We start from the raw sequence: 72,089 nt of genomic DNA, 5'->3' as shown, positions 1-72,089 counted from the left end.
AACAAAAGGTATCAACATTTATTCAATGCAAACTATCTATATGCAATCTATCTAAATGGATGCAATTACTCGGTGAAAATAAATTCATTCCCAAGAGAGCATGTATAAACATGAGGGCTAAAAGTATCTCAATGAGATCAAATCCACAATTGATTTGAGTTATTGAAATGATTTTATGAACTTGCAAGAAAAGAGATGATCATGGGTGAAAACATGTAATTGAGCAATCGAACCCTCACCAGATGTATATCAGCTCTAGTCACTCAAGTATATAGGGTTGATTCACTCAATTCCCCCCTAATCATGCTTTCCAAGATTTGTTTTTCATCTAACAATCAACAATTATTTCATGCATCCATACAAATATCATGAGGACTTATTCATAGGTTGTAATGGGGCTAGGGTTAAGGTAAGGATGCATATGGTCAAGTGAGCTTGAAATTGAATCTTTGATTAACTTAAACTTCCCACTTAACCTATATAACAACCTATACAATTCAAAGCTAACCTAACTACCCATTCTTCACTTTTTCATACACTCATGCATTCTCTTTTGATCACAACCCATATGCATTGACTATTATTGAACTTCACTTTAGGGCATTTTGTCCCTTTCTTATTGCTTTTCTTTTTCCTTTTTTTTCTATTTTATTTATTTTTTTCTTTTTTCTGCTTATATATTTTTATTTTGTATATATATTTTTTCTTTTTGCAATAAAGTATATACACAACTATCAATGCATATGGTTTTACATTTAATTAACACATGAGCATGTACCCAATTCCCAAAATTTTGACAAAAATATAAAAATACACTTTCATCTCTACCCAATGTTTCCAATTCTCCCACAATTAAATGATAAACACTCTCACTAGCCCAAGCTAATCAAAGATCCAAACAAGGGACATTTATTGATTTTCACTTAAGGCTTGTAATGTGCTAAAATTAAGAACAAATGGGTTAAGTATAGGCTCAAAATTGGCTAACAATGGAAGATAAATGGTAGGCTATTTGGGTAAGTGAGCTAATTGAAACAATAGCCTCAATCATATAAATGCATTCATATACAAAATAATAGACATAAAGAATCAAACAAATCAAAGATTACAATAATAGAAAGAGAATAATGCACACAAGAATGAAAATAAGTGGATAAATGATGTAACCATACAATTAGGCTCAAAACTCACATGTTTGTGTTCTTAGCTCAAAACATTCCACAATATATATAGTTCAAGAAAGTTCCAAATTTTTTTTCAAATCAATTGGGGTGGGGTGTCCTATATAAATTCCTTAGAAATTTCATTATTTTAACTAAGCTTATTATATATATGTGTGTGTGAGTGTGTGTGCGCGTGCGCGCGCGCAAAAATAAGAAAATGCAACAAAAGTTCCTAAAAGTCCTAAAAATGAAATGCAAAAATGTCGGGATTAGAAATTTGTCACCCAAAAATGGTGAATGGTCGGACGAACTCCCCACACAAAAAAGTTTGCACCGTCCTCGGTACATTCAAAGATGAGCAAGGGAGTACAGCGACTTTCCGAGTTGTCACTTTCAGCTGGTGAGTCAACCGGTGCTGCATGTTCTTTCTCCCGCTTCCGTTTTTCTCATAATGATTCCTCCATGAAAAATAGAAAAGAGGATAGTAAGAAAAGTAAATACAAAAGCAAGGAAGTGTAAATTGTTGGAATGAGGTAAATCACTAGAATGAAGTGTGCAAATTAGTGTGACATTAATGAAACAAGTGTGTGAGTTCTAAGTTTGCACGCAGTTTAGAACACACACACTAGCATAAGGAGCTATGTCACTATTTACACAAAAGAAATATGCACTTCACTCATTCTAGTGTGCTTGAGATACTTTAAAAGACTTGTAGGTCAAGATACAAACAAGTAGTGAAGAAGCATAAAAGCATTTAAGCAATTAATCAAGCAATTGTGAAATTGGATAATGGGTGGACATTGATCGATTTGCAAGTAAACTTAGTGGACCAATCGAAATGTAAAGCTCACAGATCAAACAATGAACATATTGAAGTTGTTGCAACACCTAAGCGACATAGAGGTGGAACACATGGATGCTATGAAACTTAGAAAAGGAGATATAAGAGTTAAAATTAATCACATAGCAAACATAGCCCACAAAGCTTTACAAAGCTCAAAAATATGTTACTAGGTAAGCTTTAGATCCAATTCCACAATTCCAAAATCTCAATGCATGAAATATGTGATGTAATAAAGATCAATCATAAACAAGCATCACCTAACAAAAAATGCATTGATAATACACAGTTGCCTAACAATGGATGATGAATGCATGGTGGTCAAAACATGCAATTCAAAAAATTTAGAAGCTTGAAGGCAATGTCATATGTACTTGGTATTCAAAAAAGGTTAAACATAAAAAATTCAAAACCAAGTAACCAAATATAACCTCAATAAAGAAATCCAACAATGAATATCAAAAACAAGTATGCTCAAAATAGCATCAAGTTAATACTAAGCAGAAATAAACAACAAAAAAAAATTAATAATCTAACACTTATAATGAAAAATAGAAAAATAACAAAAATTAAACTAACTAAATAACTAACCAATTAACTAACTAACGGAAATGGTGTTAGATGGTGTTTGGTAGTGTTGGATGATGGTTGAAGAAGGGAAAGAAAAGAAGAGGAGAGAGAAGAAGGAGAGAAATGGAAAGAAGAGAAGAAAAGAAGGTGGGTGAAACAGGGTAGTCCACGCGTACGCGTAGAGTGACGCATAAGCGTAGATAGGTGAAATGAGCGCGCGCGTACGCGTGAAGGGTTATTCAGAGGGGCGACGCATACGCGTGGGTGGATTTTGTGCTAAAGGCACAATTCCAGCCCAAAACTCGCACAACTCTCGGGAAATTTGTATGGAGGTGGAAATTTTGGATCCACGCGTACGCGTGGGTGATGCGTACGCATGGATGGTCGAAAAGCTTAGGGACACGCGTACGCATGAGTGACGCATACGCGTGGCTTGGTGCTCTATTTTTCAAAATTTTTTGAAGTTCTTGCACCAAACCAAGCATTCCAAACCTCTGAATAGCTACCAAAACACCATAAAACCTTATTTAACCTACTAGACTCCCAATTAAACTCAACTAACGAAACAAAATATGAAATTAAATCTATTTTACCAATATGTATAAAAAGGAAAAAGGAAAATATGTTACCATAGTGGGGTGTCTCCCACCTAACACTTTTATTTATTCTCCTCAAGTTGGCCTTATGGAGAGCTCTACATCAAGGCGGCTTGTGCTTGAATCCATCCTTGAACATCCACCAATGCTTGGACTTCCAATAAGCTCCATCATTCAAAATGAATATCTCCAAGTTTTTTTAGAGTTCTTCACAAACCATGAGCTCTCAAAATTGATCCATATCTTGTAAACTGGGATCTCATACTTTGTTTTCACACCCGTCTTGAAGTTTGTAAGATCCAGAACTTTTGAAAAGTCTTATTATGATCAAGTCTCAAATTCTATGGTTATTTATAGCCTTAATTTCAGAAATTATTTTATTAAAGATAATTAAGGCGAGTTTTGATTTATTGAATTTGAGATGAGTTATGATTATTATCCAATTTTATAATTATTGGATTATTTTTTATATTTCGATTATAAATTTGGTAGTTATGAAATAATAGGGGTTTTACATGAGTTGGATTATATAAGTAATATTTTAAATATTAATACTTTTGTTTTGGGAAAATAGAGAAGTTGGTACTGCGGCCGTCCCTGATGGAGTCTACCGTGGAGAAGAGAACGACGCAAGGCAGAGGAGGACGCACTGCCGCTCCCACCGTGAATCGCGACCAGAGGAAGAAGCGGGTCATGCAAAAGGAGTAGAGGGTGGTGCTTGTGCCACTACGCCCCTTGCCGCCGCCGTCGAGGTCACCACGCAGTCCACCTTACCAGCTTCTGAAAGAGAATCATGGTGGAGCTCCGTTTCTGCTTCTAGGAAAGCCAATAAAGGGAGAGAACGCCATTGAGTGGAGGAAAACGCCGCTGTCGTGTTTCTCGGTCACTGGTAGTGGAGCTCGCATCGCTGGGTCAGCCGCCGTTCTTACCATTGCTCTGCTTGGGTTCTGTGTTGAGCACGCCGCCGTTGCCTTTGGAAGCCGCTACTGAGGCCAGGATGCTATGGTGGTTGCTAATGGAGCCGCCGTTGATGAATGTGATGCGGCTATGTTGATTCTGAGTTGCTGTGTCACGGCAGAAGTAAGAAACACACTGGAATGGCAGCATCAGAGCTGCTGTTCAGTTGATGCCGCTGCCTGGGTCGTTGTGGTACAAGCCGCCGTTGATAGAGCTGCTCTATTTAGTGATTTCTGCGAGTTTTGACCTTTCGGTAAGGGTTTTAAATTTGTGGTTTCGGTCATTTGGAATTTCGAAAAGGTTTTGATGTTGCGCGATTTTTATAGATGACCCACCGGAGCTTCTGGCCACTGCCGGAGCTGTTGCCGAGCCGGTTCGAAATCGCAGCTGTTTTGTTTTGTTAATTCGGTGAGTATATCTATTTTCGAAAGCTCTGCGTTAGTGTTCTGTTCTGTGCAATAAAGTATTTGCGATGTTAATGATTTTAGGAGTTAGAATCCGGTTCGTTTATGCCGCTTGTAGCTGTTTCTGCTTTTGAGAGAGCAAGCAGAGCCGAGGTTCTGATAGCCGGTGATTTTGGGCTGAGCAAAAAGGAATCAGTTAACGAGTTTGGGCTATGGAATTGCGTTTTGAGGTAGGGACGCTTTCCAAAAACTATGTTTTATATATTAGAATTATTACATATGGATACTGATGTGAGATATTGTGTATTTGGTGATTGTATCTGCCTTATGTATTATTTGATTGACTCGAATGATTATGGATGTTGGTTTGGCTGAATTGTTGTGCGGCTTTGTGAATTGTAATGTTTGAAGTTGATTCTTTAAAGATTTGAAATCTAAGTTTAATCCGTTGAGGATTGATTTGATTTAAGTTAATTATTTTGATAATTTGAGAAGTCGAATGCATTTTTGAATTCAGCCTGGTTTACTTTAATTGACTTGGTTTTGGACAAATGATTTATTACTAAACCGATTCTTTTAAGCTTTGGAAATGAGTTAAATTAGTTGATATTGAGTTGATTTTGAAATGGTTTCCTTGAGATATGCCACTGAGGCGACTGTTGGATTTAGCTTGCTTTTGAATTGATTTCTGGTTTTGAGCTGTTGAAAAGGAATGAGAAATGGTTTAGTTGGGACCCGAACCGGGTGGCAAAAGTCCAAGTTTTAGGGGAGGTGCTGCCGAAATTTCTACAAAATCCTACTCTTGTTTGTAAAGTTATTTAAAAAGGGTTGGATTTGAGAAATTGTATTATTTGATTTATTAAGAGAATATTTATGTTTTCAAGCTTAATTTATTTAATGAACTTTATGCGTTGAGTTCGGCTTATTTAGAAATGAACTATTTGTACAGTTTGAATCACTGAAGGAAAGAATGATGCTCTAATGTTGATTTCAATATAAAAAGGAGCTTTTAGTGATTTTAAAGGAATCTAGACTTTTGATTGAGTAATCAAGTTTGGGGCATTTTGTAAGAGTTAGAAAAATGGGTTCCAAAAAGAAACCTGAAAGTGGTTTGATTCAAATGAATCGGTTCCGTTTCAAATGAGTCGATTTTTGGACCGGGTTGGAACTTGTGATTTTGTATGATCGGTTTCATAATAAATTCAGTTTTTATTTACTTGAACCGAGAATCTATGATTTCAAGAGTTTCAATGAATTTAAGGAATTTATGTAAGTTGACCTTCCCTAAAGATTCGGGACTCTGGCGAGAAATTTTTGTTATAAAATCCCATTGTTGGATGGGTGATTTTGAATGTTCCCAAAATGAATCTTTAACTTTCCATGGTTTTGGAAGTTTTGGAAAGAGAATGACGAGAGTGGCTTTGTTTTAAAAAGGGAACTCACTTTTAGAAAATTTGGCTTATGAGCCTGAGATAATTTGAGAAATGAGATCTTTAAAGCCAAAGCTGAAAAGAGTTGAAATTTGATTTCAAAGTGAAATGGCTTGAGAAAAGTGATTTATGGCTTAAATGCCGGTTTTATGAATTTGATGATGTGGAATGGCGGAAGTGCTGTTTGTTATGGGCCGGAATGGCTGTGTATGATTATGAATATTGACTGGTTCTGGATTGAACCGTGAGCCGGAATGGCTGTGTATGATATTGATTTATGGCTGGTTGCCAAATGAGTTATGGGCTGTGTGGCTGATTATGAATTATGAGTTTGAGCCGAAGGGCTATATTTATTGATAAATTGGCTGGTTCTGTATTGAACCGTGAGCCGGATGGCTGGGATGAATATTGATTTTGAATTGAATGAATGTATGTTTGAGATCCTGGGTAGTAGCAAGGGTTGTGGTTCGTCCCACTTGCTCTAGGTCAGAGACTGTGACGCCTGGGTAGTAGCGGTAGTAGTGGTGATTTCACTCGCTCCAGGTTGAGCTTTTAAACACCCGCCTCGGTAGTAGCCGCAGTAGTGGTTATTCCACTGGCTTTGGGTTGAGCGGGTAGTACCAATGGGGTTGTAGGTCAAACCTACTTGTTCCGCGATGGGTGTTTCTGTCCATGGTTAGCTACCAGGACGTGTCGGGTTGGCTATATAACCGACAGATGATATCATCAGCCACTAGGGACAGGCATGCATTATATGCATCTATGTGACATTGTTTTGGTGTGCATACTGTACTTGGTTTGCCTATGTGATTAATTGCTAATTGTTCTACTTGCAATAACTGTTTGCTTGTGCTTGCATCTTCCTATTTGTGATTGCTACTGAGACTCTGTTGGACTGTGGTGATTGGTTGATGGTTGGATTGTTTGGGCCTAGGGCCGTGGGTGAAATGAGATAGACCAATGATTGGTTTTGGTTTTGTGTTTCTGATTTTGGAAAAGTATGAAATGCTAATTTAGTTCAACATGGTTAAACCTTTTTGAAAGGCTTTTGAGTTTTGAGAATTGAACGGTTCCTCTTTTAGAAAGGATTTCCGACTTTACTTTTATTGTAAACCGTTGTTTTTGAAAAGAGGCATAAGACGGTTATAAATCACTAGTACGGTTTATCTTCATGTATCCTATTACAGTAATTCCCAAAAACCCTCTACTGAGAACCCTTTCGAGGATGATGTTCTCACCCCCTACATTTTTTCCCTTTCAGGATGTGGGCGCAGAAGTCATAAAGAGTTTATTTAATTGTTGTTGAGATGTTCTGTATGGCTTTAGATTATTATTTATTGTACCCTCGCCTTTATCTTGAGATATTCTGTAAGAGGGATAGGAATTGTATTGGATACTGCTTGTGATATTATTTATAAATATATGTATCTATATGGATGTATTCTTTATGAGTTTTTGTAAGTTATATGGTATCTATGGATGTACGTTGTCGAATGAAAGTATTCTTGGGAGCGGTATTGCGGTTTAAAGTTCCAAACAGGCTCATATTTTAGTATTAAATAGTATAATTGTCTTCGTAATGTCCGAGCTATGAGAGTTACGCAGCCGGAAGCGTGAGCTTTGGTAGTTAGGGTGTTACATTATGGTATCAGAGCAGTCCTTCCTGTAGAGCCTGAGGAATGGACCGACTATGCTTCAATTGCATACTCTGAGCATTTGTCATGTATTAGGTCTTATCGGATGACGAGAATTAGAGCTTTAAGTGCATGACGGCCTATTGATTAACGCTGTTAGTCTTGCATTACATAATTCTTGATATTAAGTTTGGCCGGCTTAATACTAGTGAATTATGTACATGAGAGCACTGATGGGTTATCATAGGCGATACACGAGTTTCGAGTAAAGTGAATCGCGGGTTTTGGGAACATTGAAAACTATTTCTCGAGCCTATTCAGTTGTGTGTCATGAATTCCGTTCGAGTCGACTTGTTCTTTCATAGCCTAACTTGAGATTCTTGTTTGCCACTCCTCTTGGAAAGTAATTTGATGTTTCAACTCTATTTCCTCTTTCATATGTATTCTTGACTGATCTTAAATATGTATGCTTGTTTAGAATCCTTGTTGCATCTATCTTTCTCTATTTGAGTTCTTCTTGATTCACGTGTTCGTTGCTATAGCTTTGAACTTGTCTTAGTGTGTTGTGCCTTCTATCTCCGGATTCCGAGTCCATTCTTAGAGAAATTGTTGATTCAGTTTTTCTCTTATTTGAGAGTGATTACAGCCAATTTTGAGATTTTTATGAAAATTGCTGTTAAAAAGATATATACTTATCTATATGGGCAATTTTGAAGATTTCTTATATAGTTTGACAACTATTTATTTCTAATACCTCATCTGTGCTTTTACTGTGTTATGGAACTGCACCTTCTTAAAATACAATTTGACTTTCTAGCGATTTTACTATAGTTCCAATGCTCATCTTTATGTGAATGTGTATTCGAGTATTTTTCAAAATTTTGGAAAGGATTTCTCACTTTTATCTCGGTTGAGTTTCGTTTGATGAACTACACTTGATTTATTCTTGGTTTGAGTTTGATTTAGCATACCACATTGTTTATGTCATTGCTGCTTCTTTTGAAAATGTTGGACTCATAGTTTTCTTCTTACGAACGGACTAGATTCTCTCTTAAGCCTTCCATCTCTACGGACGCCATACTTGACTTTGTCTTTAACTAATCTTTTGCACCTTGTGAACATTACCATTGGTTTTGGTTCTCCTTCTCTTGTAAATTTCATCCTTATGTGAGTCAGTTTGATTCGTTTTGAATTAGTGTATCGTTTATCTTCTCATTGTCTCTAACAGCGTTTTTAGTCAAAAATTTATCCTTGAGAAGTTACTAATGATTGAGTTGTCTTTTCCTATGATTTTTGTATTCTTTTGAATCAATTGAAAGCTGGTTTGATGTCTCACGTCTAGTGGATCTTGTTTTAACTATTTTGATTTAAGATTCCTTCTTTAATGGCTTGACTCCTTTTAAGTACATTCTAATCTTCTTGAATATCCTTCCGAGATGGTAATTTCAAGAACACTTTGGAGTCTTGTTTTGAACTTTTAAAGAAGTTTTGAATTTTCTTTGAAGAAATTCTAAACGGAATTTATTTTCTGTTGCTTGATTGAGATTGAAACCATTGTTCAATTTTTGACAAAAGGTTTTTAAAGTTGACATGCGCTATTTTAAATGAGGTTTTAAAAAATTTCCTTGTTTAATGGAAACATGTTCTTTTGTAACGCACCGCTTGTTTCCTTACCAAATTGTAAGAAAAATTTTACCTCAGAATTTCTTTTCTAAAGAGAGTTTAACTTCCTCTTTTGTCCTCGCTATAAATGTTATACACGCTTGCTTAAATATGGACTTTGGGAATTTTTGAACAAGCATTTGATTTCTCTTCCGAGTTTTATGATTGCTTTTGGTTAAATTGTGCATCTAATGATCTTTCTAAAATTTTGAGGAAATGTTTGAGCTCTTAGCCAAACTTGTGTGCACTTTGTTTTTAAAATTCTACATGATCTACTTCAAACATGAAATTGTATCAAAGCAAAGCCACGTTTGTGCCTTTGTTACTCTCTTGAAGAATGTTTATTACTTAACTTTCTTCTAAGCTGCGAAGTGATATTCCTGCAAGTTTTCAATTCTTTTATGAACAATATATTCGGAAGTGTTTTTAATCGTGCTTTTGAAGTTCTGTGAGTTTTGTCTTGGGTTTGAGGGATTCTTCTCAATAAACCTCATATTTCTTCGACTCAGCTTGAATTTGTTTCAAACTAATGTGCTGATCCTTCTCCTTGTTGATCCTATTGTATTTCTTTGATTCAAGGGTTATCTTTAAGGTTGTCAATTGAATTGTGTCTAGCAAACTTCATTGCTTGAGTATCCTTGGTTATCTGGGATTGGATACATTCTCTCAAATATATTATTGCTATCCTTGACATTTGACTCTCCTTTCTAAATCTTGTATCCTTCTGAGCAGACTTGAGAATTGTTTTGATATCACGTGCAACTTGTAGATGTAGTAGCGCGATGCGTTAGTTCTTTAAGACGTGATATGTGTATATGGAAGGTGAAACGGTAGGTGTACCTTGTTATGAGTTGTGGGTGTTTTGTCCCTTGCAAACGAGCTTGCGGGTGTTAGGCTCATGATTGGCTATGAGGTTGTAAAATGATTGGTGGAGTTGGAAAATTGAAGTTCTGAAGTGGGAACAAGATTTGTCAGCGAACGTTATGCCGCGGTTTAAAGACAAACATGCTTTGCGGCCTTTTACCACCTTGCTTTGTGAACGCCTATCTTGATTTGCACCTATTTTGGCACCTCAAGTCTTTGTAAAGCCTTGAGATCATATGACCTTGTGCATTGAGCCTATCTTGTAACGTTTGCTTTGCAATCACACTCCTACCTTTGTATCTTTATGCATACGACCATCAAAGTATTTAAAAATCGTATATATGTTTATATTTTGGGATATATTTTTGCTTTTTCCTTAAATGTGTTCAAGGGTGAACTGTTATGAAATTTCTTTCGTTTTGTATCAATTTTCGAGGGCAAACATTTTTATAAGGTGGGTAGAATGTAAGGTCCAGAACTTTTAAAAAGTCTTATTATGATCAAGTCTCAAATTCTATGGTTATTTATAGCCTTAATTTCAGAAATTACTTTATTAAAGATAATTAAGGCGAGTTTTGATTTATTGAATTTGAGATGAGTTATGATTATTATCCAATTTTATAATTATTGGATTATTTTCTATATTTCGATTATAAATTTGGCAGTTATGAAATAATAGGGGTTTTACATGAGTTGGATTATATAAGTAATATTTTAAATATTAATACTACTATTTTGGGAAATTAGAGAAGTTAATTATATTATTCCACATTATTGGATTTGGGCATTTTATTGAAAATAATTTATGAAATTGATAAACAAATAGTATTTCCTATATATAATTAGTATTGGATTTTATTTGGGTTTCAATTACTATATTGCCCCTAACCCTAATTTTTTGGAAAAAAAAAAACACACGCACACACCAAACACCCTCAGCAAACTCACCCAAACCTGAAACCCTAACCTCCCTCAACACCTTCAGCGCCGCAAACCCCCCTTACTGCCGCCACCTCACTCACAGTCAACACACAAACACAGGGACAGGGAAGAAGGGAAAGATAGCACCGCTGCCGTCGCCGTCCTTGCTCCGAACTCGCCGACGAGTGGTCGCCACTGTGGCGCACCGAGAGGAGAGAAGTCGTGCCTGGAAGTCGTCTTGTTCTGCCGCCAAGGGTTCCATCTCAGTCAACCTGTCGCGGTTGGTACTGCGGCCGTCCTTGATGGAGTCCACCGTGGAGAAGAAAACGTCGCAAGGCATAGGAAGACGCGTTGCCGCTCCCACCGTGAATCGCGACCAGAGGAAGAAGCGAGTCATGCAAGAGGAGCAGAGGGTGGTGCTTATGCCACTACGCCCCTTGCCGCCGCCGTCGAGGTCACCACCCAGTCCACCTTGCCAGCTTCCGAAAGAGAATCATGGTGGAGCTCCGTTTCTGCTTCTAGGTGGAGGAAAGCCAATGAAGGGAGAGAACGCCATTGAGTGGAGGAAAATGCCGCTGTCATGTTTCTCGGTCACTGGTAGTAGAGCTCGCATCGCTGGGTGAGCCGCCGTTCTTACCATTGCTCTGCTTGGGTTCTGTCTTGAGCACGCCGCCGTTGCCTTTGGAAGCCGCTGCTGAGGCCAGCATGCTATGGTGGTTGCTAATGGAGCCGCCGTTGATGAATGTGATGCGGCTATGTTGATTCTGAGTTTCTGTGTCATGGCAGAAGTAAGAAACACACTGGAATGGCAGCATCGGAGCTGCTGTTCAGTTGATGCCGCTGCCTGGGTCGTTGTGGTACAAGCCGCCATTGATAGAGTTGCTCTGTTTAGTGATTTCTGCGAGTTTCGACCTTTCGGTAAGGGTTTTAAATTTGTAGTTTCGGTTATTTGGAATTTCAGGCATGCATCATATGCATCTATGTGACATTGTTTTGGTGTTCATACTGTACTTGGTTTGCCTATGTGATTAATTGCTAATTGTTCTACTTGCAATAACTGTTTGTTTGTGCTTGCATCTTCCTATTTGTGATTGCTACTGAGACTCTGTTGGACTGTGGTGATTGATTGATGGTTGGATTGTTTAGGCCTAGGGCCGTGGGTGAAATGAGATGGACCGATGATTGGTTTCGGCTTTGTGTTTCTGATTTTGGAAAAGTATGAAATGCTAATTTAGTTCAGCATGGTTAAACCTTTTTGAAAGGCTTTTGAGTTTTGAGAATTGAACGGTTCCTCTTTTAGAAAGGAATTCCGACTTTACTTTTATTGTAAACCGTTGTTTTTGAAAAGAGGCATAAGACGGTTATAAATCACTAGTACGATTTATCTTCATGTATCCTATTACAGTAAGTTCCAAAAACCCACTACTGAGAACCCTTTCGAGGATGATGTTCTCACCCCCTACATTTTTTCCCTTTCAGGATGTGGGCGCAGAAGTCACGAAGAGTTTATTTAATTGTTGTTGAGATGTTCTGTATTGCTTTAGATTATTATTTATTGTACCCTCGCCTTTATCTTGAGATATTCTGTAAGAGGGATATGAATTGTATTGGATACTGCTTGTGATATTATTTATAAATATATGTATCTATATGGATGTATTCTTTATGAGTTTTTGTAAGTTATATGGTATCTATGGATGTACGTTGTCGAATGAAAGTATTCTTGGGAGCGGTATTGCGGTTTAAATTTCTAAACAGGCTCATATTTTAGTATTAAATAGTATAATTGTCTTCGTAATGTCCGAGCTATGAGACTTACGCAGCCGGAAGCGTGAGCTTTGGTAGTTAGGGTGTTACAAAATTGATCACGTTGATTTTCTCCGGGTGGTAAGCAAGCCAAATTCTCATGAAGGCACCAAACTACCCTCCTAGACCCATCTAAATGAGCACTACACCAATCCATGCTCCTCAATTTTGAGCTTCCAACTATAATGAGCCTAGATTTACAACGCCAACCACTAAGCATCCTCTTCTTACGCTTAATTCTGCAAAGCGTCCTAAGTTGGTCATCCATTTCAAGAATACCAAATTCAAGTGGGATAATAAAGCTAAGAGTTAGAATTTTTACCCACTCAAATGAAGGATTAGATGGAAAATTAGGTAGAGGAGTTCCCAACGGTCTTGATAAAGCACATTCCACTCCCGTCCATCCTCTTCTAGAGGCTTCCACCACTTGGCAAGGTTTTTCAAGCTCTACCTCTTGCCAAGTTTCCTCAAGCTCAAGTTCTTTCTCACCAATTTCTTCAAGCTCTTTCCATCACTCAAGTCATAAATAGGAGGTTTAGTGAAATATACCTCCTCATCAATTCCAAGCCCAACGGGGGAAAGATTCCTCAAACTCAAAAGGATCATATGTTGATGCGAAATTATCATAGATAGGGGAGCTTGGTACTTGCCCCATTTCTTCCAATTCTTCAATCACATTGTGTCTTGGAGGTTATGCACTATCCTCCTCAACACCAATTTCACTCTTCATAGAAGAAAGCTCTTCAACTTGAGATTCCTCCTTACACTCAACATCTCCTAAATCTTCAACCACTAATTCCTCTTGTCCAATAATCTCTACCTCCTCCTCTTGTTGCACTTCTTGCTTCAACTCCTCTTTTCCACCATGAAGTTCCAATTTCTCCTTCTCATTGTGCTTCTCAACTAATCCTCCACATTCAACAATAGGAGTGTCTTGGATACTTGAGCACATTGAGGCCAATTGGCTCATCATTGCGGTTAAACTAACCACAAATTTCCCTAGCATCTTTTGCCCTTCTTCTTGCTTTAGATAACTAGCTAGAAGTTCTTGTTGTTCTTGCCATAGGGGTTGGAGAGATTGGTCCAATGAAGGGGTGGTGGAAGAGAGGGTTCATTGTTTGAGAAAAAGACATTGTAATTAGAAGGTGGATCATATTGATGAAAGTCTTGAGGTGGTGTGTAAGAAAATTGGGGCTCATGGGAGTATTGGTATTGGAATGGTGGTAGCTCTAAGTATGGTTCATATAGTGGTTGGTATGGTAGATATGGGTTAAGATCATATGGAGGTGAATGGTGATATGGGGATTGTGAGTGAGGTTGACAACAATGTTGAGGAATTAGGTTATATGCATATGATGATTGTGGTTGACACCCATAATGAGGGTCAATACACACATTAGATTGGTATGCATCAAGAGTTAGATTGTACCAATAAGAAGCCGGAGGAGGTTGTTGCCAATAAGGTTGTCTATAAGCTTGAGGCTCCTCCCACCTTTGATCTCCAAATCCTTGGTGCAAATCCTCATTAAAGCTTTCATTCCCTACAACATAATTATAACCAAACTCATAGTCAAAGGGATGAGAATTCATAGTGAAAGGGAAAATAAAAACAAAATCTAATAAGAAACAAAGAAAACCAAATCCTAAAACTAGCAAAAACTAACAAAGAAACAAAAGGCAAACATATTCACATATATACAATAGCCAATAACATAGCACTATTGCAATTCCCCGGCAACGGCGCCAAACATTTGATGTAAAGGATTTATTCCGATTCGGAATTTAACAAAATAATTTCGTTTGTGAGCATATCCCAAACCGATACTCAATCCTCACAATCAAATTTTAATATGTTGGTTGTCACAAGTACAAACCCCAATAAGAATTAACCGAAGTATTTAAACCTCGGGTCGTCTCACAAGGAATTGCAATGAAGTAGTCAATTATTGGCTATGAAGGGACAAGAGGATTTGATTTGGTAAAAGGGGCAAGAAAGTAAATGGCAAGAGAAGTAAAACAAACAATTAAAGAAAGCAAGTAATAAAAAGAGGCATTCATGGCAAGGATTGAGAATCTAGGCTTTCTATCCTAGTCACTAATCATAATAATAATTAACAAGAGATTATCTTATTTCGTTAACTCCAACAATGGAAGAAAGGTGTAATGTTATCTTCCATGAGAGAAAGTCAAATAAGACTAGTTAATCTCAATCCAAAAGTCTTAATCAACTTACTAATTGAATTAGCAAGAGATTAAAGTCAATAGAAATAATATTAACTAACAACTCTATATCACCAATCTAAATTGGGTATTAATGACTCAACATTGCCCAATATCTCTTTCCAAGCCAAGAATGCTAAAAAAATTACTATAACATCCAACCAAGCATTTTGTGAAACACTTGGAAGACATAAAAGAAAAGCATGGTAAAATTGCAAGAAATAGTAAATCTACAACTACCCAATGCAAGAAAAGTAAGATCAACAACTCAATTCAACAATAAAAGAATATCAAACATCAAATTGCATTAAAAGGGATCCAAATCCAACATGAGCATTCATAAAACTAAGGAGAGGCATAAAAGAAAAATTAACACTACAAACTAAGAGAATGAAAGTGTAGAAATAAGAAATTGTAAAGGAAATAAGATGAAAACAATAAATTAAACCTAGATCTAAGATGCAATCAACCTAAGAACCCTAATTCTAGAGAGAAGAGGGAGCTTCTCTCTTTAAAAAACTAACCTACATGATGCTATTCTACAACTAATTGTTCCCTCTTTGTCCAAGCTTAAATTCTGCATGAAATACTCTCAGAAACGAGTTGGATTTGGCCATGGGAAGCGCAGAAATAGCCCCCAGCATTTTCATTTAATGAGGTCACGTCCGAGCTGTGATGCGTACGCGTGGGTCACGCGTATGCGTCGTTTGGCATTTTACTTCTCACGCGTACGCATCATGTCACGTGTACGCGTCGCCTGGCGACCTCATCTCCATGCGTGCGCGTCATGCCACGTGTGTGCGTCGATGAATGCACTCCAAATCCTTGTTTTTCCATGAGTTCTCCACTTTGCATGCTTTTCTCTTCACTCTTTTGATCCATTCCTAGCCTTTTCAATCCGAATTCACTAACAAACACATCATGGCATCTAGTGGAATCAAAGGTGAATTAAAACTGGCAAATTAAAGGACTAAAAAGCATGTTTTTACACTTAAGCACAAATTAAGGAAAAATTACAAAATCATGCTATTTCATTGAATAAATGTGAGAAAAATTGATGAAATTCCCTAAAATTAACACAAGTTAAACCACAAAATTAGGGATTATCAGTGCTCTCAACCCATTTAAATCTGTGTTAAATTTCAGTTGCCCTCTTTTATCATGTTTGTCATCAAAGGGGAGATTGTTGAGCTTAGTTTGATTTTGGGATAACATATGATGACAAAAATTATTTGGGTTAAAAGCCCGATTTTGGCTTAATATGTGTTTTTAGTAATCCAGGCCCAAGTATCCAAGGTCATGCTGCTTCAGCCCAAGACTAGCATATGCTTCAGCAACTTAAAGAGCTAAAGCTCTTCTTTGTAGCACCGCTCAGCAAATAAAAGCTTATGTATTTGCTAAAAGAAAAAGTGAGGACAACTGGAACAAAAAGGGAACAACAACAATGCAAGGACAGGTGTGGCTTTGTGAAAGCAAAAAGGACACAAGGACAATCTCCACTATCCCAAGAAAATCAACAGAGCAACATTCGGCTAGTGGGTGAGCAAAGCACAAACTTACAAATAGCAGTAGTAGTAAGGAAAATGGAGGAAAATGAAAAAAGGAGTGCATACCAAGGAAGAAAGCAAAGCAAAGGACAACAGAGGTGGTGGACGGGCTCCTCATCCAGCAGAGTTAATGGAGCATGATGAAGAAGGACTGCATGCCAGCAGTGACAACTCCAACGGGCAATAGGGACAAGCAAATGGAAGAGGTAAAAATGAAGGCAAGCTGAAGACATATAAGGAGCATCATTCCAACATTTGGAAACAAGAAAAAGAGGAACAGAAAATTAAGAGCATCAATCACTACTGTGGAGCTGAAATCTTTTTCTTCTACTCAAGCTTAATTTCTTATTTTCATTGTTATGGTTGTCTTGTGTCATCTTAAGTTTTGAGAAAAGGCTTAGCTTGTGAGTTTTAAAATCTTAGAGAGAAAAGGCAAGAGTGATGCAAACAGAGCCTCTGATTTCTGATGTAATTGAGTTGTTGAACTAGGATTAGTTCCCCTTGTCAAGTTGGGTTAGCACTTGGTGAGTTTGAATATGTCTAGATTCTCCTTCCAAGTTAAGACAGCACTTTGGGTTGCTAAGTTTTGGTGAAGAAAGTTTAGGGGTAGATACTAGTTGAATTAGGGAGTAATTCAATAGTATTGGTGAGTGTAATTAGTGGATTATAGTGAAAATTTTACCATGGTTTGTGGTGGAGACTGGACGTAGGATTCATTGCACTAAGAATCCGAACCAGGATACATGCTGGTCTCTTTCTCCTCTTCCCTTCTCTTTATCTGTTCTGCACATGAGACAAAATGAAATAATCTCATACAACTTAAGCTTCCGCAAAAACAGAGTCTGAAATTTTAATTTAGTGCAAACTTGATTCAACCTCCCCCTTCTCAAGTTCAATCAGTACCATCAGAATTGTTCTGTTCTGGACAAGAATAATTATTCAGTGATGCCAATTAAATAAGAATATTATGTTACAATTTCATTGAAGACTAAACAGAAATATCATAAAGAAGAGTGTTAGGGACTAGCAGATTTTTTGATTTATAGCCGTCAATTAGTTATCATTAGTATTTTTAATTAATATCTCGTAAAAGCTTTTCTATTATAGTCAGTTGTATATTGTCAATTCTACTCCGTGGCAATCAGTTTTGCAATTTTGGGAGGTTTCAATGCAATTATTTACCTAGCTGGATCATGCTTTTCATCAAAGCCAGGAACTTATTAGAAGAACAAGACCGTATGATGCAAATTAAACTATAAGATAGGAGATAATAATCAATTTCGTCTCCTAATTTTACACGATAATTAAATTTATCTTTTAGTTTTTAATTAAATTGATTAAGTTAGCATCTAATTTTAAATCATAAATCAAGTTAGTCATTCAGTATTTAGTTGTCTTGATAATAATATTAACAAAGAGCTACGTAGTACGTCAACTATCACATGATTATGTTAGTTTTAGTTTGCATTGTATGCCTCATGTTTTGCGTTTTTCATCTTGAGATCTTTGTACGGTGTAATTTTTTATTAATCTTTGATGGCAATATCTAAAGAGGTTAGTGATGGATGTTTGAAAACTTGGTTGTAACTCTTTCTATTTGGTCGAAACTCTTTGAACAATCTAAAAACTATCACATTAGGTAAGTTGATACAGGAGAAAATGTGTTTCGATCAATGTAGTCCTTCTTAGTAAAGTGACAAATAAATCTATGAGTATTTATATTTCGGACAGATTAGTTTTTAAAAAAAAAATTTAATAAAATTCTTTAGGATAGTAAATGTGAATATACTACCTTTAAATTAGACCTTATAATTAAGGTAAAAAGTCTTAATTTAAACTAACTTATTCATACTTATTATTCTAGAAGATTTTATTGGTCATTTTTTTAAAGACTAATTTGTTCGAAATATAAATTCTCAAAATTTTATTTGTCACTTTATTCTTAATTGTAAATACAAATCAGTCCACATAGTTAGTCAATACAATCCCTTATTAGATTCTTTTGTTAGTAATGACTAACATCAAAGGCTGAGTTGGAACATTAATTCACACATATAGCCATAAATATCATGTGTAAAAAGGTGACAAATCAATTTCCGTAATTATTCGTATCTATTGTTGAGGTCACAAGCTTGAGAGATTAGGAAATCTGAGATCCTAACTTGAGCGACGACAGAATTAAGTCGGGATAGCTAATTGCAAGACACTCATATGCTTAAGTCAGTAGTGTTCTCAAATTTAGAATTTATTATCTTTCATGTTGAGTTTTCTTTTTCTTTTTATTTCTTTTTTTCAAGATAACTGTCTTCTAAGCATTTATTGCTTTTAATATATACTTTTAATTAATGCCATGATTTGACAATTTTATGAGTTTATGACTTTGATTAGTATTAATATCGTATACTCGTTAGCCAGTAACATGGTATACTACTCATTTATTTGCAATCATAAGTACGCTATCTTTGTCCAAAACAATGTCCTAACTCGGATTTCTTGAGTTAACGACTTTGTTAAGGGTACCCGAATTTAGTGAATCAATGCCTAATAATTTTTATTTTTGTACATTTAAAGTGACAAAAATTTTTGACAAACTTTTTAGTTTCTTTGGTTTCAGTTGTAACTTCCCTTAGTTTACAAACTGTCAGGATTTTAAAACTATAACTTCTTTCTCCATCAATTAATGTCACATTACTTCGCAATTTAATAACTCACACTTTAATTTTCACTTCAAAAATTTTTCATAAACTTCCCTGGACTTCTCCCTACTTCTTCCACGCTCGTGTCTCAGTGAAGAATGAGTTCGTTTTCTACATCCATCTTTAGGCACATCGGCCAATAAATTTACAACAAACCAAGTAAGATTTCTGCCTCTAACAATCATTTTCGCTCATTTTTTGCAAAAATCATTCGTGTGCATTTTGTTTTGAAATTTTTATACTCTAGAAACTTTACTCCCTGACACTGTTGCATGCATTTTGTAAGGTACCACATCGGTTGGGGAAGGGAACGAAGCATGTCTTATAAGGGTGTGGATACCTCTCCTTAGCATGACGCATTTTGACGAGTGAGTGTGGGGGGTTCGACTATCATCCCTATCGTCAAACTCAAAACCGTGAGGACTTATGTGCCAAAGCGGATAATATCATGCTAGCAAGTGGTCTGGATTGTTACACATTTTTTCCATGATTCTAATATTCATTTTTGCATTCATAGTTTTGATTAAACAAATGTAGTAGGATTACCACTTGTTTTAGTTTTCCCTAATTTAGTAGTTCTAATTTAGGTTTTGATTGCCTCTTTTTTGGGATTTCTTGTCCTTTCTGGTTTTTCTAGAAATTGGTGTTTTTTTCTAAACTTTTTTGGTGAATTTTAAAGTTTCCTTTTGTAATATAATGTTGATACCCTTGTAAATTTTTCGAGATGCTAAGAAAGAAAGAGATTGTATTCTGTGAGCGTGTTGGCACCTCTAAACATCTGAGACTCCCACTTGCCCCAATTCTTCCAATCAATCCAAGCCTTGAGCTCAAAGTGGATATTTACTCTTGGATTTTTGAGGAAGTGAAATCGACGCCTTCTTCCATTATACAAGACGAAATAGATAACTTATGAGAAGGCGAGGTCATCTTTAACTCCTACTTATGTAATTTATGTGTTGTTGGTTCCAAGTCCTAATGAACACTTATGTCATATAAACGAACATGCTAGAAATGCTCCAGATTGATTGTGGATGTACGAGACCTTATTTTTTCGACTTGGAGTCCGACTTTCATTTTCTGACTTTCAAATGAACGTCTGAAAGCACACTAAATGTGCGCATTCTTAACTTCACCTTAATAACTGGGCTATCAATTGTATTTTTAAATTGTTGTGTTCATTCTTAGATCTCGAACTTTTCATTAGAGTCTTCTTTTATTTTTTTTTACTTTGACCATGTTTTTAGTTTCTAAGATCGCGGATTTATCTCTTTCCGAAGTAACCCAATAAAAGAATATTTAATCTTTTGGAGGAATCCTACCATATATTTAAAAAAAAGTTTTAAAATTAACAGGACAGAGGGTACAACACCTTTCTTCATGACTTTAAAGAATTAAAAAAGGTTTAACTTTTACTGGAATTATTATATCATTAATTAATAATTTATTTTCTAATCTTATAAGCATGAAAATTAAATTCATAAACTCAAATTTTGGGATAAATATGTTAATCTCTTAAATAGAATTTTTAAATTAAATTTTAATAATAAAATAATATTTCTAGTTTTTTCTTTATTGAAAATTTTGTAATTAATTTGTTTTAAACAATTACTTTGAGATTTTATTTTTTGGTATATTGAGTATGATTTTATTTTGATACTTTTTATTTTTTTTTTCTATCTATGCATGGATGTTCTAGAAACGTACAACTATTAAAACATATTTTAAATAATAAATAGAATAGTTTCTTATAATAACTAGAATCAAAAGAATTTAAGATAAAATAGTCATTAAATATAACATATATTATTGGATTTTTACAATTAATGAAAGAATTAGTGTAAATAGATGCATAATTAATATATAATTATGAAATAAATAATATTATAATTTAATATCAATTAAATTGATCATTAGATTGATTATTGTAATAAATACATGAAAAAAAAATCAAACATCGTTTGTATTCTTACAAATTGTATGACATTTTTAAATTATTGATACCTAATAATTAATAAGCCCTTAAAATAATAATAATTGGGACTTCATAATTGAAATTATAATTTCTTAATAAAAAAATTTTCTATTTAAATTTTGAGAGTAAAATAATGTTTTAAATAATACTAAACATAAATAAATATAATATATAAATTTATCTTATAATAAAATAAAAAGAAGATGTATATTAATATATTAGTATACAAATGGTAAGAATTATATATTATTAAAATTATGATGCGTGCATTAATATTTTAAATCAATTAATGAAAGAAAAGTATATTATATTATTACATTATTAGAAGAAAGATAATATTTTAATTTATTACGTACTAATTAAATGTATTAAACGTGATTTATATAAATTGTACTATAATCATACATAATTTTTTAAAATTAGAGAATTAAATTTTTATATCATTAATTAATTATTAATTATTAAATTAACAATTAAATTAATAATTAAATTATTATATACCAATTGTCACTATTACTAGGTTATGTTCTAACATTCAGTTTAATATATTGTTACATATCGTATTAACTAAAATTTTTATATATATTTTTTATTTGTTATTTTCTTTGTAGGTATGATCTTATTAAGAATGTCGAGGTAATATTCAAGTATAAAGTTTGGAAATTTAAAGTTAGGGTACTTTGATTGTAGAGTGTAAAACAATTTAAAACGTAGACACAAAAAATTTTAATTAAAATGGTTCTAATTGATGAAGAAGTAATTGTAATTTGTATATCAATAATAAACTAATTATATTGTGTACAATTTTTAATTAATTCTTTCTTTTGATATTATTTTATAAAGGTGTTCTATATAGTGTACAATTAAAATGTAAATATATCTCTATTTGAAAAAGAGTATCTTAAAAAAGAGTTTATGATATAATTAACCTTGACACAATTAAAATAATATTAGGTTGAAATCAACTAACTATAAATATAAAATTTATTTCAAGAAGAATATTATTTTGTACTTACTTGAAGTCTTTTCAATTCTAACAATTTTTGTTTTGCTTTGAACTAAACTAATTAATTTAAATACAAATTGTATAACCTTATCTATTCTTGGAGTATTTTTTGTTTAGTTCAAAGCAAAACAAAAATTGTTAGAATTGGAAAGACTTCAAGTAAGTACAAAAAGAAGAAAAGCCACACGAAAGGAAGGCTTCTTCGCACAACGACAACAGTTCAAGTCTTACTTATCTGACTTAATAACTACCTCCTAAGATATCTCTCACTTATTTAGAAGGGAGATTATCAACAACTTCTTTAAAAAAAGGGAACGCTTATCCACCGCTAAAGGTGAAGCTACTCTATAAGGTGGTTCAATATTTTACTATAGATACACTGATACTTTCAAGTATATTTATGACCCAATCTACTAAAAACCTGCTTAAAGTCCTTGCTAACTTAGACATCGGAATCTCTTGCAGGTACCACCCCCACCTCCACACGAGGAACTCGGACAGCAGCACATTAGCTCCAATACAAGTTAGATGCTGCCACAGAAGGAGCCTGGACCTCACGTCCAAACCAAAATACAACCCAATTTTAGGTAACCCTTGAAACATTGTCGTCGTTGCCAAGGACCTGAAAGTCTACATCCCACCATGGTGGACGAACAATTTGAAGACAGATGCATTGCATCTGAGTCCGAGCCAGAACCTCACAATGATGACCGAGCACTTGTGATACCCCCACCACGGGAAAGAAACGCCCCCCATGGGGAAGAAACATCAGGAAACTCCCATCCACGACGAATTCACTCAGAAATCCACTTACTGAGGCGAAGGAACCTCCTTATCTGACGAAGATATTAGGACAAGTAAATGGACATTGCGGTCGATTGGAATAGCTCGAGCAGAAGGATGAAAGACACTGAGCAGCAGAAAGAAAATTATGAAAGAAAATGTGGCGACCGAGAGAGCTGGAGGAAAAACTCTCAAAGATAGAGGCCGAATTTCGAAATCAGAGCCATCAGACGGATCGGAAAGAAACTCCCCTGGGAGGGGAGGATCCATTCATTGAAGAGATCATATGAGCGTTCCCAGAAACTTTAAAAACCCCCGACATGAATCCCTATGACGGAACAATCGACCTGAGACATCACCTTAGCAATTTTAAAAGTTGGATGTATTTATCTTATATGTCCAATGCGACTCATTACAAAGCCTTCCTGACAACACTGACCAAAGCAGCAATGAAATTGTTTGACAACTTACCACCCAGGTCGGTAACCTACTTTGATGACCTGGCAAGGAAATTTCGTACCAATTTTCAATTCAGAAAGACAAAGTCATGCATGCTCTAAGCTTGATGGGGGTCAAACAAGAAGTCAGAGAAACCCTCCGAGATTATATGGAGAATTCAACAAAGCTTGCTTAGAAATACAAAATTTACCTCCTAAAGCAGTAATAATGGGTTTGGTTAACAGTCTTAGAGAAGGGTCGTTCTCCCAATCAATATCCAAGTGACACCCGACTTTTTTGTATAAAGTACAAGAGCAGGCAGAGAAGTATATTAACATGGAGGAGAATTTCTGACTTAAAAAACCAGCTCCAAAACCAAACCCTTCTTACCAAGCTCGGGATAAAGAAAAGGAGGCTAAGAAAAAAGAAGAGTACAATTCGGAAAAAACTCGAAGATACCATAACTACACCCCCACTCCGAGTTTCTCTTGTTGATGTTTACAGGAAAATCTGTCACACTGAAAAGTTTTCACCCCTCGTCCCATCAAGCACAAAAAGGCTGGAAGCCGGTCAAAATATTGCGAATATCATAAGCTATATGGACATTCTACTAAGGTGACCAGCCTTAAGATCAAGTGCCAATTCACATCGGTAGAACACCCTCAGGCCAACAGACAAGCTGAAGCTACAAATAAAATCATATTGGACGGGTTAAAATGCCAACTACAAGAGGCAAAGGGAGTATGAGCAGAAGAGCTTTCTCAAGTTTTGTGGGCATATTGGATAACTCCTTACTCAACAACAGGGGAATCACTCTTCCGACTTGCTTATGGTGTAGAGGCCATGATTTTTGTAGAGATTACTAAGGAATCTCCAAAAGTTAGATTTTATGATGAAGCGATCAATGTCCGAGTACAAAAGGAAGAACTCGACCTTCTCCCAGAAGTCTGAGAAAAAGCTCGAATAAGAAAAGAAGCATTAAAACAAAGGATGGCCTTACGATACAACCAGAAAGTCATCAGAAGAAGCTTCACCATAAACGACCTCACACTAATCCGAGATGACATTGGGGTTCAGAAGTTGGTGAGAAAAAAATGGCTACAAACTGAAAGGGAAAGGTTACTATAAGGTGTTCGACTTGAAAGGGAACAAGCTCCCTAGGTCGTGGCATGCAAGTAGGGCTAGAAGTGAGTCAAGCCAGCTCATGAGCCGGCTCAAGCTCGGCTCGTTAATAGCTTGATAAGCTAAGCTCGTGAGCTGGTGAGCCAAGCTTGAGCCTGGAATTGAGCTCATAAATTAAATGAGCCGAGCTTGAGCTTGGATAAGCTCAGTTTATTAGCTCGTGAGCTGGCTCGATTATATATATACATATGAAATAGTAATATATAATTATATATATTAATGATCTTAATTATTTAAAATTTTATATTTATTTATTACATATAATTTTGGTGTAGGACATAAATAAAAAATTTATATTTATTGATAGATAAACAATATATAAAATTGTTCTTTTTAAATATTTTTTAAAATATATAAGTTATAATTTATTGATATAAAATTATAGATTTTGTATTTATATTTCTATTATTTGAGCTAGCTTATGAGCTTGAGCCAGCTCGTGAGCTTTCGGTGAGTCGAGCTTGAGTTTAAGAAATAGGCTCGATTGTTAATGAGTCGAGCCGTGAGCCAAGCTCAATTTTGGTGAGTCGAGCTTGAACTTGGTCTAGCTCGGCTCAGCTCGGCTCACTTCCAGCCCTACATGCAAGTAACTTGAAAAGGTATTATAGCTAGAGGAGCATGCCTTGCTCCTAGTGTACTCTTTTTTCTAACTTCATAGTTTTTTTCCAAAAGGATTTTTTTAAGGAGGTTTTAACGAGGCATCATAGAAAGGGCTAAGGATCATAAGAAAAATCCTTAGTAGCAAACAAATTAATGTACACCCTTTCTCTTATTAATAATAAAAAATTTCTTTACTAGTTTTCCCATTTCAAACGCATTCATTTAAGCTAAAAAAACTGCGAAAATTGTTACCCAACCTATACGGTTGGCAAGATGAAGCAACGAGGTACAAATTAATGTAAGAACTTAGGTAAGCAGTTAGTAACTGACCTCAAAATAAGTCAGACAAAAACAAAATGTAAAAGTAACTTGGCAAAAGTCCGATTACTCAAAGTCGGAGCTCAAAAAGGAAAAAATAATACTTGTATATAAAAGGTCCAAAAAGGACTGATCTACTTTGCCGACGTCTTATCTAACTTAGCAAAAAACCACAGCAAAAGTTGTTAAAATAATAAAAATTTGTGTTCAACTAAACAGCTGTATCGACTAAAGAAACATGTTTCAAATGACACAATCATTTATGCCAAACAACCATTATTAAAATAGTGGAGGAAGGTTTTTAACAAAATATAAAAGTTGTTCAAACTACAACAAGAGCAAAATAGAAATTGTTTAAAACTAACCATTATAAGAGTTAACTTGTTCATAAAAGACCCACAGGTTCGGGCCATTCAAGCTAGAAATTCAAAAGAAATTACAAAGGGTGGAACTACTCTCCAGTAATAACATCTTCAATTCGAGCAGAAGAGGTAAGAACATATTCAGAAACGGACATTGCAGGGATCGGGAGAGTTGTAGAAGGAAGAGGCTCACCATCTAACTGAGGGTCGGGAACTTGAGAAGTTTGCTTGAGTTACGCCCACGAAGTTTTCGGATCAGGCATAGCAGTATCCTTTTCATCCTCCGGGGCAGGTATAATCTTCCCGTCCACCACTATATTGTCCGGGCTGATGAGGGAGAAGTCTGCCTCGGGAGCAACAACTCGGAACTGAGCCTTCAGATTTGCAACCATCTCGTCCATACCTTCGGCTACAATCTCTTCAAGCTCCGCATATCCGTCTTGGGCTTTAGTAACCTCGTCCACCAAATTGAGTTTTTCCCCAAAGACCTTGGTGTAACTCTCCTCGGATTTCTTCTTCAACCCCTTTGACATAGCCAAAGTGGCCTCTGCCTATTTGACTTTAGCCTGAGCTTTGCTGAGGTCGGAGAGCAAATACTCCCTCTCTTCCTCCAGCTCTTACTTAGACTCCCTTAAGGAGGCCACCTCAGCCTACGAGGCAATCAAGGAGCTCTCAGTAGCACTAAGGAGAGTCTTCTCAAACTCCCTGTCTGAAGCTACGCATATTCTAGCTGTTTGGACTCTGCCTTGAGGAAGGAGCTGAAGGTGGCTCTTAAGGGCGACATCATCCATGCTGATAAAGCTGTGTGGAAGTGTTCATACCCTGGGTCGAGATGTCCGACCTGGGATGTTCGACAGACAAAGCGACCGACCTCTTCAGGTCAGGACAACCCGACCTCTTCCCAAAAAGCTCGGTCAAGTCCCCAGGAAAGCCCAGAGAATGGCCCAAATAGAGGAACATGCCCCAAATCCTAAGGCAGCGAAAAGACTACAGAGAGAAGGGCGGTTCCCTTGAAGATAAGATGACCTCAATTAAAGATAAGATAAAGATAAGATAAGATAACTAACTTATCTTATCCACAGAAGGCCACATCTCACCATTATAAATACACTGGAGCACCCAAGTATAACTCATACTCTGATTCTACTCAATGCCTATTTAATACCCTTGCTAACTTAAGCATCGAAGTCCCTTGCAGGTACCCCCTACCCTCCGGGGACGAAGGATCAGTAGCACTTTCAGTCCCACAAGTCGGACACACCAGCTCCGGCAGCTATACACCTGCCGGACACGTCGCCTCCAACCAACACAACAGATCTCAACCAAGATCGACCTACAGTTTCAGGTAAACCCTCGGAACATTGGCGCCGTTGCCGGGGAACCTGGAAGTCATCCCAACACCATGGCGGACAACCATGACAACAACCACGACTCAGGTTTGGAGGATAGAATGCCACACAAGAACACAGATCCTATACTTAAAGATACTCCGGAACCCAATGGAGACAAAAATTCATCAAATCCAGGGGTGATAGAAGCACTTCAAAATCGATTAAAGCAACTTGAGAAAGAAGCCCAACATCAACGCGAAAAAGAAGAGGATCTACATCGGGAGATAAGGCGGCGCCGAGAATTAGAAGATAAGCTTATGAAACTCGAAGCCGATCTCAAAACTAAAGCTACACGGCCCTCCATAGAGGATAGCTTTCAAAAATATCAAGATCCATTCACCAGGGAAATTATGAAGACCAAAATACCAAAAGATTTCAAACTTCCGGATATGACTCTATATGACGGCACTTCGGACCCCAACCACCATCTCAGCAACTTCAGAAGTAGAATGTACCTCACTGGCGCCTCAGATGCAGTTCGCTGCAAAACCTTTCCAACAACTCTTACCAAGACAGCCATTAGATGGTTCGACAACCTACCTCCAAAATCCATCTCGAGTTTCGACGACCTGGCCAAAAAGTTCCTGGCCCGATTTTCCATATAAAGGGACAAAGCCAAACACGCACCCAGCCTACTAGGGATCAAGCAAGGAGATCGGGAGAGTCTTCACAACTACATGGAAAGATTCAACAAAACATGCATGGATATACAAAGTCTACCAACAGAAGCTGCCATCATGGGTCTCATAAATGGCCTACGAGAAGGACCATTTAGCCAATCTATATCAAAGAGGTACCCGACATCCCTAGACGAAGTACAAGAACGGGCGCAGAAGTACATCAACATGGAGGAGAATTCTCGACTTGGGGAAGCCTCGAGGTTCGGTTCTGCCTACCGAGATAAAGATAAAGAATCCAGGAAAAAAGAAGATCGCTCCAGAGAGAAAATCAAAAAATATCATAACTACACCCCTCTTAGGGTATCCCTGCTAGATATTTACAAAGAAGTCTGCCATACGGAAAAAATACCCCCAGCTCGGCCACTTAAAGGCAAAAGGGGAGGAGGAAATCGGAACGAATACTGTGAGTATCATCGAGTCGGAGGACATTCCACCAACGAATTCTTTGACTTGAAAAATGTCATAGAGAAATTAGTTAGGGAAGGAAAACTAGATCGGTTCCTGACCAACCGGGACGAAGAACCAAGAAAAAGAAGAAGGGATGAAGATGTCGGACGATCTGAACGATCACCCCGCACACTGGAAAGACATATCCACATGATACACGATGGATTTGCTGGAGGAGGAATCTCCAAATCATCCCGCAAGCGACACCTCAAAGAAGTGTATCATGTCGAAGGCAAGAAAGAGGTGCCAGACATCCCAGCAATCACGTTTACCAAAGAAGATGCATCCGGAATCATCTCAGGACACGACGACCCCATGGTCATCACAATCATATTGGCAAACACCAACCTCCACCGTACATTAATTGACCAAGGAAGCTCCGCCGACATCTTATTCAAAACTGCCTTCGATAAGCTCGGCTTAGAAGAAAAAGAGCTAAGAGCATACCCGAACAGCCTGTTCGGACTTGGGGATACCCTAGTACAGCCACTGGGATACGTATCGTTACATACAACCTTCGGAAAGGGGAACCAATCCAGAACACTTAAGATATATTATATCGTGGTCGACGTAAGCTCAGCCTACAATGCCTTAATAGGTCGGACAACGTTAAATCAACTCGGAGCAATAGTTTCAACTCCATATCTATGTATGAAATTCCCAACTACAGAAGGGATAGCTACAATAAAAGCAGATCAAAAGATGGTGCGTCGCTGTTATAACAAAAGTCTAAATCTCCGAGGCGAAGGAGGAGAGTTCCACATAATCGAACTCGGCGGAGATCAGAGACGAGAAGAACTCTGCCCACGACCCGAAGGGGAAATAGAAAGAGTCCAGATTGGAGATACCTCGGACAAAACAACTAATATTGGCACGATCCTAAAAGGAGAAGCAAAAGAATCGCTAATACGGTTTCTACGAGATAATGTTGATCTCTTCGCATGGAAAGCTGCTGACATGCCAGGCATAGATTCCGAACTAATGAGCCACAAGCTGGCAGTCTACCTGGGATCCCGGCCGGTACAACAAAGACGAAAAAAACTCGGGCCAGACCGATCTCAAGTCGTAGAAGAACAAGTACAAGCACTACTAGAGGCAGGGTTCATAAGAGAAGTTAAATACCTACTATGGCTAGCAAACGTCGTCTTGGTAAAAAAGTCAAATGGGAAGTGGCGAATGTGCACCGACTACATCGACCTCAACAAAGCCTGCCCAAAAGACCCTTATCCACTCCCAAGCATCGATGCTCTAGTCGATGCCTCATCAGGATATAGGTATCTCTCGTTCATGGACGCATACTCAGGCTACAACCAGATTCCAATGTATCCACCGGATCAAGAAAAGACCTCGTTTCTCACACCAAAAGCAAATTATTGCTATATCGTAATGCCTTTCGGCCCTAAGAATGTGGGAGCCACTTATCAAAGGCTAATGAATAAAGTCTTTTCAGACCACATCGAAAAAATCATGGAGGTCTATGTGGACGACATGTTGATAAAGACACAAAGTGAAGAAACATTACTAACTGGCTTGGTTCAAGCGTTCAACACTATACGGAAGCACGACATGCGACTCAACCCGGCTAAATGCACCTTCACAGTAGAGGCAGGAAAATTCCTGGGCTTAATGCTCACACAAAGAGGAATCGAGGCAAATTCAGATAAATGCCAGGCCATACTCAACATGAAAAACCTGACCTACGTTAAAGAAGTCCAACAACTCAATGGGAGACTGGCGGCCTTGTCCAGATTCCTAGCAGGGTCAGCAATAAGATCCCTCCCCTTCTACGCTACCTTAAGGAAGGGAAAAAACTTCGAGTGGACAACGGAATGTGAACAAGCCTTCCGAGACTTTAAAGAATTCCTGGGACAGCCCCCCATCATATCTCGACCACGAGAGGAAGAACCACTCATACTATACCTCGCCGTAGGAAGTCGGGCAATAGCCTCAGCACTAATTAGAGAAGATGAAGGGGGACAACGACCCGTCTACTTCATTAGTAAAGCACTACAGGGGTCAGAGCTGAACTACCAGAAAATAGAGAAGTTCGCCTACGCTTTGATACTCACATCCCGACGACTTCGCCCATACTTCCAAGCGCACACCATCAAAGTTCGGACCAACCAGCCCATAAAAGGGATACTGCAGAAAATAGATCTAGCAGGAAGAATCCTACTGTGGGCAATCGAGTTGTCCGAGTTTGACCTCCAATACGAGGCGCGGACAGCCATCAAATCACAATACCTAGCCAACTTCATTGTAGAATTCACAAACACCACAGAAATCCCCATAGAGTGGAACATATACGTGGACGGTTCCTCAAATAAAGCTGGAAGCGGTGCAGGTGTGATAATCGAAAGCAACCAAGGAACCCAACTTGAGCTTTCCCTGAAATTTGGATTCCCGGCCTCAAACAACCAAGCAGAATATGAAGCGTTATTAGCTGGTTTAAAGCTGGCTAGGGACGTTGGAGCTTAGAAACTCAACATCTACAGTGACTCACAAGTCGTTACCTCGCAAAAAACGCGAAGCTACTAAGCCAAAGATCCTACCATGAAAAAATATTTGGATAAAACCAAAGAACAGCTCAGACAACTTGGAGAATATAGGATCTACCACATACCCCGCGAGCAAAATGCCCGAGCCGACGCGCTCTCAAAGTTAGCCAGCACCAAACCAGGGGGCAACAATAGAAGCCTCATCCAGGAAATACTGCAGAACCCATCAATAACGGAAGAAGAAAAAATCCTAGCCATAACAGGTCGGGATCAAGGATGGATGACCCCCATAATTAACTACCTCAAAACAGAAGCGCTTCCCACAGATGAAAAGGAGGCAAAGAGGTTAAAAAGGGAGGCACAGTACTACACTATCATAAACAACATCCTATACAAAAGAGGGATCTCAACACCATTGTTAAAATGCGTCCCGACATCCAATACAAAGGAAGTCTTGGAAGAAGTACACAACGGCATTTGTGGCAATCATCTCGGAGCACAAGCTCTCACCAAAAAGGTACTCCGGGCAGGATTCTATTGGCCAACTCTACGAAAGGAAGCTACAGAATTTGTAAAGACATGTCCACCATGTCAGAAGCATGCCAACTTTCACATCGCCCCGCCAGAAAAACTCATTAGCGTGACCTCACCCTGGCCATTTGCAAAATGGGGACTCGATCTTCTCGGACCCTTCCCACAGGGATTGGGACAAGTAAAATTCCTCATAGTAGGAGTAGACTATTTCATGAAATGGATCGAGGCAGAACCCCTAGCCAATGCCACTGCTCAAAGAAGGCAGAAATTCCTATATAGGAACATCGTTACAAGGTTTGGGGTCCCATACTCCATCACCACAGACAATGGCACCCAATTCACAGATGCAGGCTTCAGAAAGTTAGTGGCCGACTTGAATATAAAACACCAGTTCACCTCCGTCGAACATCCCCAAGCCAATGGACAAGCCGAAGCGGCCAACAAAGTCATATTGGCCGGGTTCAAGCGTAGACTGCAAGAAGCAAAGGGGGCTTGGGCCGAGGAACTTTCACAAGTCCTATGGGCGTATCGGACGACCCTCCATTCTACCACAAACGAATCACCATTCCGACTAGCATACGGAGTGGAGGCAATGATTCCAATAGAGGTCAAGGAAGGATCTTCCCGAGTACACTACAATGAACAAACCAATTCTCAACTCCAAAGAGAAGAGCTCGACCTACTTCCAGAAATCCAAGAAAAAGCTCGGATCAGAGAAGAAGCACTAAAGCGGCGAATGGCTTCCAGGTATAATCAGAGGGTAGTGCCAAGAGATTTCACAGAGAACGACCTCATCTTAATCTGAAATGATATTGGAACAACTCGACCTGGAGAAGGAAAGCTGGCAGCTAATTGGAAAGGACCCTACCGAGTCACAGAAGTACTTGGGAAGGGCTACTACAGACTGTCCGAACTCGAGGGACGAGAACTCCCCAGATCATGGCACACCTGTAACCTAAGAAGGTACTATAGTTAGATAAAGGTCTCATCACAAGACGCACTCTTTTTCCTGAAAAGGTTTTTTAACGAGGCGTCAAGATTGAGATTTAATTCGACTTAAGGGTATGAAAAACTCCCTCCTGTATATATTTGCACTTTCTTTAAATAAAAATACATTTCAGATATTCTACAAGTGCTCAAGACGCGTTAATCTGAAGCATTCATCGTCCGATTATAAAGCAACAGATCAAACAAGAAGTGAAAAACAGATTCACTGTACGATCTTGATAGGAATAATTGACCGACAAAGGTGAAAACGCGATTCACCTAAAGTTCGATTAAACCAGGACAAAAACCACAATCTACAAATCGGCAAAAGATGAACACAGAATAATGCAAGAAGTTATCGAAAGTGATCCCAAAAAAGAACATGACGAGGTCTTATGGATTGCTATATAATAACTTAAAAAAGATTGGCCGAACATTAAAAAGTCGGACCAAGCCAGTCTAAGTTATCAGCAAATCCCTGGAAAGAGGTTTGGCCAACCCTATTAAAGAGGAATTGCTATAACTTAGAAGAGACCGACCTAACGAAGTCGGTTTCCTACAATACAAGTTGTAAAAGTAATCCCTGAAAGAGACCTAACAAAGGTCCAAGAAAGAGGATTACAAAAACAACTTAGAAGATATCGGCCTAACGAAGTCGGTTTCCTACAAAACAAGTTGTAAAAGTAATCCCTGAAAGAGACCTAACAAAGGTCCAAGAAAGAGGATTACGAAAACAACTTCGAAGAGATTGACCTAACGAAGTTGGTTTCCTACAAAACAAGTTGTAAAAGTAATCCCTGAAAGAGACCTAACAAAGGTCCAAGAAAGAGGATTACAAAAACAAGTTAGAAGAGATCGACCTAACGAAGTCAGTTTCTTACAAAACAAGTTGTAAAAGTAATCCCTGAAAGAGACCTAACAAAGGTCCAAGAAAGAGGATTACAAAAACAACTAGGAAAAGATCGACCTAACGAAGTCGGTCTCCTACAAAGATAAGTTATAAAAGTAATCCCTTAAAGAGACCTGGCAAAGGCCCAGAAAAGAGGATTACAAAAATAACTTAGAAGGGGACCAACATAAAGAAATCGGTTATAAGGTGCTAAAAATACAAAACAAAAGCGAGGAAACCGAAAAACAAGTTGGACCCCCAAAAGTCACGACCTCAAAAGGATCCTAACTACAAACAAAAGTACGAAAGCAATCTAAAAAGGCCAAGCAGCAAGATTCCAACAGACACCCTGCTAAAGCACAATAAAAGCATAGTATGATAAAGCTTCAAAGAGGCCACCGAAATCAACCTCAGAGAAACCATTTTGTTTTCAAAATAAAGTTGCTAAAAATAGCAACTAGAGTATCAACAGTCAATAAAACATCATTCACAAAACAAGTTCAAAAGCCCACAAATCGGGCTATTTACACAAATATTCAGAAAAAAGATCAGCTAAGATCGGGAGCCTTCCCGGCAGCATCAGTACGGGGAGAAGGAGGGCGAGTCTGAAGGAGCACAGCATCTACAGTTCCATCATCCTGGTTCAGAATCTGGTAATCCGGATCAGACGTAACGGGAGGAATTGAGGAGGTCGACACCTTAAGAGAAGGCATTGGGGGAAGGTCAGCATCATCATCATCCTAGTCATTAGGGACAATTTTACCATCCCTCACAACATTGTCCAGGCTGACAAGAGTCAAGTCGGCATCAGGGGCAACAATTCGAAACTGCTCCATTAGGTTCTCGGAGGTAGCAGTTACGCTACCCACAAGGTGACCCTGAAGCTCGCCATAATTAGCCCGAGCAGTTTTCAACTCATCCCGGAGGTGCATTAATTCCCTATAAGCTGAGACATAGCTATCTTTATGCTTCAGGGCCATGTCCTCAGCCAACTTCAAAGAAGCAGCCAGGGCAATAGAGCTGGCCTTCTCACCCTCCAGCTCCTTCTCCACCTTCGCCAACTTCACCTCTAACTCCTCCTTCAGACCCTTGATTCGATCAAATTCCGACTTGGCCTCCTCCATGAAGGATTTTGTGGCATGAATCGGAATCCCCTGAACTGTTCAGAAAATAGCCGCACCCATATGAGCCATCTTCACACTACTTTTGGTGATAAAATCCAGATGCTGAAGAAGAGACACGTCGTCCATGGAAAGCCCACCATAGGGGGCAATTTGCTGGTCAACAAACTCGATAGCATCAAAGTCCGGGGCGTCCAGGTTGAAGGGCTCGGATGTCTTTTGCTTTTTTAAGGGAGGGACACCAGAAGCAACGGCAGAAGTCTGAGGAGGATCGACCTGATGAAACCGAGGAGTAGGAATTACTTTCCTTGGCCCAAGGGAACTCGGCACAGGAGTCTTCACTGGGACCTATGAAGACCCCTCGCCAGCCACCTTGGCCGAGATGTTCAGAGCAGCAGTTGCCTTCTTTGCCCTTTTGAAGGCCTTCATGGAGTTGTTGTTCTTTGACATCTCTACAAATACAGAATTAGCCACAGCAAAGCGTTACGGTCACAAAAAAGAGGAGGAAAAAATTAAGAAGCAAATATAAAAGACAAGTCAGACAAATACCCAAAATAGTCCGAACCAAGGACGGGTCATTCAAAAACCTTTTGGTATCAAGATGGGGTGGTTTCCCCCACAGATCCTCAAGAACAACAATAAAAGCATGCTCAACATCATCAAGAATCTCCCAGGTATAGTGAGACACTCTCACATCCCTCTGCCACTCCAGATGGAAAGAAGGTTCATCATTTTCATCAAGAAAAAAGGGGCGGGCCCCTTCGACAGCACGAACCTTAAAGAAGTAATTCTTGAAGTCCTTGAAGGACTCATCATACATAGCAAAAACTTTGTGACCCTGGGCGGACCTGAAGGAAACCCAAGAAGCTTTCTTTTTCGAAGAACCGCCAGGCTTGGCGGAAACAAACAAATAAAAGAAAAGAGTCTGGGAAGGTGTTACATCTAATTCACGGCAGAGAAGTTGAAAAATTTTAATAAAATCCAAGGAATTGGGGTAAAGCTGGGATGGAGCATTATTACACGACTGATGAGCGGATAATTTATACGCTTTTTGGCATTGTTTTTAGGTAGTTTTTAGTAAGTTTAAGCTACTTTTAGGGATGTTTTCATTAGTTTTTATGTTAAATTCATATTTCTGGACTTTACTATGAGTTTGTGTGTTTTTCTGTGATTTCAGGTAATTTCTGGCTGAAATTGAGGGACTTGAGCAAAACTCTGAAAAAGGCTGACAAAAGGACTGCTGATGCTATTGGAATCTGACCTCCCTGCACTCGAAATGGATTTTCTGGAGCTACAGAACTCCAAATGGCGCGCTCTCAAAAGCGTTGAAAAGTAGACATCCAGAGCTTTCCAGCAATATATAATAGTCCATACTTTATTCGGAAATTGACGACGTAACTTGGTGTTGAACGCCAAGTACATGCTGCTGTCTGGAGTTAAACGCCAGAAACACGTCATGATCCGGAGTTGAACGCCCAAAACACGTTATAACTTGGAGTTCAACTCCAATAAACGCCTCAGCTCGTGGATAGATCAAGCTCAGCCCAAACATACACCAAGTGGGCCCCGGAAGTGGATTTATGCATCAATTACTTACTCATGTAAACCCTAGTAGCTAGTTTATTATAAATAGGACTTTTTACTAGTGTATTTGATCATCTCTGGACGCCTAGTCCTTAGACCATGGGGGCTGGCAATTCGGCTATGCCTGAATCTTTCACTTATGTATTTTCAACAGTGGAGTTTCTGCACACCATAGATTAAGGGTGTGGAGCTCTGCTGTACCTCAAGTTTCAATACAATTACTATTACTTTTTATTCAATTCTCTTTTATTCTTATTCCAAGATATACGTTATACTTAACTTTGATGAATATGATGATCCGTGACACTCATCATCATTCTCACCTATGAACGCGCGTGACTGACAACCACTTTCGTTCTACTCTAGGCCGGGCGCATATCTCTTAGATTCCCCAACAGAATCTTCGTGGTATAAGCTAGATAGATGGCGGCATTCATGAGGATCCGGAAGGTCTAAACCTTGTCTGTGGTATTCCAAGTAGGATTCTGGGATTGAATGACTGTGACGAGCTTCAAACTCCTGAAGGCTGGGCGTGATGACAAGCGCAAAAGAATCAAGGGATTCTATTCCAACCTGATTGAGAACCGACAGATGATTAGCCGTGCTGTGACAGAGCATAGGAACGTTTTCACTGAGAGGATGGGATGTAGCCATTGACAACGGTGATGCCCTACATACAGCTTGCCATGGAAAGGAGTAAGAAGGATTGGATGAATGTAATAAGAAAGTAGAGATTCAAGAGGAGCACAGCACCTCCATACGCCTATCTGAAATTTCCACTATTGATTTACATAAGTATTTCTATCCCCTTTTATTTTCTTTTTATTATTAATTTTCGAAACCCAAAACTATTTAATCTGCCTAACTGAGATTTACAAGGTGACCATAGCTTGCTTCATACCAACAATCTCTGTGGGATCGACCCTTACTCGCGTAAGGTTTATTACTTGGATGACCCAGTACACTTGCTGGTTAGATGTGCGAGGTTGTGAAGAATGTATGTAAGCCATGGTATTGTGCACCAAGTTTTTGGAGCCATTACCGGGGATTATTCGAGTTGTGTGAAAGTATAAGTCACAATTTCGTCCACCAAGTTTTTGGCGCCGTTGCCGGGGATTGTTCGAGTATGGACAACTGACGGTTCATCTTGTTGCTCAGATTAGGTAATTTTTTTTTCAAAAATCTTTTTCAAAAATTTTTCTTTTATTTTTCGTTTTTCCAAAAATATTTTTGAAAAAAATAATAAAAATACAAAAAAAATCATAAAATCATAAAAACCAAAAATATTTTGTGTTTCTTGTTTGAGTCTTGAGTCAATTTTTAAGTTTGGTGTCAATTGCATGCTTTAAAAAATTTTTCTTGCATTTTTTTGAAAATTCATGCATTCATGGTGTTCTTCATGATCTTCAAGTTGTTCTTGACAAGTCTTCTTGTTTGATCTTGAGGTTTTCTTGTTTTGTGTTGTTTGTTGTTTTTCATATGCATTTTTCGTTTGTTAGAGTCCATGCATTAAAGATTTCTAAGTTTGGTGTCTTGCATGTTTTCTTTGCATCAAAAATTTTTCAAAATTATGTTCTTGATGTTCATCATGATCTTCAAAGTGTTCTTGGTGTTCATCTTGACATTCATAGTGTTCTTGCATGCATCTTGTGTTTTGATCCAAAATCTTTATGTTTTGGGTCATTTTTGTGTTTTTCTCTCTCATCATAAAAAAAAATTAAAAAAATAAAAAAATTATCTTTTCCTTTTTTATCTCCTAAATTTCGAAAATTTGAGTTGATTTAGTCAAAAATTTTAAAAATTAGTTTTTTCTTACAAGTCAAGTCAAATTTTCAATTTTAAAAGTCTTATCTTTTCAAAACTTTTTCAAAAATTAAATCTTTTCCTTTTTTCTTATTAATTTTCAAAATTTTTAAAATATTTTTCAAAATCTTTTTCTTATCTTTTACATCATATTTTCGAAAATTAGCTAACAAGTAAATGTGATTGATTCAAAAATTTGAAGTTTGTTACTTTCTTGTTAAGAAAGGTTCAATCTTTAAATTCTAGAATCTTATCTTTTAGTTTCTTGTTAGTTAAGTAATTAATTTTAATTTTAAAAATTAAATCTTTTTCAAAACTAATTTCAATCATATCTTTTTAAAACCATATCTTTTAAAATCATATCTTTTCAAAAAAATATCTTTTTAATCTTATCTTTTCAAAAATCATATCTTTTTATCTTATCTAATTATCTTGTCTTATCTTTTTCAAAATTTTATCTTTTTCAAAAAATTTGATTTTAAAATATCTTATCTAACTTCTTATCTTCTTATCTTTTCAAATTTGATTTTAATATCTTTTTCAACTAACTATTTAACTTTTTGTTTGTTTCTTATCTTTTTCAAAACCAACTAACTACCTATCCCTCTCTAATTTTCGAAAATATCTCATCTCTTTTTCAAAAATTCTTTTTAATTGTTTTAAATTTTAATTTTAATTATATATTATCTTTAATTTTCGAAAATCACTAACCACTTTTTCAAAATTATTTTCGAAAATTTTCTATCTCTCCTCTTCTTCTATTTATTTATTTATTTACTAACACTTTTCTTCACTTCTCTTCATCTCAAATCACCACCTCTATCCTTACCCAGTCTTCTTCACTCTTCTTCCCTTTCTTCTTCTACTAACATAAAGGAATCTCTATACTGTGACATAGAGGATTCCTCTTTCTTTTCTTGTTCTCTTCTTCCCTATATGAGCAGGAACAAGGAAAAAGACAAAAGCTTCCACCTCTGAGTCATGGGAGATGGAAAGATTCATGTAAAGGGTCTATAGCTCAGTGGTAGAACATTTGACTGCAAATCAAGAGATCCCTGAGATACCTCAGGGGATACATGTTCCTCCACATAATTATTGAAAGCAACTAAGGATAAGAACACCGAAATCACTAGGGATCATGCAACAGAAGCAAGGAAGAGACATAAAGGAGCTCAAAAAGCACCATTGGACCTTCAAGAAGGCGCCACCCTCACTCAGGTGGACTCATTCCTTGTTCTTATTTTCCCTGCTTTTTCGGTTTTTATCCTTCATGTCTATCTATGTTTTGTGTCTCTACTTTATGATCATTAGGATATAGTAACTATGTCTTAAAGCTATGAATAAAATCCATTAATCCTTCACCTCTCTTAAATTAAAAATGTTTTTAATTCAAAAGAACAAGAAGTACATGAATTTTGAAATTATCCTTGAATTTAATTTAATTATATTGATGTGGTGACAATACTTTTTGTTTTCTGAATGAATGATTGAACAGTGCATATGTCTTTTGATATTGTTGTTTATGAATGTTAAAATTGTTGGCTCTTGAAAGAATGATGAACAAAGAAAAATGTTATTGATAATCTGAAAAATCATAAAATTGATTCTTGAAGCAAGAAAAAGCAGTGAAAAAGCAAAAAGCTTGTGAAAAAAAAAGAAGTGGCGAAAAAAATAGAAAAAAAAAAGAAAAAGCAAGCAGAAAAAGCCAATAGCCCTTAAAACCAAAAGGCAAGGGTAAAAAGGATCCAAGGCTTTGAGCATCAATGGATAGGAGGGCCCAAAGAAATAAAATCCAGGCCTAAGCGGCTAAATCAAGCTGTCCATAACCATGTGCTTGTGTCATGAAGGTCCAAGTAAAAAGCTTGAGACTGAGTGGTTAAAGTCGTGATCCAAAGCAAAAAAGAGTGTGCTTAAGAGCTCTGGACACCTCTAACTGGGGACTCTAGCAAAGCTGAGTCACAATCTGAAAAGGTTCACCTAGTCATGTGTCTGTGGCATTTGTGTATCCGGTGGTAATACTGGAAAACAAAATGCTTAGAGCCACGGCCAAGACTCATAAGTAGCTGTGTTCAAGAATCAACATGCTTAACTAGGAAAGTCAATAACACTATCCGAAATTCTAAGTTCCTAGAGAAACCAACCATTCTAAACTTCAAAGGAAAAAGTGAGATGCCAAAACTGTTCAGAAGCAAAAAGCTACAAGTCCCGCTCATCTAATTAGAATTAATATTCATTGATATTTTGAAATTTATAGTATATTTTCTTCTTTTTATCCTAATTGATTTACAGTTGCTTGGGGACAAGCAACAATTTAAGTTTGGTGTTGTGATGAGCGGATAATTTATACGCTTTTTGGCATTGTTTTTAGGTAGTTTTTAGTAAGTTTAAGCTACTTTTAGGGATGTTTTCATTAGTTTTTATGTTAAATTCACATTTCTGGACTTTACTATGAGTTTGTGTATTTTTCTATGATTTCAGGTAATTTCTGGCTGAAATTGAGGGACTTGAGCAAAACTCTGAAAAAGGCTGACAAAAGGACTGCTGATGCTGTTGGAATCTGACCTCCCTGCACTCGAAATGGATTTTCTGGAGCTACAGAACTCCAAATGGTGCGCTCTTAAAAGCGTTGGAAAGTAGACATCCAGAGCTTTCCAGCAATATATAATAGTCCATACTTTATTCGGAAATTGACGACGTAACTTGGCGTTGAACGCCAAGTACATGCTGCTGTCTGGAGTTAAACGCCAGAAACACGTCATGATCCGGAGTTGAACGCCCAAAACACGTTATAACTTGGAGTTCAACTCCAATAAACGCCTCAGCTCGTGGATAGATCAAGCTCAGCCCAAACATACACCAAGTGGGCCCCGGAAGTGGATTTATGCATCAATTACTTACTCATGTAAACCCTAGTAGCTAGTTTATTATAAATAGGACTTTTTACTAGTGTATTTGATCATCTCTGGACGCCTAGTCCTTAGACCATGGGGGCTGGCCATTCGGCTATGCCTGAATCTTTCACTTATGTATTTTCAACAGTGGAGTTTCTGCACACCATAGATTAAGGGTGTGGAGCTCTGCTGTACCTCAAGTTTCAATACAATTACTATTACTTTTTATTCAATTCTCTTTTATTCTTATTCCAAGATATACGTTATACTTAACTTTGATGAATATGATGATCCGTGACACTCATCATCATTCTCACCTATGAACGCGCGTGACTGACAACCACTTTCGTTCTACTCTAGGCCGGGCGCATATCTCTTAGATTCCCCAACAGAATCTTCGTGGTATAAGCTAGATAGATGGCGGCATTCATGAGGATCCGGAAGGTCTAAACCTTGTCTGTGGTATTCCAAGTAGGATTCTAGGATTGAATGACTGTGACGAGCTTCAAACTCCTGAAGGCTGGGCGTGATGACAAGCGCAAAAGAATCAAGGGATTCTATTCCAACCTGATTGAGAACCGACAGATGATTAGCCGTGCTGTGACAGAGCATAGGAACGTTTTCACTGAGAGGATGGGATGTAGCCATTGACAACGGTGATGCCCTACATACAGCTTGCCATGGAAAGGAGTAAGAAGGATTGGATGAATGTAATAAGAAAGTAGAGATTCAAGAGGAGCACAGCACCTCCATACGCCTATCTGAAATTTCCACTATTGATTTACATAAGTATTTCTATCCCCTTTTATTTTCTTTTTATTATTAATTTTCGAAACCCAAAACTATTTAATCTGCCTAACTGAGATTTACAAGGTGACCATAGCTTGCTTCATACCAACAATCTCTGTGGGATCGACCCTTACTCGCGTAAGGTTTATTACTTGGACGACCCAGTACACTTGCTGGTTAGATGTGCGAGGTTGTGAAGAATGTATGTAAGCCATGGTATTGTGCACCAAGTTTTTGGAGCCATTACCGGGGATTATTCGAGTTGTGTGAAAGTATAAGTCACAATTTCGTCCACCAACGAGCACAACAGGTCGGTCTCAAAAGCAGTAAAAGGAAAGGTAACGTTCAACTGGCTGAAGAAGTATTCATAGGCATAGAAGAAGGGACGCTCCCTCTCAATGGAATTCGAAAAACAAACTCTCTCATCAGAATCAGGAGCAATAAGCTCGTAATCCTCTTCACGGGCATTGATATCAAAAATCCTATGGCGCTTCCTCAGCTCTGTGCAAAACTCAGCATCCACAACAGAAACACACAACAAAACAAGGGAGTCCAGCCAATCGGACATCCCCTCGGGAACTCTGAAAGACATCTCTACAATGTTATTGCGAGAAGACATGAGGCCAACTAATCCTACAAGTAAGAAAAGAAGATGGGGTTACTAAAAACATCTCGGACAAGGGAGAAAATAACTCAATACGATACAGGCGAAACAAACAGAAAAGGAAAACCCCAAGACTCAAACCAAAAGTCTTGGGGCATCCTTTGGAGGCAATAATCAAGTAAGGTTTCTAGGAAAATCTACAGCTCCTACCCCAGCATTTCTCAAACAAGAAAAAGACTTCAAACAAGCAAGCATTTTCAGAAACATAAGTCATCACAATTTACCAAGCAAAAAGTATTCCCAAACGCAAAACGCGCCAAGTAGAAGTCATTAAAGGTACAAACTTTCTCAAAATCAGAAACAAAAAGCAACCAAGCAAAGCGAGGAACAGATGCAGATTCTCTATCAGAAGCAACAACAAAACCCTAGAAAACCTCAACGAAAATGCCAAAAGAACGCAAGTAAGCCAAGAAAAATACATTTACAGTGACAAACAAACGCAAGATCACGAAAAGGTTCAAACTTTCAAAACATGCAAAATCAAAGCTTCGCCAAAAAACTAAAAGTGAAGCCGCGAAAGAAACAAGAAAGTTAGTACCAACCTGGAAAAAGCAGCAAGCTTCAAAAGAAAATTGAAGATGGAAGACGAAATCTGGGAATGCCTCCTCACAAGCAAAGAAAAGAATGCAAACAAAGAGTAATGTCGCAGGGAGAAACGCGAAACTCCAGGCAAAAATAGAAGCTCCAGAAATGCCAAACGACGCCGCAAAAACAGAAGAATGGAGAGAGCGGAGAAAAGAAGTTATGAAAAAGGCAAAAGAAGAGAAACCGTTTTGGGCTTTCAAAATCAAAATAAAGAGGCAAAAGGGAAATGGGGCAATTAATGCTAAAGTTCAGGGAAGCATTAAACCCTCGCACGTTCCCAAAGCACCGATATAAAAGCGCGCGCTTTTTAGAGGAAACGTTCTACATTCAAAAGCTGCTACAAAGGAATCGACAAAATGCTTGGTTTGGCTTCACCAAAAAAGGACCGAAGTCAAGGACTCGACCTCAAAAAGAAGACCGAGCTCAAGCAGGGGCACTGTTCATACCCTGGGTCGAGGTGTCCGACCCGGGATGTTCGACAGACAAAGCGACCGACCTCTTCAGGTCAGGACAACCCGACCTCTTCCCAAAAAGCTCGGTCAAGTCCCCAGGAAAGCCCAAAGAAGGGCCCAAATAGAGGAACACGCCCCAAATCCTAAGGCGGCCCAAAGCCTACAGAGAGAAGGGCAGTTCCCTTGAAGATAAGATGACCTCACTTAAAGATAAGATAAAGATAAGATAAGATAACTAACTTATCTTATCCACAGAAGGCCACATCTCACCATTATAAATACACTGAAGCACCAAGGTATAACTCATACTCTGATTCTACTCAATGCCTGTTTAATACCCTTGCTAACTTAACCATCGGAGTCCCTTGCAGGTACCCCCCACCCTTCGGGGACGAAGGATCAGTAGCACTTTCAGTCCCACAAGTCGGACACACCAGCTCCGGCAGCTATACACCTGCCAGACACGTCGACTCCAACCAACATAACAGATCTCAACCAAGATCGACCTACAGTTTCAGGTAAACCCTTGGAACAGGAAGGATGTGCTTTTCACTCCAAGCAAGGGTATCAAAATCTTGATCATATATACTCTCTGAATCTGAAGTCTTAATTTTTTAGGATTTGGTTCTGTAATTGAAGGTGGAGGTCAGGCTATTGGCTGGGCTGAGCTAGAAGGAGGAGGAATCAGTTGACGAGCTGGGTCGGAAGTAATCTTTAAAGAGGCAGAGGCGATCGAGCCTGACTTTGAGGGCAAGGAGAGGTCAGTAGATCCACCAGCCTCTTTTTCTTGTATGCTGTGTGCAACAACGTTCTTCCTAGCAGTTCAGAATGTCTTCATAGCAGTCAATTTAGGAGCCATTATATCTGCAACACCAAAGTTGGGACATATTAGTCATCAGTACAATTTTTACAAAACAAGATCTATAAAAGGAAGAGAAAAACTACCTAGCTCAGATTAAAGTTGGCTCGGATTCCCTAAATATCTTTTAGTACTCTTGGAACACCCCGACCACACCCTCCTCAACCTCATCTAAGTCATCCAAGTTATACTTGACTATCACCAAATTTTCTTCCCAATACAAAGGGAAAAAAGGGCTTATCCTCATCACTCAGGAAAAAAAGCCGGATACCTTCCACAGCTCGAATCTTAAAGAAATAGTTTTTACAGTCGTGGAAGGACTCATCAAAAATAGTAAATACTTTTCTTCCCTAGACAGCTCGGAAGGATACCTATCCCTATTTTTTGGAACTGAAAGGCTTGGTAAGGACAAAAAGGTAGAAGAACACCTTAACAAAAGGTCGGACATCAAGCACCCGACAAAGAAGCTGATATATCTTCAAGAAATCCCAAGAATTGGGATGCAGTTGGGTTGGGGCAACATTACAGGTTTTGAGGACCTCAATCTCGAAGTCATAGAAAGGAAAGAAAACTCCTAATTTCGTAAAGAAGCAATGATAAACATATACAAAATGACGTTCTAACCTATCAAGTCAGGAAAAGCAGACCCTCTCCTCAGGGTTAGCAATAACAATTTTATAATTCCTCTCATCCTATCAACTCACACATAACCTATGATGTCTACCAAAGGCTTCGCCATATTCATTATCAATAACGGATACAGGAGTAAGAACAGATAAATCTACCCAAGACATGTCGCGAACCACTGAATGAGACGTAAAAAACTACACCTACAATGCAACACATGAAGAAATTGTCACAACGAGAAGTCGGGTAAAAGCATAATAAGTTGGGTCGGTGTCAACAAACATCAACATTTACAATTTTTAATATTTTTCATACACACACTACCATCACATTGTGAGATACAGAAATGATACCATCTTTAAACACGTAAAGTGGCACCATTTGGGTGCAATATAACAAGAAAATCCTTCTTGGTTCAAAAGTGATTACAAAGACTAAGAAAAAATATTACAATTCAAAACCATCAAGCGTTCGTAACAAACACAGAAGCATCGATAAGAGGGGACACTACCTAGAACACTGAAACACAGAAGCATCGATAAAAGGGAACACTACCTAGAACACTGAAAACAACAAAAAAGGGGATAAAGAACTAATTTTGAAGGAGCGCGAAATGGTGTAAAGGGCACTTCAAATTGCAAAACACGAACGATTCTCTCCAAAAGTGCGAACAAAATCTTCTAAACTTCAAGATGAAGAAATCTTGAATACTGGAACAAATGCACGAAGAGAAATTGAAGGGATCGAAGGAAAAAAGGGTGCAAACATTTCAGAAGCCGAAAAGGGAAGAAAGAAGAAAAATGAAGTATTTATAAGACACTAGGGGCAAAAGTGTGATTTCTCATTCCTCATTAAAAGTGTGCACCGTTATCCATGTAACTGAAGAAAGAGCATGCGGGACGTTACGAAAAGACGTGATGTTTCAAAAAACACATCAAGCATCCGACTTGCCTCAAAAAGGCGGACTACCCGATGTAAAAGGACGAATCCGTCAATGCTTGAGTCTGACATCATAGAAGCTTCTTTCAAGCAAGAGCACTGTTCATATTCTGGTCCAAAAATACTAAGTTGGGCCCAAAAAGAAGGAAAGCTCACCTGAAATGAGGGCTTCTTCTATTCCTACCCGACCTCATAGAGGTCGGGCCCGACGACAGCCGTTCAAGTCTTACTTATCTGAGTCAAGAACTACCTCCTAAAATATCTCCCACTTATCTAAAAGGGAGAATCTCAACTACTTCCCTAGAAAAAGAGAACGGTTATCCACCACTAAAGATGGAACTATTCTAGAAGGTAGTTCAATATTTTACTATAAATATTTAAGACCCAATCTACTAAAAATCTGCTTAATACCCTTGCTAATTAGGCATCAGAGTCTCTTGTAGGGATTACCCCCCACCTCCTCACGAGAAACTCGGATAGCGGTACCTCGACTCCAATACAAGTTGGACGCTGCCTCAAAAGGAGTCTAGACTTCACGTCTAGATCCAAATACAACCCAATTTCTGGTAACTCTTAGAAAAATATGTTAAATGAGTTAAATATATTCATAAAAAAATTTCTTTTTAAAATGTATTTTGAATATAAATACAAAAAAAATAAATATCTTTTATACATCCCACTGATACTTATACTAATTGATTCCCTAACTCCGAAAGACCTATAGTGGCAAAAAATTTCGAATAATGTAATTTAATTAATTTGCATTTTTTAAGAAAAGGTAGTAACTAATTTGGATTTCTTTTTAGGAAGAACCAACTCAGAAGTTAAAATATAGAAACTTCTAACAAAAGGTTTCAACGATTTTTTTGAAAGTTACCAAGACGCGGTTACATAAATTTGAAAAATTATTTTATCCTATTCTATCATATTATCTTCTATTTAAGTAGTCTAATAGAATTTTTTATTTTAAAAGAACTCTTTGTTTGTTGTAGTATACTTTTAGATGAAGTAAGTTTGACATTAGCAACACTCTTGAGAAAGTACCAAGTCAAAAATCTAGATAATTCTTGAAGTAAGGGGTCCCAATATTTTTTAAATAATTATCATTTAGTACATTTTGAAAGTCAATCTTTCATCCTTACTCTATTATTTTTTCTTATAGGGAAGGAGGATGAGACAAGATATAGGATATGAATTGATTCTCCTTTATCAAAATTATTCTGATGAATGCATGCTCCATGATGTGCATTTCCATTTCATTTCTTTTCCATTGTATGGTTGATCGTCTCACAACAAGTTATCAAACTTTCGAGTTAACGCATAGAATTTTTTAATTTTATATTTTTAGGTAGTAGAATCAAGATTTTAAACTCTTCTTTAGTTGACTAAACTGAATTCGGGTAGATTCAAACAAACTCGCGAATTTACTCGAGTTTGCGAGTTTAATTTCTATCCTATATATTTTAAACCAAAATTGCGTCATTGGACTTGAAAGAAAAGAAACTCGTTGTTAGCCGTCTAGTGTTCCTGGTCTTCATTGATCTCTTTGGTGTTTCTATGTCATCTCCTTTCGTCTTTCATACCTTTGGTTTGCTTCATCGTTCACTCCTTTTGGTTCTACTTCGACGTTTTGGTTGTACTGTTGAAAATTCTTAAAATTTTTTAACTCTAACACCGTCTATATTAAATCATTAAAAAAAAGTGTTTGTTACGGTATAATGATAAATTCATACGTACCGATACGTTTAAAATATGGACAAATAATAATAATTTACGTGGAATTTATTTTCCACATCAACATTTAATTTTTGTTTTTTTAAATATATATTATATCACCACTTTTACTAATACACCCATTAATTAAATAAAAATAAAAAAATATTTTTTATTTAATTTTATAAAAAATCTTAAACATCCTTCTCTTATTTGATTAGACAAAAATATCCTTTTAAATTAACGAAATTTTAGAATTCAATTAATCCTAATTTTATAGTTTCAAATAATTTAAACGACAAAACAAAACATATTTAAAAAAAACAAAAAATCAAAATTTCTTCATCTTCTCCAATTTCTCTAATCATTCGTGCCCCTTTTAATCCAAACATATCAAAAAAACAAAAATTCAATTGTTCTTTATCTTCTCTAATTACCCCTCCGAAATAAAATAGTAAAAATTCCAAACCAAAATCCTAGATTCTTTAACCAAATACAGAACCTTATGCAATTAAAATTATAATAACTAGCTACAAATTTCCCTCAAATTTTCCACATAAACTAGTATGGTTAAAGGGTTTTGGAAAAATTAAATTTAAACTTTTAAGACTTCAAACTCAAAAAATAACTTTATGCAACTAAAATTATATCATAACTGACCTCAAATTCCCTTCTTTCACATAAGCTAGTAAAATTAAAGGGCACCTGAATTAAAAATTCCACCTTTTGAGACCAAACGTGACCTGAGACAACAAAACATAAGCTCGAAGAGGGTTGATTGCATCAGGGTTAACAAAAGATTTGATTTTTGGGTCAGAATTAAGGACCCATTTGGAAGCAGAGAAGGAAGAATTGGTTGAATTTGCGGTTTCGGCCTTAGAATCTCGGGGAGCACGTCGGTGGCAAAGAATCTAGAATTTTGGTTTGGGATTTTTACTGTTTTACTTTAGAGGGGGTAATTGGAGAAGATGAAAAGCGATTGATTTTTTATTTTTTTGATATGTTTTGTTTAGAGGGGGCACGAATGATTAGAGAAATTGGAGAAGATGAAAAAATTTTGATTTTTTATTTTTTTAATGTTTTTGTTTTGTTGTTTAAATTATTTGAAATTATAAAATTAGGATTAATTGAATTCTAAAATTTCGTTAATTTAAAAGGATATTTTTGTCTAATCAAATAAAAGAAGGATATTTAAGACTTTTGTAAAATTAAATAAAAAATATTTTTTATTTTTATTTAATTAAATGGGTATATTAGTAAAAGTGGTGATATAATATATATTTAAAAAAACAAAAATTAAATATTGATGAGGAAAATAAATTCTATGTAGCTTGTTATTATTTGTCTATATTTTAAACGTATCGGTATGTATGAATTTATCATCGTACCGTAGCAAACACCTAAAAAAACCGAAAACCTAAAAATATATTTAAATTTGTAAGTATAATTGAGATAAATTAATTTTTTGATCTTTTTCAACCAAAATCTTGTGTATTTGTAATAAAACAAAACTGAATTACAACTCTTTTGATAGAAAAAAGACACTGGATGTGATTTCGAGGGGTTAAAAACCAAAATTTTAAAGTCACTATTTATATTTTAGTGTCACATCTATTAAACCCTAAATCCTAAATAAAATAATATCTCTAGTTTTAATTTCATTTAATTTTAAATAAAAAATAATAATAATTTATTTAATTTAATATTTATGACAATAAATGAGATCACTGTTATATAAGTCATTTAATGTAAAATAACTTAATTTATGATTATAATTAATATATGTATTGTGCATAAATAAATTAAGAAATAATTATTTCCTAATATGTCCTGCATCTGCTTCTGAACTTTTGTTTCTGCCCATGATTCGAGTCTTGTTTTTGTTTTGTGCTTGTATTTTTATTTTTATTGTATAATTGTAAAGGATTTAAATATACTTATTATAATTTGTATTATTATTTTAATTTTTTGTGTTTAATTTTACAGTGAAATTATTAATTATAAATACTTAAATTTGAGTAAATATATATCTTATATATAATATATATTTTTTGAAACAAATAAATTTATAATAAATAAATCTGAACAAATTTATGGCCTGAGTTTATGAATTGAGTTTAAGTGAGTTCCACAAATTTACTTAAACTCGCGAGTATAATAACCTTATTTCAACTTATTTCAAGCTGTTGAATGATCAAACACTGTCTATCAATTTGTTTCATGGACGAATGAAATGTCAATATATTCCAATAACCTAAGGTAACACACGTGAATACAGTATTATTGAATACAATAACAAAGTTCAATAAATTCCTTTGGATAGGTCAGAAAGTAAAGAAACTAAATACCAATAATACATGGGAACTCTTAGTAAGAAGTAAATTACGTCGCACAATCCTTTTGAGATCCCACACATGCAATACAAATATGTGAAATGAGAAGAAAATTTATAACAAATAGTTGTCCCGATGAGTGGTTCATTTTTTTAGTTATTGTAAAAGATTTGGTGTAATGCCTCAATATTAAAAGTGAGGGTGTTTTACAAAATTGTGGCGGCAGTACGATTCGCAGAGGGTGAATTATCACAGGTAAATTCTAATTGACACAGTCATAAAGATAATACGCAAAAAATAGATTGTATTTTTATAATATTTATACAATACATAAAAAGCGTATTGTATTATTTAATATTAAAGGGACAATACACAGTCTGCATATTGTCAATACACAGACTGCGTATTATCAATCCATAAATTATGAATTGTAAAGACACAAACTGCGTATTGTGAATCCACAAATTACGTATTGTCTTTTCGTAAATAAAAATTATAATTGAAGTATTATAATATTAGGTTGATTGAGTGTGAGAGTGTTTTATTTTTTTGAAAATGTAAGAGTAAAAAAATGGAGAGAGGTATTAGTTTGAAAATGTATTATAATGGTCAAATCTTTTCCCAAACATCTGAGGGTGTGAGTTTTGTTTGTGAGAATCCACGTGATATTATTATTCCTTTTGCAATAACATATGAGGAATTTAAGAGTATACTTTGTCAATGTGGTGATAATAAAGTATTAAAGAGAGTCGTAAATATTTTTTATAGACAACATGTTTTAGTGTTCGGTGGTTTCGTTCAGTTTCAAATAATGCATGTGGTTGACGAAGGAAGTATGTAAGGGATGTTTTCGATCTACCAACAAACACGGACACAAGTGTCTGTTCTCGAATTTTATGTTGAGTTTGAAGAATTAGTTGAGATTGATTTACCGGAGACTAACATCGACTGGACAGTTTATAACAGTGAAAGCGAAGAGAAATTTGAGGGCAATTACCAAATTGTTGGTCCAACTGAAGAAGTGGGTGAAGATGATATAATAGTTGAGTCTAACGTAGCAGATGCGGCAAATGCACTGGCGAGCCAATATCCATCTAGAGAGTCTTCTTTCATGCACTCTTTGGATGTAGACGCTATGAATGCACCAGAATTTTCTAAATATATCAGTTCAAGTAAGCAGTTGTTGTTATTATTATTATTATTATTATTATTATTATTGAATCATAAAGCAATAGTTAGAATTATTTCTTGTTGTTATTGCTATAGATCCTGTTGTTGTTTCAGACGGTGAATTTGTTATTGGCATGGAATTCAGTTCTAGAGAGATTGTTATTGCAGTAATTAAAGATTATACCATTCGCAGGAGAGTGGATTACTGGGTGTGTGAATCTATGCCAACTATTTTTTATGCTAAGTGTGTACACTACGGAACAAGTTGCGATTGGCTTATTAGGGCTAGTCTTATTAAGAGAAAGTTTTGTTGGGTTATAAGGCGATACAATGGTAGTCACACATGCACTAGAACTAAAATTTCTCAAGATCATGCCAAGATAAATTCAGACATGATTGCAGAGGTGATAAAGTCATTGGTTGAAGCTGATCCATCTTTGAAAGTGAAATCTGTGATTGGTGAAGTGTAGTCAAAATTCAATTATACGACAAATTACCGCAAAGCATGGCTCACAAAGCAAAAGGTAATTGCGAACCTTTTTGGTGTTTGGAAAGCTTCTTATGAAGCTTTGCTGTCGTGGTTTGAAGCAATGGTACAAAAAGATCCATCAGCAGTAGTCGAGATTGAAACTGCACCAGCATACCAAGGGGATGAGATAGTTCAGGATGTAAGGATACTGACGCGGGTATTTTGGAGCTTTTATCCTTGCATCAGAGCATTTAGGAGCTGCAAGCCAATCATACAGGTAGATGGGACACATCTGTACGGAAAATATAAAGGAGCTCTATTAGTTGCAGTTTCTCAGGATGGCAATGGCAATATTATGCCTCTTGCATTTGTCTTTGTTGAGGGTGAGACTTCTGATGCATGGCACTTCTTTCTTACTCATTTGCGCACACATGTCGTGACTCGAGATGGTGTTGGACTTATCTCTGATCGTCACAGCTCTATTACCTCAGAAATAGCTCGTAGTAATGGATCATGGGAACCTCCAAGAACTATCCAAATGTTTTGTGTTAGGCACATAGCATCCAACTTTTTGAGGAATTTTAAGGCACCGTATTTACAAAAGCTGATAGTCAACATGCGTACGTAGATTATTGTGAAACTACGGCATATTTGTTTTTACAAGGCATATAGCATCCATCTTATTAATTTTGTTTTCTTGGTTATTTACAAACTATTGTAGGACTGTGCGTGAATTTAATGTGCAGTATGCAAGATTACGTGAACGTGGTGAGGCTTACACACGATGGCTTGATCGAATCTCATAATAGCAATTTGCTTTGGCATTTGATAATGGATACCGTTGGGGTCATATGACCACAAACCTAGTGGAGTGCATCAACGGAGTATTGAAGGGAGCGCGAAATCTTCCTATCACGTCACTTGGGAAGGCAATTTTTTACAGACTAAATGAGTTGTCACTAGGAAGAGGGCTGAGGCTGAGGTTCGAAGGAATGCAGGACATGTATTTTCTGAATATGCTAGCAACAAACTGCAATCAAATCAGCAAGCAGCAGGAAACATCCAGGTTAACCTATTTGACAGGCAAAATGAGATCTTTGAGGTACGTGAGATGTCTAGTGGTATCGAGTATGCAGTGATGACTTCTCGATGTGCGTCTCTAAATTTTTCATGTGCGCTTCTGGTTTTCGATGAACGTGACTTTTCTGCTTTTTTGAGTGTTTTGTATGAATTTAGTTAATAATTATATGGTTTAAGGTTTATTTTATAATTTTAAAATCAAAATTTTGAATTTGAATGATTTGATTTTTAGATATGTATTTAAATTATAGTATATTAATAATTAAATATATTAAATCTGAAACAAAAATTTAAAATTTAAATTTTAAATTTCAGTTTTATTTAGTTTGTATTTTGAATACGTATTTAATTTTAAAAAAACACTAAGTCTATTTATAATTTTTAGATGTGTTTGTTTTAATTTTTTTAAATTATTATAATAAAAGACTGAATATTATACCATTTTTAAAAGATACTTAGTTGAATTGATATTAAAAAGCATTATCACTAATAAAAATATATCTCAGAAAGCATTGCTCTTCAATGCCGTATTAGATGCTTTACTGTTATGTGAGAAAATTGGGATGAGCATTGACAAGAAGAGAGTGATGGAAGGAGTTTCTATCATTCTATGAGAAGTGGTATTCAAACATGAGTTACGATGATAATACTCAAATTGAAAAGTTTCAAGAGGAAGTAGTTATAGAAGTTAGGGAATAAAATAGAAAGATTAATGGGTGAAGATGAAAAAGGATGTAGAACTTGAAACAGAGAAATATTAAAATTTGGGACAGAATTGTGTAAGGAAAAGAGAGTTATAAATTTTGGAATAAGGTGATAATTAGATACTCAATATTTTAATTTTAGATTAATTAAGTTTAGTTTGGTAAATTTTTTTAAAAAGTGTTTGTATTTTTTAAAAGTATAAATACTTTATTTTATGTTTGGTAAATAAAAAATTTCTATATTTGTATTTGTTGCCTTTAAAAATTAGAGGTTCTTTTGAAAGCACTTAAGAAAGAATTTTTTAAAGTTGATTTGTACTTATCAAAATTAGAAAGTCTAATATAACTTTATACATTATTACTATTTTAATTTAATTTTTAAATTAATGTCTATTATAGTATTTTTAAATTTTAAAAACTATTTACTAAACATACTTGTTGTTACTCGTACTTATTAAAAGCCATTTTTAATTTAGTTTATCAAATATAGATGGTATAACTTTTGAAAAACTAACTTTTAAAAATTAGCTTTTATAAACTACTTTTAAAAAAAAAGTTTTACTAAATTAAACTTTAGTACTAATTTGGTCTTCCACAATAACAAATGGTGAATATGTTATATTTTTTTTATTAATTCATCATGTAAAATTTAATGATAATATTTATATGTATTATTAACTACTGTGATGTATTTATTTACGAAAGATTGTTATCTAGATAATAATTTTTGGAGCAAAATTTCATCTGTTTTAATAGGATTTGTTAAATAGAGAATATTTGATAAAAATTATATAAAAATTCAAAAAATAATAAATATTTTACGGTCTAAAATTACATTATTTTCATACCCAACTATAGCAACTGGACATACACCAATATAAATAACAAAATATATGAATTAATTCTATTTCGTTTCGCACTATCTATTAACAAAAGAATATACATATTTACTATTTATTATCTTAAAAAATTTAATTGATACATTTAAAAAAAATTAATTAATCACATGTTAAAATCTTTAAAAATCTAATTATCACTCTACCGAAAACTTTTTTTTTTTTTATCCCCTTTCTATACTATTGAATTTTGTCATTTTATGGTATATGGTAGGTGTGTGAAATGAAGTAGTTCAGGCATCAATTCCTTGTGAAATAATATATCCAAAGGATCAAAACAGCACATATTGGCTAAGAATAGGCTCACGGTATCATAATGCTTAGCTGGCAATCCAATCATGGAATGCCAAACTCCACATATTCAAGAAAACAACATTTTGCCAATGTGGATTATAATAATATCATATACTCCACCTCCTTCTTTGCAGCCTCAATCATTGCTCCTCTTTCTCTTACTACATTTCTCTCTCTACAAACAAACCACTACTTCCCTTCTCTCCATCCCCATTCCACTGTTCAAATATATTATACTTTAGTGCAGGATCCCGTGAAGAAACAAAAAGCAATCTCTTATTATCTTCGTTCAGAAAAGAAAGGAAGGAAGAGAATTTTGTTTGACTCTTGAAGGAAGGAAGAGAGGGGCGGCGTTTCTTGATTGGAGGAGCTTAATTAAGTATCTTTGAAATGGTTTTCATGTCTGGGATTTTGTTAACAGAGGAAGAAAAAATTGAGGAAGGAGAGTGGGAGAAAGAGAGATAAGAGGAGAAAAATACCCAGCAACCAGAAGCAGAGAAAATATAAATAAGAGGATTTGAACTTCTGTTTTTTTTAATCTGCTTCTGCGGTAATTCTTCTTCATCAACTTTCATTTTGAATCTTTTCTTTTACTTCTCAGCTTCTTCTTTTGCCTTTCCATTACTTCGTACGCTTGCTTTGCTTTATGTTGCATTGGAGCAGAAAGAATTTTCACTCTCTGGGCTTTGTTTATTTACTAAAATAATATATACACTGTTTTCATGACTGAATTGCCAATAAATATTTCTGTTCACGTGAATTACTAGTACGCGTTGTTTGTTTAATCTTGAGAAAACTATAGAAAACATTTCAAGTATTCTAAGAATAATGGTGTTTCGGGGGTTTTAGTAATTGATCTCAATCATAAAATCTCTACATAACTTGACATAAAAAATATTATTTGTATATTAAAATTAGTCATTAAAATCAGTTACCAATATATATGTATATATTTCAATATATATTTTATACTATAACTGATTTTGGTAATTGATTGTAGTGTACATTTAGTATAGTTGAACTCAGATGAATGATTTTCTTAAAGGGAAGTTGTTAATAAGTTTCGAATGAATTGTTTCTTTCTTTCTATGTGCATGCATAGGGTGGTTGGCAACGATGTCTGCGACAATGATCAGTGATCCGATGGTGATAGCAGCACCGGCAGAAACTCAATCAGCAGCGAGCATAGTATCCGAAGTGGAATTCGCCATATGCGACTGCTGCGGACTAAGAGAAGAGTGCACAATCGGGTACATAGAACGAATCAGGGAGCGTTACCACGGAAAATGGGTTTGCGGTTTGTGTGGTGAAGCCGTGAAGGACGAGATTGTGAGGTCTGAGAGGCTCCTAAGCACCGAAGAAGCCATGACTAAACACATGAATTTCTGCAAGAAGTTCATCACTTCAGGGCCTCCAACTAACCCAACCGTGCATTTGATCTCTGCTATGAGACAGATTCTTAGGAAGAGTCTTGAGAATTCTCCAACAAGAGTAAGATCCATGCCAACTAGTCCTACTACTAATAACAACAAAAGTGGCAGAGAACTTTCTAGGTCTGAGAGTTGCTTCTCTACTCTGGCAGCTGGATCATGACGATGGAAGAAGAAGAAAAAAAGAGACAACAGAAAAGGGAAAATGAATGAATGATGTATTTTGATTGGCTAAAAATTAAGCAGATGGGAACAGAAATAAAATTAAGAGAAAAGAAAAAGGGCTTAAAAGCTTTCAATACAAGATGTTTAATTGTAGTTATGAATTAGTACTTTCAATCTGTTGTTTAGAAATTTGAACATGGTTTTGGTTAAAAATTATTCTGCCGGCTAATACCACCTATTATCTTTCTTTTTTGGGAGTGTGCTAGAATTTTAACAAATTATTGCAATAAGGATAAGAATACTATAAGTATAAAAATTTTGACAATAATAAAACATATAAATTTTCTTGTTTTCTTTTTTATTTTTTCCTTTTGTTTTTTCAATATATCTGAAGAAAAAAAGCTGCATCATTTGTGTAATTGTGCAGAATGTTACAATTTGAGCAGGAATTTCAACAGATCTTGTCTGTACTCAAATTGATTTAAACTGGTTAAAACTTAGGTACGTTTGTTTTAAGGTGTGAAATTAGAATACAAAAAGAGACCAATAATTAAATTTTCTTAGCCGGCTTAAACAACTAATCATTGAAGAAAAAAATATAAAGTTGACTACTCTATCTCTTGCTTATAATACATTTAACCTTGCAGTTTCTCTGGGACTTCTTAATAATTTCAAGTAACTTGCGTGATTAATATTTTAAATGTGACTGTGTCTTCTTGTGGTATCTTATCCCTATTAAACATTTTCAAACCAGGGAAAAGCGGGGGTCGGTGGTTGGAACTTGGAAGTTAGAATAATTGTTGATTTTTTTTCATTTATTTTCATAAAATAATCACTAATGCAAGAGCATATTCTCAAAATTCGAGAGCATATCACGGAGAATATAATATAATTACTTTTGATTTCCATGGACTAAAAATGTTCTTCCTTGTCATGTATGACAAATAATGATGAAGCTTATCTAGTTCTATCATGAAGTCCTGTATTTGATTACTATGCTTTATAATAATCTATATATACATCATCCTTTTGGTACATTTTAAAGAATACACACTTTTTTTAGAAATAATACATATTTATATATTTAAAAATTAGTTGATAACTAGTTTTTTTAGTATTTTTGTCACTTAATTTAATAATTTTTCAAATACACTAAAGATGCTTTTTTTTTTTAAGTTTGAGTTTTAATTAAAATATTTCATCGAAAAGATTTGAACAAAAGATATTTGTATTTCAACCATAATTTAGTACTTCTTAACCAAGTTTTGTAGTTTTTTTTATAATTAATTATATACATTACATGCTTTCTAAATTAGATTTAATAATACAATCATCCAACAAATTGGAACACTAGTAACAATAATAATTCTGGTGGAGTTTCTTTTCATACGATTAACAATAAAATGATATATGTGGATGAAATTCTTAAGTTTTTCTTCATCACAAATAAATAAATGAAGTAAATTAAAATCCTTTTAAAATATCTTATTATGACACATGAGAAATTAAATGGCTGTCTCATTCCTTATACCGAAATAGAATTCTGGATGTTAAGAAGCCGTAATAGAACCGTGACTTGGGAACAAAAAAGTACAAAGAGGGGTCAAGGGCCATCAAGAATTATTGTTATTATTAATCAGGAATAGAATAGAGTTGCTGGAGGTTCTCATACATTTGTGATGGATTTTTTTCTGAAAAAAAATAAAAAAAAAATATTATTTTCCCAAACAAATAAAATAAACATTATATATGGGGATATGTATTTATTTTGGGCTACTTGCAAGTTTGCCGTTCAGCGCGGCAAATTTTGAGTTTCAATAAGTTTGTGTATTCCTCGGCGAACTTAGTATTTAATGGGAAGTTTGTCTATTCTTTGGCGAACTTGAGGACGGTTTGCGCCCCTATATAAACTGTGGTTACTATTCAATTTTCATCTTTTCATCTTTTTATTCTTTTTTCTTTTCTTCTTCTTTGAAAATTATGTTAAATTTTAGTTAAATTTTTTGTTTCTACAACATCTGATTCTTCTGTGTTTAGTACTCTTTATTTTCAAGTAATAATTATGTCTTTCTATTTCTGTTAAAGTTTATTTCATACAATGTTATTTTATTTTAGTTTTAAAGTAATTTTACTTACTGTATCATGATTACATAGTTAGTTTAAAGAAGATTATAATGTTGGCTAGAGTGAATTGTATTATATTTATTTTAATGTTAGTTGTGTTATATGTTAGAGTATGTCAAAGAATTATATAGTTCGAGCAAAATTTAATTTAGTTTAATTTATAACATGATAGGAGATTAATTAGAATTCTAATATGTTTGATAAGAAGCTTGATGAGCGAAAATTGAAGTTTACGAATATCGGCAAGTATACCGGATCGTACAAGTAATACCACAGTGAGTGAATAGTGTTTCCATAAGGATTAAAGGTTTTAACAACTAAATTTTAGATTAAAAAGCCTAATTAGATTAATAAAACTTGATTGATGATCAAAACAGGGCAAGAGAGTATGTTGCTAGGAGTCTTGAAAATCTTGAATGCTAAATGCTTGGATGCCACGGATAGTGAGCTTGAATGATAAATTGAGAGAAGACAGTGATGATGAGAATTAAGAGTTTTGGAGATGCTTATACTCTTAAGAAAACTAATCTTGTTTATTTATTTTCAAGTTTGCAAAGATCTTTCACGACAAAACCTTTAGTAATTGATTTCTAATTCATTGCCTCCTTAATTTCTCAAACATTAATTAGGCATCAATTAGTTAATTAAGAGATTAAGCACAAAAAATTATTTTAAATTCAAATAATATTTAAAAGTGATTTTTAGGTCGAATTATATGTCACGTATTCAAATTAATTCTGTCCAGTTAAACCTTAAAAGAAAATATAATTTTCAAAAGTTGTTCTAATCCGAATTATACATTACTTAATCAAAATTAGAGTGATTAAAAATCATGTATGTGTCACACACTAATTAAACTGCTATTCCTAGCTGAATTCAAATAGTCATGTGAAAGAGTTCTTAAGCTTTGATTCAAATATCAAAATTTCTAATTATAATAAAAGAATCTAAGAAGAATTAGCTTACTTTTTTATCCACTAATTCATTCACTAATCCGAATGAAGGACGAATAACTCAATCATCAAATAGATCAATGCAAGACTTCAAAATAAAATAAGCGCAGATTAATTATCCATAGAAAACATAAACATAGCTCCTAACCCTTTGACAGAGAGTTAATTACCCATGAAGAAGTAAGAAAAACAAGAAGAAGAGAAGTAGTCCGAGGACTTCATGATCTTCTCTGTGAGCTATGCTCACTTATTTATAGCCTAAATTCTAGAATTCAAATTCAAAACTAAACTAATCTTATCCTTGAGAGAGAGAGAGAGATAAGATAACTACTTATTTTCTGGAGAGAAAGATATGCTACTGACTTCAATTTCAAATTCAAAATGAAAATTTTATTCAAACTCTAACAACCAAATCTTTTATGCTTCTAAAGAGAATTAATAACTGATCTTGTAGATCTTCAACTCTTCTAAATGTGATTAAGGCTTTTAATAATGTGGATAATTAAGTTTGGGCCTTAATTTGTTAAATCTTAGATGTCGAGAGTTGTAATTATAGTTAATCTGGGCTTGAATTAGTGAAAGATTGAGCAAAAAGCCCAAAATTTCACTTGCAGTGATGGCCATACGCCAAGCGTGTGCTTAATGCGCCGAGCGTTCTTCAAATGTTACTTGGAGGCCGTAGGGCGTGCATCAAACTGGGGAAGATTCGCAGAGCGTAGGAACAAGTCTGCTGGGCGTGGGTCAAGGCTGCCAGCCGTAGGGAGCTTCCACCAAGCGTGCTTCTTTGTGTGTTGGCGTGCCTTCTATGCATATGTCTTCATTTTTCTTGAGCCACGCTTTTTGGCTACGCTTTGTGCCTTTCTTGTGAAATAACCCTGATTTTTGCTACTTTTGGGCTGAAAATGTTTAAAAACATAAAAACACTATCTTGACTCTAAATATTTGATTATTTATTAAATTTTATTAGAAATCATAAGAAATTTAATTAAAAATCTTAGAAAATAAATGAAAAAGGACTCTAAGAATTACTTATGATGATGTATCATCACAATACCAAACTTAAAACTTTGCTTGTTCTCAAACAAAAAGAACAATAAATAGTGTTTAGCTTAATGAAAAAAATTTGAAAAGCTTTTAAGATAAAAAACAAAAGTGGGATTTATGATAATTATTTGTGATTACACTTGGCTTCTTTTATCCTTCATGAATCTTGCGTACTTAGGATTAGGAATTTTCAAAAACTGAAATTCAAATTGTATTATGAGATTTGTTTTGAATTTGTATGACTTGAAAGCAGTTACTTATTGTTTGAATAAGGGGAAAGATCTTTGCGAGATTTTGACTCTTAGGGTTTTGTTGCAATGCCACTTTTAGTGGGTTTTTATTTGGCACACTCACCCCACAAGCACATAACTAGGATTTTTATTTAGACATCGATGCCCAGAGTCTCTTTGGACTTCTAAATATTGTCTTAAGGCATCTCCTTAAACAGACTCTCAATAGATAATTCCGGTTAAGTTGGCCCAGGTTATCGGGTGATAAAGCATCCCTCAGATTTTCTGACCCAAGTTTATCCTTAGAACAAAAACACTACAGGCACATAAAATCATTGGTGCTCAGAGCTTTGGAACCTTTGATTTTTTATCTTTTTCAATCTCTCTTTTTTTTTCACTGCTCCAAGGAATTAATGATCAAAATCTCATAATACTTCTTTAATTTTCTGTTCTTGAAGATTCTTTTTCTATTTCTTCAAGATTCAAGCATCTCAAATTTCTTCAAATGTAACCACCTATATGTAAGCACCTCCACTATTTGTTTTTGAATTATTTATTATTCAATTCCTTCTTTATTAAGATATCCTCCATAAAAATAGTTGCTAGAGGAACAATCATTCAAAGTTTAAGTTTAAGATAAGAAAAGATAGAATATGCTATGTGTGCAGGGAGAGAAAAACAGGGAAGTCTAAAACAGAAAATTAAAGTAAAGAAAAAAGAAAATAACTAACCACCAATAGTAAGGATTTATCTTATTCTGATCTTATCCAAGTCTATTCAATTATCATCACTGCTTCTTGTGTCAGTTTTTTATGATCTTTGGTGTTACCAAAACCAAACTTGAAGGTTGACACCAAACTTAGAAATTTACAGAATTTTGCTAACAGGCGTAAATTACGGATAGAAGCATACATGCATGAAGAAAAAAAAGAACAAGATAGAACCTAAACGTGGTTTTTGTTTTTAGTAAACATAAATCAAAAGAAGGAAAATATGTATGCAACAGAGGAAGGTTAATGGGAAAAAGAAGATGATGATGACTAAGACCTCTTAAACAAAAATGGGAAAGAAAATACTCACTGTAGTTGGATTGCCTCCCAACAAGTGCTTCTTTATCATCACTATCTTGACATTGAATCTCTTAGGTTGGTGGCTGGGGTATCTCACAGCTTCTCCCAGCATCATCTTTTATGAGCTATGTATTGTCCAATTCTTCTTTAGCTTTGGAATATAAAGGGTCTTCAAGGATTCCTTTGTCCACAACTTCTTAGACTAGGTTATCAACGAAATCAATGGTCATATAGGGGCATTTGATTGATGCTAGCTCCTAAGTCACAAAGAACTTTGCCAATAGTGATGTCTCCAATAGTACAAGGGATCTAAAAACTTTCAAGATCCTTCAATTTTTGTGGTAGTTTCCTTTGAATGATAGCACTGCATTCCTTGGTGAGAATTTTTTTTCTCATCTTCTTGAAGGGATCTTTTCTTGAACAACATTTCTTTCAGAAATTTGGTATAAAGAGTCATTTGCTCAAGGGCCTTAGCAAACAGAATGTTGATTTGTGACTTCTTGAATACTTCTAAGAATTTTGAAAAGTTTTTCTCTTGATCTTGCTTCTTGAGCCTTTGAAGATATGGGATTCTTGATTCATAGATTTTCACTCTATCTTTTTTTAATTCTGTTGACGTGGGAGCTTCCTCTAAGTTCTCTTCCCTTTGTTCCTTTGGAGGGTATTATATTGTCTTCTTATTCTCCTTAGGGAGTAATTTATTGATCACTTTTCCACTTCTTAAGGAGATGGCCTTACATTCTTCTCTAGGATTTGGTATAGTGTCACTAGGAAGGGAAGTGGTGCCCCTTTCTGCTAATTGCTTGGCCATCTGTTTTACTTGCTACCTCTAGGTTTCTTCTGGAAGCTCATTGGTTTTTGGAAATTGCCCTTGATTCTTGCATGAAGGCCTCAGTAGCTTGAGATAGTTTCTCCACCATAAGCTCAAGAGGTAATTTTTTATGATTGGTTGGTTGATATGAATTGTTGAAGTTTCTTTGTCCTTGGTTACTCCAGCCAAAGCTGGGGTGATTTCTCTACCAGGATTATAAGTTTTTGAAAATGGATCGTTCTCCGCCTTTGAGAAATATCTCATGAAGTTTACTTGCTCATAGATTGAATGGCCCCCAGTGTATAAATCACATTGTTCACTTGGATGCTCTCCTCCACAAATATCGCATGAAGCTTGGCTTTTGACAGCTGCTACTTGATTCTGCTTGATCTATTTTGTGAGGGACTGTATTTGTTTGGCCATCGCCTCGGTCCGTGCTATGAGAGCATCTATAGTATCTAGTGCCATTACACCCTTTTTAGTGGCTCTTTCAGATGTATACATAAAATTGTTGGCTGCCACTGTCTCTATTAATTCCAATGCTTCTTCAGGTATTTTCCTATGCAGAGAACTCCTAGCCGATGAATCAATCATTGCTCTCGAGGTTTGAGAAATACCATCATAAAATTTTGGATTTGAAGCTATTCAAAAAAAAATGTGACATGGACATCTTCTAAGCTTCTCCTTATATCTTTTCTAAGTTTCATAGAGTGACTCATCCTCCTTCTGGGAGAATGAATTGATGTCATTCCTTAACTGGACCAACTTTTGAGGAATTGATGTCATTCTTTAACCGGACCAACTTTTGAGGTGGAAAGTATTTATTAGGAATTTACTAACTAGATCCTTCCATCAAGTGATGCTGCCCAAGGGTTGTGATTGGAGCCATTATGTGGCTCTGCTCCTCAAAGAAAAGGGAAATAGTCTTAGTCGGATGGCTTCGTGGTTAATTTTATTACTTTTCACAGTATTACACAGTTGCAAAAAATTTGCTATGTGGATGTTCAGATCCTCTTGAGGGCTACCCCCGAATTGATCTCTTTGTACTAGTTGGATGAGTGAAGGCTTGAGTTCAAAGTTATTTGCTTAAACTATGGGCTTTACTATTTTGTTTCAACAACTATCAGAGGTGGGTTGTCATAATCTTCAAGGTCCTTCTTGCATTGTTTTAGTCGTCTGCCATTCGTTCTTCTTTTTGTCTCCTGGCTCTTGCTTTCTTACTTAATCGGAATAGAGTTAACTCTATCTTGGGATCATGTTAGAGTGTTGAATCTCCTCCTTCTTGCATGCAGGACAATAATAAAAGCAACATTAAACGCACTTTATAGAATAAAGAGGAGAAAAAAGTAATTTAAATAGGATAAATAACTAAAAGAACGTTAAAAGAAAGTAGGGACAAAGAAAAAGAAAATCTAAGAAAACTACAGAAAAAAATTTTAAGGAATACGATTTAAATTTTAAATTTTTCTTAGATTAATAAACGTAAACGTATGTAGATAAAAAGAGTGAATAGGAAAGGGAATAGAGACGTCAAACAAAAATCAAGAACAACGAAAATAAGGAAAAAGAAAAAGAACATGAAAGAGAAAGAAAATAAAAAGAAAGTAAAAGAAAAGACAGAAAGAATAGAGAAATAAAGAAATTAAAAACAAAATAAAAGAAAAGAAATAAATAAGATCTATGTTAGGATTTAACCAAATGTTCAGTTGTCAATCTCAATTAATACCAGGCAACGGCGCCAAAAACATGATGCAAGAAAATTGAAACTGATGCATACCGACAAGTGCACCGGATCGCACAAGTAATATCATGGTGAGTGAATATTGTTCACACAAGGATTAAAGGTTTGAATAAGCAAATTACTAATTAAAAAACCTAGTTAGATTAATAAAACCTGATTGTTGATTGAAGAGGGCAAGAGAGTATCTTACTGGAAGCCTTGAGAATCTTAAATGCTAAATGCTTGGATGCCACAGCTAGTGGGCTTGAATGATAAATTGAGAGAAGACAGTAACGATGAGAGTCAAGGTCATGCTTATGCTCTTAGAAAAAACAATCTTGTTTATTTATCTTGAAGTTTGCAAAGATCTTTCACGACAAAACCTTTAGTAACTTATTTCCAATTCTTTTGCTCTTCAGTTTCACAAGCATTAATTAGGCGTCAATTAATTGATCAAGAGATAAAGTACAAAAATTGATTTTAAATTCAAATAATATTTAAAAATAGTCCTTAGGTCAAATTATATGTCACGTATTCAAGTTAGTCCTGTCTAGTTACACCTTAAAAGAAAATATAATTTTCAAAAGTTATTCTAATCCGAATTATATGTCACTTATTCAAAATTAGAGTGATTAAAAATCATGTATGTGTCGCATACTAATTGAACTAATATTCCTAGCCGAATTCAAATAGTCATGTGAAAGAGTTTTTAAGCTTTTATTCAAATATCAAAATTTCCAATTATAATAAAAGAATCCAATAAGAATTAGCTTACTTTTTGATCCACTAATCCAAATGAAGAACAAATAACTCAATCATGAAATAGATCAATACAAGACTTTGAAATAAAATAAACGTAGATTAATTATCCATAGAAAACATAAATAGAGTTCCTAACCCTTTGACAGAGAGTTAGTTACCCGTGAAGAAGAAAAACAAGAAGAGAAGTTGTCTGAGAACTTCATGATCTTCTTTGTGAGCTATGCTCACTTATTTATACCCTAAATTTCAGAATTCAAATTCAAAACTAAACTCTTCCGAAAAGAAAGATCAGCCTAGACTTCAATTTTAAATTTAAAATAAAAAATTAATTCAAACTCTGGCAACCAAATTTTTTATGCTTCTAGAGAGAATTAATAACTGGTCTTCTATATCTTCAACTATTTTGAATGTGATTAAGGATTTTGATAATGTGGATAACTAAGTTTGGGCCTTATTTTATTGAATCTTCCACGTCGAGAGTTGTAATTATAGTCAATCTCGGCTTGAATTAGTGAAAGATTGAGCAAAAGGCCCAAAATTCTACTTGCAGTGATGACCATACGCCAGGCGTGGGCTTCATCCGTCGGACATGCTTCAAGGGTTGCATGGAGGCCATCGAGCATGCATCAAGGCTGAGGAGGATCCGCCGGGCGTAGGAACAGGTCCGCTGGGCATGGGACAAGGCTGTCGGGTGCAAGGAGCTTCCACCGGGTGTGCTTCTTTGCGTGTTGGCATGCCTCATGTGCGTGTGTCTTCATTTTTCTTGAGCCACACTTTTTGGGCCTCGCTTCTTGGGCTACACTTTGTGCCTTTCTTGTGAAATAACCTTAATTTTTGCTACTTTTTGGGCCAAAAATTTCTAAAAACATAAAAACATTATCTCAACTTCAAATATTTTATTATTTATTCAATTCTGTTAGAAGTCATAAGAAATTTAATTAAAAACCTAAGAAAATAGTTCAGGATTATGTTAGTATTCATTGTAAGCTCTCAGCGACATTATTGAATTATTTATTAAATAGTGTTGCTAATCCTGAGGACGGGAAGTTCAGCATTGGAATGGAATATAGTTCTAGAAAGTCATTCGTCACAGCAATTAGAAGTTACACTAACTCTAGAGGAGTCCACTATAATGTTTATGAGTTTGAGCCACAGACATTCTATGCAAAATACAAGACGTATGGGCGTGGGTGCGATTGGCTTATCCGAGCCAGGTTGATACAGAGAAAAAGGTTATTGGGAGATGCGAAGATACAATGGTAGGCACACGTGCACCATATGAACAATTTCACAAGATCATTTCAAGTTGAACTCAGACACAGTTGCTAAGGCTATAAGGCCATTGGTTAAGACTGACCCGTCCATCAAGGTGAAATTTATAATTGTGAAATTCCAATCAAGGTTCAACTACACCATCAGTTACCGAAAGGCTTGGTTGGCAAAGCAGAAGTCCGTAGTCAAAGTTTTCAGTGGTTGGAAAGATTATTACCAAGTTTTGCCATGGTGGTTCTCGGTCATGGTTTAGAAGATACCTGACTCAATTGTCCAAATAAAACACGACCCCTGTACAACGGGAGTGAGGATATGGACAGTGTCAGGATAATTTACGGCATATTTTGGAGTTTTAATCCATGTATTTGGAGATTCAAGTATTGCAAGCCTCTGGTTTAGGTTGATGGCACACACCTTTATGGAAAATACAAAGGTGCGCTTTTGGTTGCTGTTGCACAAGATGGGAACTAGAACATTGTGCCTATCGCTTTAGACCTCACGGAGGGAGAGGCCACTGATGCGTGGCACTTTTTTCTCAGTAATTTATGAAGGCATGTTGTTAGAAGATACGATATGGGTATAATCTTAGACCGACATGAGTGAATCCGGACAGCAATAAATTGTTTCGGAGGTGATTGGCAACCTCCAAGAGCATGTTGGATGTTTTGTATTAGGCACATTGGTAGTAACTTTTTAAGGGCATTCAAAGTCCCACACTTGCAAGAACTAATTGTCAACGTAGGGTATTCAAGGATGTTGGAGGAGTATCATATCAACTATAAGAGGTTGTAAGAGCGAGAAGAGGCATATGCTCAATGGTGCGATGCCATTGGACTTAGAAACTGAGTATTGGCATTTGATGAGGGACATTAATGGAGTCACATGACGACGAACCTTGTCGAGTGTACCGAAAACCTCCCTGTGTTGGCGCCCGTCCGAGCAACATATTATCGGTTACAAGAGCTATTTACACGGAAGAGTGTCGAGGCTCATGATCGCAAGCGTGCTAGATTTACTTACTCTGTATTTGCACAACAACGGATATAAGAAAATATGCAATGTGCTAGAAATATAGTTGTGCACCATTTTGATAGATGAAATGAGGTATTTGAGGTGCGCAAAATGCCTAATAGAAAGGTGTTGGCAGTTGATCTTGCACATCAGACGTGTGATTGTGGGCGCTTTCAGGTGGAACGACTACCATGTCTATATGTTATTGCTTGTTATGCTAACCAGCGTCTCGATTGGCAGTTGTATGTGAATAATGTGTACAAGATGATAGATGTTTATAATGTCTACATATTTGAGTCCGAGTCATTAGGCGATCCAGAGATATAGCCTGCTTATTTGGGACCAACATTGGTTGCTAATCCTGCCTTAAGACGAACGTCGAAAGGTCGTCTCAAATTAATCCGATACCTGAATGAAATGGATTCACGAGAAATGCGTGATCATCGAATATGCCGTCTCTGTGGTAAATAGGGTCATAGTCGAATATCGTCCTCAGTGTGCTGGACTGAATGGAGTTGGTGATGATGGTGGTCCCTAGATCTTTGTTGGTTGTTGTGTTTGTATATTTAGGTTAATTTTATCAATTAATGTTTTTGAGGTTCGTCGTGTTTGTATTTTTAAGTTAATTTTATCAGTTAACATCTGTGTGGGTCGTTGTGTTTGTATTATTAAGTTATATGTTAACTTGTGTGAGTTATTACAATTGACAGTTTTTGAGATGATAATTTAAAATTTGATACAATAACCTTACAAAAGTTAACTAAAAATTCGATAAGGTAAACTTACAAAAGATTAATTAAAAATTACATTAACTTAATTCTAAAATCATAATTTAAATTTTGATAAATTAAACTTACAAAAGATTAATTAAAAATTAAACTTAATCACTAAACCCCTAGTTACTTTTTTCCATGCATCCAATTCATTCCCTTGCCCATCATGCCCTGACTGAACTGCAACAGAGTAAACCTATCAGGTAGATTTTTTTTCTATCCGTAGCTTATATGGATGACTCCAAACTGAAACACTGACATCTGGGGTGGCCGACCCACCTGCCTCTGTCGGAGAAGATGCACCAAGGTTGTACTCCTCAACAACCTCATGCTCATTTACGTCAACTCAAAAGTGCTCGGCCAGTAGGTGGTAGATTGAGACGAGTAGTATCAAATACCATATATAGAGCAATGAAACTATTATGCCAAGAATCACACAATGTCTGCTCTGAAGTACGATTAGAAGCAAACCCTTGTCGACCAAAGGCCATATGTACCGAAGCCCAACGTGGATGAGTAACCTCTGGCGATGAAAAGATAATGCTTAAATCTAAAAATCACCCACACCAGTGGCAACTCATTGCTGTGTATGTTCATCCCCATCCCTATAATTGAAAATCTACGACGGGATTGACGAAAAAGTCAACTCATTGCTATCCAAGCTGAATGTGCTGTGTGGGCTTAATCTGCTGGTTGAAATGACTTTGCGCTGTGCTGACTGTAACAGTTGTGCTGACTGTGCCTACTGTGCTGACTGCTGGCTGTGACGGCTGGGCTCGTGTGGTCACTGGATTGGCTGTGGTGGCTGTGCTAACTAGGACAGCTGCGACGACTAGGCTCGACGTGGTTGCTGGACTGGCTATGGTGGCTGTGCTAACTGTGTCGACTGTGCTGACCGTGGTCTAGTTGTTGTGGGAGATAATAAGAAAACAGTTCAGAAAACACCACCAAAATATTCTATTATCCATTTTCTCCACTCATTCAATGAAATCCCAAGGTCCACAACACCACCAAACCGTTTATTTAGTCACTGTCTTCTAAATTTTTAACAGAAATTTATCAATTTAATTTACTAACTCACCTCTAATACTTAGGACCTAATTACTAGATAGGAATCTTAAACGGTAATTCAAGAAGTTCATAAAATTATAGAATCCTTGAAAAGGTGAAGAAAACCATTTTTCAGCAAAACAGGAGTTTCGCGTACGCTACGCAAAACCCTATCCTGCATATGCATGCCTTGAAATTTGGATTGTCCACGTACGCATGCAGTGCCCGCGTACACATCCAAGTATAAATGGACCATGCCACATACGTGGGAGTGCTGGACAGAATCCATTATCCGTGTACGCGTACGTGTGCCATGTACGCAAGCCTTAGTAGACTTGGAAAAATTTTAAAGCTACAGAATTTCGAATTTTTGCACCAAATTTTAAATGCTCATAATTTTTTCTATAAAATTCTATTTTCCTCAAATTTCATATCATTTTAAATCTCTTGAAATCATCTTTAATTTAAAATAAAAATTATTCAATTTTAATGTATGAGGCTCAAGTTATGATCCACCAAAGTTCACTAAAAACAGGTTTTTACCAAAAGTGAAAATCTCAAGTTTGTTTCCAAAATTTCTAAAACCAAACCAAACAAAACACACTCAACACAACTCAAATATTCATAGTAAATACTTTCCAATCATTTCTCAAGCATCTAGCTATCAAACCATCAAATCCTCCTGATTTCCTTAATGTCTTCTCAATATAACCATGTTAAACATAATCAACAATCCCAACATCAAACAATTTACATACACACCATTCTAAACCATCAAAAATATTGTTTATCAACTTATCATCATAAAATCTCTAATTTCTCATCATCTATCAACAACAACATCATCAATCATCAACACATTAACAATTACCCATTATTAACATCATAATTCATCCAATCATCACAATCATTAATATCCATACTCCACCATATATAACTCCTTCAACCTTCATCAAAATCATCATCAACCATAACATTTACATGTAATTAATTGTACAACCACATCATTCAATTCTATCTTAAAGGCCAGTAGCCTAAGTGTTACGAAACATTACATATTACATAAAGGAAATCGAAACCATACCTTGGCCAATTCCCAATAAATACAAAGTCACCAAGTTGAGTCCTAAAAAAAGCTCAACAATGTCTAGCCACCAAAGATCAACTCCAAGTGCACTGATTCCTCAATTCAATTCCAACGAATAAGAACTTCCAAGCTAAACCATATAAATACCAAAATCAAACCTAGGGTTCACAAATATGACAAATCACAAGGGTATAGAATTTTTTACCTTACCCACTGTGAATTAGGATAAAACCCAACAATAACCCGCTACTAGATCACACTTAAACGACCAAAATCACAAATTTTTCTCAAAATCAAAAACCAAAATTGTAGAAATACATAGGGCAGAAAATTGGAGTGCAAGATTTGAGATCTTATCAACCTTTTTTTAGAAATAAAGAGCTCGACGAGATATTCGCGTGGCCACAAACGGCTCATCAATCGGAGCACTGTAGCTCAAGTTATAGCTTGAGGAAGATGGTGGTGAATAGTGCCAAACCCTCTTCTCCTTTCTCTTCTCAAACCAGCGTGCCTTCCTTTCTTTGTTGGTGAAATGAGCTGATTTGGCTCATTAATGGGTTTATATATGTTGGGCCTTGGATTCAACTTGGGCCCAGTCTAATCCGTTAGCATTTTTGTCCCATTTGGCCAAACTTTGGGCCAAACCTTTAGAATTAGCACCCGATTTTCAACTTTAAGTATTTTCCTAAGTTTTTCTACAGTTTTTATTGCTCTCACACTGTATCGAACAAACTTAAGCTGGTATTGCCTACTAATTTACCAATACACATTTTTTACGCATATTTCAGCAGAAAAATACTTTTTTCCGCTCGAAAAAAATTTACTGAATGCGAATTTCACCTTTATATATTCAAAATAACATTTATATATTTTTGAACTTATCTTGGACAATTAAATTATTATTTTATTCTAATTAATCAGTTTATTATTTTATTCTAAAATTCGGTTCTTACAGTATTTCCCTCATCTCTGATCGACACGAGTCAATTATCCCAGCTGTAGCCTGTAAGTCATAGTAATGGAGCATGGCAATATCTAAGAGCTATTCACATGTTTTACATTAGACACATAGCATCCAACTCCTTGAGAAGGTTCAAGGCGCTGCGTATGCAGAAGCTGTTTGTCAATATAGGTTATTCGAGAATAATGCGTGAATTCAATATGTGTTGTCAGATATTATGTGAGCAGGGGGAGGCTTATAAGCAGTTGCTAGGCAATATCCTTCGATCGCAATATGTCTTGGCATATGATGATGGACATCGTTGGGGCCATATGACCACTAACCTAGTGGAGTGCATAAACAAAGTATTGAAAGGGGCACGAAATCTTCCCATGACATCTCTTGTTAAGGTAGATTTTTACGGGCTAAATGCGTTGTTTACAAGGAAGAAAGCTAAGGCTGAGACTCGTATAAGTGCAGGTCAACTATTCTCTAAATATGCAAGTGAGAAAATTTTGTCAAATAAACACACAGCGAAAAACATCCAAGTTAACTTATTTGATAGGCAGAACGAGGTATTTGAAAGTGCGCGAGATGACTAGCGGTTCGAAGTTTGCAATAAATTTGTGTCTTTGGCATTGTAATTGTGGAGAGTTTCAGGTGGATCGAATCTCTTGTCGTCATGTATTTGCCTGTTGTGCAAATTAGCGTTTGGATTAGAAATAGTACGTGCATAAGGTATATACGATTGGAGAGATCTGTAAAGTGTACAGAACCCGATGCAGGCCATTAGAAAATCCAACAACATGGCATGTGCATCAAAAACCAAGATTAGTTTCCAATTCCCACCTCAAGCGAGTGACCAAAGGTCGTCCTAAGAAAACTCACTTCCTGAATGAGATGAATATACGTGATCTACGTGGTCCTAGGTGTTGTAGGCTTTGTGGAGGTGAAGATCATAACCAAAGTAGATGCCCACACCGTGGTGGAGCTAGTGCTAATAGGACGGCTCGAAATTCATAGTGCTCATATTAGGGGAGTTAGTGATTTAAGGTGTATCCAGTACTTTATTTACTCTTATATTCATTTCTTTAGTTGTAGATTGTCTCTTTTAGATGTATTGAGTCATATTGTGATTACTTTGCTAAAGTTAATTTTCAAGTTGACATTTTTGAGTTCATTTTGCTAAAATTTCGAAAAATAACACAATGCATAGATAATTACGTACAACAACAGAGATTGTAGAGAATTAATTAAAACAACACAAATGAGAGCT

At 36.0% G+C, this 72,089-nt stretch overlaps 1 protein-coding gene across 1 annotated transcript; it reads left to right on the top strand.

The window, feature by feature from the left end:
- Positions 1 to 54,361: 54,361 nt before the first annotated feature.
- Positions 54,362 to 56,182, top strand: LOC112710493 (uncharacterized). Its single transcript, XM_025762732.3, has 2 exons — positions 54,362 to 54,921; positions 55,474 to 56,182. The coding sequence occupies exon 2, from the start codon at positions 55,488 to 55,490 to the stop codon at positions 55,962 to 55,964; it is 477 nt and encodes a 158-aa protein (XP_025618517.1). The 5' UTR covers positions 54,362 to 54,921; positions 55,474 to 55,487; the 3' UTR covers positions 55,965 to 56,182.
- Positions 56,183 to 72,089: the final 15,907 nt, after the last annotated feature.

Source organism: Arachis hypogaea, chromosome 9 (assembly GCF_003086295.3).
Source record: "Arachis hypogaea cultivar Tifrunner chromosome 9, arahy.Tifrunner.gnm2.J5K5, whole genome shotgun sequence".
Lineage (NCBI taxonomy): Eukaryota > Viridiplantae > Streptophyta > Magnoliopsida > Fabales > Fabaceae > Arachis > Arachis hypogaea.
This window is presented reverse-complemented; position numbering and strand designations above follow the sequence as displayed.

Coding starts and splice junctions, on each gene's coding strand:
- LOC112710493 (XM_025762732.3), top strand. CDS start 55,488: ATGTCTGCGACAATGATCAGTGATCCGATGGTGATAGCAGCACCGGCA.